Source organism: Diospyros lotus, chromosome 15, assembly GCF_014633365.1.
Source record: "Diospyros lotus cultivar Yz01 chromosome 15, ASM1463336v1, whole genome shotgun sequence".
Taxonomy (NCBI): domain Eukaryota; kingdom Viridiplantae; phylum Streptophyta; class Magnoliopsida; order Ericales; family Ebenaceae; genus Diospyros; species Diospyros lotus.
Window position 1 is genome coordinate 5,133,487 of NC_068352.1, and position 72,089 is coordinate 5,205,575.

General features: G+C 34.4%; 3 protein-coding genes across 4 annotated transcripts; 1 reads left to right on the plus strand and 2 right to left on the minus strand.

The window, feature by feature from the left end:
- Positions 1-9,845: 9,845 nt before the first annotated feature.
- LOC127792332 (zinc transporter 11-like) lies at positions 9,846-11,811 on the minus strand. The gene is made up of 3 exons (XM_052322795.1): positions 11,340-11,811; positions 10,613-10,662; positions 9,846-10,509 (listed from the first exon to the last, which is right to left on the minus strand). The coding sequence occupies exons 1-3, from the start codon at positions 11,788-11,790 to the stop codon at positions 9,976-9,978; spliced, it is 1,035 nt and encodes a 344-aa protein (XP_052178755.1). The 5' UTR covers positions 11,791-11,811; the 3' UTR covers positions 9,846-9,975.
- Positions 11,812-23,982: 12,171 nt separating this feature from the next.
- Positions 23,983-41,608, minus strand: LOC127792331 (mitochondrial import inner membrane translocase subunit TIM50). 2 transcript variants are annotated; one of them, XM_052322793.1, is made up of 10 exons: positions 41,255-41,608; positions 38,169-38,257; positions 37,492-37,528; positions 30,849-30,910; positions 30,633-30,746; positions 26,537-26,641; positions 26,350-26,448; positions 24,830-24,986; positions 24,622-24,724; positions 23,987-24,346 (listed from the first exon to the last, which is right to left on the minus strand). In XM_052322793.1, exons 1-10 carry the CDS (start codon positions 41,520-41,522, stop codon positions 24,301-24,303), a joined length of 1,080 nt encoding a protein of 359 aa, XP_052178753.1. In that variant the 5' UTR covers positions 41,523-41,608; the 3' UTR covers positions 23,987-24,300. The 2 variants fall into 2 exon arrangements, with proteins under 2 accessions (XP_052178754.1, XP_052178753.1); XM_052322794.1 differs by lacking the exon at positions 30,633-30,746 and having other exon boundaries at positions 23,983-24,346.
- Positions 41,609-69,780: 28,172 nt separating this feature from the next.
- Positions 69,781-70,392, plus strand: LOC127792333 (uncharacterized). The gene has a single exon (XM_052322796.1). The coding sequence runs from the start codon at positions 69,781-69,783 to the stop codon at positions 70,390-70,392; it is 612 nt and encodes a 203-aa protein (XP_052178756.1).
- The last annotated feature ends 1,697 nt before the right edge of the window (positions 70,393-72,089 follow it).

The following is a 72,089-nucleotide window of genomic DNA, read 5'->3' on the forward strand; positions in this document are numbered from 1 at the left end:
GTAATGCATGGAGCATTCATTGGCATGGCATATTGTTGATTTGTTTGTTGCCCTTTATTTTATATAAACATCATGCAGAAATGTTGGGGCAATGTGTGTGAGATCTTGAGACAAGAATGTCTAAGCTTAGAGGTCGTTATCAATAAAGATCAATATGGTATCTTGAGATAAGAATGGCTAAGGTTAGGGGCCATCGTTAGTAATAGATTGATGTGTACGACTTCAAAACGAGAATACCAAAGGTTAGGGGTTCGTCTTTGGATGTCTGGACATCCTTAGTTATGGAGAACTTGAAAAAGCGGAGGCTGCAGTTCATGAATGCATTTTGTGGTTTTTGTACTTGAAGTTATTGAGCTTGCAAAGCTCATAGTTATATCTCCATTATTTTTAGATTTTTGCGAGGGTATTTCGTGTACCAGAACTCGTTAGAAGACTATCATTGTAGTTTAAGGTATTTGGTATTGGACTATGACGTGATGTTATTGTTTAGGACTTAAATAGGGTGATTAAAAATTAGTTATGCATTATATTATATTTTTTTTCTAGAAATTAGAATGTGTTGCTGAACTTTGGCACGAGCATCATTTAAAAAGGATTTTTTTTTTTGTATTTATTTATAAATTTCCTTGTGAAACTTATCGAGGCAATCCAAAATAGAATATACTATTGCAAAACAATCAATTTTCGTGAGTTGCTGGAAATTTTAGAAGGCATGAAAAATACTAAGAAAATTTCACATGATGTAAAAAGAAGTATAGTTTCTAGAAAATAGGGTTTCATTGTCATTTAAAAACATTGAACTAATGTCAATATTAGTTAGAAACATTCTTTCCAAGCAAAAGAACACCCAGAGCTATTGTCTTCATCTTTATTATTCATTCTCTCTATTGTTCAGAAGTGTTCTCACCTACACTATATTCTCATATATATCCTTGAGATGTGTGATTGTATTGTGAGCTTAGTCTCCAAACTACTTTTATTCACTACAAAAAAAATCAAATTTAGGGATAGGTTTTAGAGACAAAAATAAATTATGTCTCTAACAAAGACCAATTTTGTGACAAACAACCAAAATAATCGAAATTTCTTTTAGAGACGGTTTTAGAGATGGAATTTTTTTGACTCTAAAATAGAGATGGAATTAGTGACAAAAAAAAATTCGCCTCTAAACATTTTTCGAATGAGAGACAAAATTTTCCATCAAAACAGAATTTTTCAGTCTCTGAATTCTAAGATGGAAAAAGAAAAATTTCTCTGAATTTTACAGCTCTTAGAGACGAAAAAAATTCCTGTCTTTGAGGTTTTTTGTCAAAGATGGAATCAGAGACGAAAAATTATCTATCTCTCGTGGTTTTTTCAATTAGAGAAGGAAATTAAAGATGTAATTTTTTGTCTCTAATTTTCGTTTCTAAATATATATATATATAAATATATGCCTTCATTTGTTTCTTCACCTTCTCCTTTTCTCTTCCAGCTTCACTATTTCTTTCCCTCTCACTTGTCTCTTTCTCCTCTTCTTCTCTAGTTAGCAACTACTAGTCGTTGGCTCACATTCACCTTCATTTGTTTCTCCTCATTCTCCTCTACTTTCGCCTCTTCCACTTCCTCTCCCTCTCACCTATCTCCTTCTCTTATTTTTCTCTGGCCAGCAACCGTTGGTCATCAACTCGCCTTCGCCATCATATGTTTCTCCTCCTCATCCTCTTCTTTTCAACTTTCTCTTATTTCTCTCCCTCTCCCATGTGCCTCCTTTTCCTTTTCTTCTTCAGCCAGCAGCTACAAGTCATCATCTCGCATTTGCTTTCATTTGTTTCTCCTCCTTCTCCTCCCTTCCACCTTCACTTGTTGTTATCCCTCTTGTATGTGTCTCATCCTTCTTTTCTTCTCATCTGATAGTCCATTCTCTCTCCTTTAACCATTGAATGTCGTCCCAGAAGCCGACGGCCTGAGTTTATCTGATTTAAGGTAAGAACTTAAAGTTCTTCGATTTTAATTTTCATGTTTTGTAAGATCCAACCATTGGATTATTTTGGTTTTTGGGTATTTGGTCACTAGACCAAGGCAAATTTAATGATCGGTTCTGATAGTCAAAATCTACCATGGATGGTGGCCAATGATGCCCTTCTAGAAACGGATAGTATTTTTTCAAAATATTAATTTTTAGATCTATTGAGATATGATCGTTTGATCATTTTGATTTTTGAGTATGTTGGTCACTAGACCAAGACCATTCAAATGATTAGTTTCGATCATCGGCATCTGCCATGGACAGTGGCTGGCAATGCCTTTCCAGAAATGGATAACCTTTTTTTCAAAAATTAATTTTTAAATCTATTAACATTCGACCATTGGATTGTTTTGATTTTTGGGTATATTGGTCATCAAACCAAGGCGATTTCAATTATCAGTTTTGATCGTCAAAATCTACCGTAGACAATGGTTGGCAATCAGTAGCAAAAATAAAAATTAATTTTTTCCTTCATAGCTAATTTAGAGACAAAGTTATTTATGTCTCTAAATTTTCTTTTAGTCCATACCTTATCTTAGACATGGAATATTTTATGTCTCTAAAGTTAGAGACAGAATCTGAAATAGAGATGGAAAAAATTCCATCTCTAACTTTAGAGACAAAAAAAAGTCCATATCTAAATGTAATATTTGACCAATTCTAAGACCGATTACACAATCAAATTAGATATAGAATTTTTTTTGAAACAGAAAAATTTTGTCTCTAAATTAGAGATGAAAGCAAAAATCCATCTCTATTCGGTTAGTGACGGACCCTTTAGAAATGGAAAAAAATTGATCTCTAATTCCGTTTCTAACTAATTAGAGACGAAATTTTTGGGGTTTAGAGACGGACTTTTTCCATCTCTAAACCCAACATTTTTTTTCGTGATTCTCCATTTCTTTGCTGTAAGGGTTAATACTTGAGCCTTTGAAAAAGACATTTGTGGTTATAGCTGAGCCAAGTAAAAGCTACTGTGTAGTAGAGGATAGTGCTCGCCTCTCCAATCAGACACTCGATAATAAGTGTTCAAATCCTTGATATGAAGTTAAGGTAGTAGATATAGGTAGTTGGGGTCAAACCACTCTAAAATCCATGCATACTCTCTTCTTTGCTCTTTTGTATTCCATTCGCCCCTCTTTTAAGCTAGCATTCTTTTGAAGAATCATGTGATGGTGTAAGAGAATTCATGTTGGATAGTTGGTGGGACTTGGGGGTGATTTCTAAAGTCAATGAGATGACTTGATTGTAATGGATAATTAAGTTGTCTCATGGCTATGGATAATGGGTAGGTAGTGATGGATGAGCTCCTAAGTTCAAGGGCTATTGTGGGGGTACAAGATTAGGGTAAGGACCCAAAAGATCAAGGTACCAACGTGGTGTATCATTCTTAACTTAAAGAAAATGACCTAAGATGAAGATGGTTGGGTAAGAATTTTAAGCATTGGCTCATAGTCTAGTGCATGGAATCTAGGGACCAAAACAACATTGTTGGGGGTTAACCTACAATAAGTGTCTAAGGACCAAGGGTTAGGTAGCACAACCAAGACTAACTTAGGGTTAATGAATTAGAGCAATGTAAAATTGTTGGCTCATAAAAAGGTCTAGGGGCAAAAGTATTCAAGTAACAGAATTAATCTCTAAAAAAGCTTTAGACTATAGTCTCTATCATTTGCATAGATATGGGATTAGTCCACCTAGTGGGAAGCTAGGGACATTGCTATCCTGTGGTACCATAGTGAAATAGGGATCTTGTTGATCCTACCTTGATAATGAGATTGGGACATGTGTTTAAACATGATCATTTATAGTTATTGTATGAGATGACACTAATGGTGAGATTATGCATAAGACGAAGACCTTGGCTTGAATGTAATGGCACATTGGGTGCACAATTAGTTCGCGATGCCCATGCGTAAGCTTGAGAGGACAAACTATGGATTGGGAATTGGAGAGATGACAATGATGATATGTATAAGTAAAGGTAGACAATTAGTAGAAAGTTTCTACAAGACGATAAGCTAGAATAGGCTCATCGAAATCTACTAGTAAGGGTGTACAATTATGGGACTACCTAATTCAATACTGATATTGAAAGGTGATATATAAACTCAAGTTATTTTTAGTGGTCAAGAAATGACACGAGGATGATTTTAAGAGGTTTAAGCCCTAATCATTATGAAACCATGTGTTTTATATTAGAAGGACATACAATTTCATGGAAATAACGGCTAACTAACTTAATTAGCTGTGCAATAGGGCATTATGATGAGTGTTATTATGCGATATTAGTGATGAGATTAAGTCACCTTTCGTGGAGCTCGATAGTTATTGATGGTCTATGATTAGGAATTGATGAGTGATAAGTGGCTATAATGTGCCATGGATATCACTAGATGGGACATGTCATGAGAGGTTATGTGAGATTAGAAAATGCCAAGGGGTTTTTGACAAGGATGCCTTGATATAGGGTGTGGATTATTGTGAGATGGCTAGATAAGACACATGATTGGTCAAGACTAGAATTGGCAAATAGGCTGGGCAGCCAATGGGCCCAACTGTCCAGCCCGTCTCCCAGCCCAACCCAGCCTGGCCGGTATTATAGCAAACTGGTCGGGCCAAGCCGGTGCTGTAGCAAATGGGCCGGGCTATGCCAGTGCTTTGTGGCCTGCAGCCTGGCCCGACCTAGCCCACAAAAAATTGGGGTGGCCCACCAAAATGTGTTAGATATGAGCTCTAAAGACCAATTCTAGTGACACAAAGGGACTTGATCTTATAATTCTTTAAATATTATTTAAATGGCAAGTTTATATTTTATTTAAATTGCAATATGGTTTAAATTATAAAACATACATCCATTAGTATAATAAGGAGTGGATACCATTCTTAAGCATTAAGAATACGAGTTACGGATAATCCACAGTTCGTTATACTATAAACATGTTCCTGGCCAGAGAATTCCTAATCTGGATAATAGCAACTCGTAAAGGCCAACACATCGTCTTCTTCTTTATTCAGTATGAAATACTGAAAGATAAGGTTGGTGAGTCTCGTGCCATTCTGTATGAGATATAGAAGAAAGATGAGTGAGTGCTCGTTACAAGAACGAGTTCACTAAATGAGACTGTTAACATTAAATCACATGGGTTATTTCTCATGGGTCAATGATTTAATGTTAGCTGCGATTTTTGCAACTAGTCCTTAGACCTGAGATGACATGGATATCTGTGTATTGGTGGATTAAGATATCAGCGATATTATGTGGTTGTTCTAATCAAGAATAATCATACGTATCTATGTGCCTGATTCAGTGATACATGAGGTATCTGTGCATCAGATATGGAATCTGTCACCTCGAGATTTATGAGGAAGATATTTTATGCGATCCAGTAATCACTTGACGATAAATCATTGGCCGAGGTAATATGACGATAGAATTTGTTCCATACGGGTTGTGTCATAATTAGTCAAGATTGATTTTGGATTTGGTCATATGACGAGATTAAGAGATTTGACCTACTGACCATGATCTCATATCTTGTCGGGATATAAGATGATAGAGGGACCGTATTGCATGATAACGTAGTAAAAGGTTCACAACACTCGCTTCACAATAAATTGGGTAATCATGACATATTGCTAGATGTCACTCGTGATTTACAAGAATTAATTGTTAATTATTCTTGTTGCCAATTTATTTATGAACCCAGAAAGTCCCACCCAAAAAGAAATCACTTTCAAAAAGAAAATAGATAAATTAGTAATTTTATAATTACTAATAATAGTGTATTTATTTATATGATAAATAAGAATAATTAAATAATTATATTGTGAATATAATTGTTTAATCATTAATTGGGTTGGGTCTTTTGCTAGCACATTAGGCTTGGCCCAATAGCATTATTGGATTCAAGTTAACTTAAATGATTTGGGCTTGGCCCAATTACATTAAATGGAATGGGCTTGAGAAGCCCAACCCATTTAATGTATATATAAGCTCTCCATCTCTTCATTTACTTCACTTGAGTCTTCTTGAATCACTTGAAGGTTGAGAGAGTTTTGAAGAAGTGTTCTTGAATCCAAAGAGGTAAGTTAGAAATTTTTGTGAAAAATTTCTTTACTTATCATTCTCTTTGAAATTCTTGAATAGAAGTGATTTCGGGTGGACCGACTCGGCATCCTATACTTGGAGGATTAAATGGCGGGAAATCTAACGGTGAAATCGGATTTCATCAAAAGAGGTAACATTTCGTTTTTGTTTCCAATTAGTTAACCATAATTTTTGAAAAATAGGATACCTACAAACTAAATTTTAATTTCCGCTACGCATATGATAAGATCTATGTAATCCCAACAAAATGGCCCTACCTAACCCCCCTTAGCCCGTTTATTAAGGGCCATAGGGCCGTGTCGAGCCCCTATTTCCCATTACCCGATCCGACTAACTTGCCTTGTGGCCAAATTCGGCCTTCCCACGAAATGGGTGGCCCAAGCAAGAGGCAGGCTGGGCAGGTAATGTGTAAAAAACAAAGTAACGTGTAATTGAGAAAATACAAAGTAATGTGTAAAAAACACCTAGATAATTGAGAAAATTGTACACTAAGTGCATAAAGCTTGAAACAAGTGGACTGATGAACTGTTGAACATTTCTATGAATAATGTGGGATGGTTGGTGTGTCATTTGGTAATGTGAATGTGGGATGGTTGGTGTGTCATTTGGTAATGTGAATGTGGGATGGTTGGTGTGTCATTTGGTAATGTGAGTCTAGAATTTATTAAGAGTAGTGAAGTGAAACCCTCACTTGAAGTTGAGGATAAAGACCCCTAAGATCAAGTTAGTATATCATAGTTAAGAATAGACAGGTTAACTAATCTCTCCCATGAGTCTCACCATATGGAGCTACCAATTTGGATCACTTGTGTGGCAAGAAACCAATTGATGAAAATTTAACACTAACTTTCCTTAGCCTTGGATTGAAATTAATGTAAGTAAGCATCAACTAGTTTGTACCCAATTGCATCAGGTTTCATGGCATTAATCAAATAAGGCTAAGGATATACCCTTATTAACTATAGTAGTGGTATACAGGTGGTACAATAGGTCTACCCATATAACCTCACCTATAAGCACAACCATCACAAAACTACTTTTTCCTTGTCTGTTGGGTAGGACATTATGCTAAATATAGGAACATATCCTATCAATTAAATGCAATACATGTATTTGAGTTTCTCACCCTTGCCCTCACTTGCCTACATCCTTTAGCATCGGAAGACCTTTTAAGGGATAACACCAAGCAGTCTTACCTTATGTCTTGAAGGTCAAACCAAAGGATCAACTCATTGGAGAACTTCAACACCATTCTAGCCCCCACCAACTATAGTATCGAATCTGTAACATATATAGGTTACTAACTTTTGACTTTCTATCACTCAAATGATTTATTTGGATGAGAAAATGAAAAAAGAAAATTGAACTTACAACAAAAGAATAACTTAGGTAATTAATCATCCAATACCTAGAATCAAAACTCCACCAAATTAATAGCCAAATCCTTTAATCTATACTATATTACCGCTGGGCATATATTGTTAGAATGCACCAATATTTAGTGCTTCATGTAAGGGACTCACAATGATTTTCAAAACTTTTTAAAAAAAACACACATGCAGTAGAATAAATACAAAAATTAATGCTTGCAAAATTTGGTATAGATAGCCATATGCAAAATATAAGGCATCAAAACAAAAAACCAAAGCAACATTTACCCACTCTGTCGAGAAGTCTCCAATTGATCCTGTGATGCACCTGGACCCAAACTCTTTCGGTCACAAGCAGCCTTCTTCCAACAGCTTTTGCCAAGCTTGTCTACTCTAGTTCCTACTTCTTTGGCTAACTAAGCCAACCTTTACAGTCATAAGGGACCAAGTCTGTGCACACCTAAGCAATGGAACCCTTCATCTCACCCACATGTCATACACACTGCTTTTTTTTTTTTTTTCTCTTTTTTTCTTCTCTTTTCAATTTCCTCTTCTTTCTCTTATTTAATGCGTCTAAGACGCATGTCAATCCACACGGCAGCGCATTTAATGCTCTGTTGATTGAAATGACTAAAGAAAAGCATGCGAAATCAAATCTCATTTAGTAAAACTGTCGACCATTTAGGAATACTATCGACTATTTCATGCCTATTTTTTAAAGTTTCACCAAATTCCATCAAGGCTTGCCATTAACTCTTAATGGCTACAAGACCTCCCGTTAACTCTTCACGGCATGACTTGTTAACTCTTAATGGTTTCTCTCCATTAACTCTTAACAATTTGTTGATCCATCTATTAACTTTTAACAATACATCTATCATCATCATTAACTCTTAATGATGATTGAAAACACACGACATCAAGAAATCATTAATCCAATGCATTACCCAGTTTGTGTGTGATTTTTTAGATTCACTGTCATGTAGCAATCAAGAAACGTCAAATTCTTTAACTTTGATCGAACACTTCGATCTACTATGAGAAACTCTTTATTTCCTCACAGCACCTCGAAAGGTCCTGAGTAATTTCTAACATAATATCATGATGATTCTAATGGCAATGAAATCAATACTTCTAGTAAACTTATTAGAGCTTTCGATTATCATGCACTATAATTCTTCCACTAACTAACATCCCAACCAAGTGAGAGACGTGGACTAATTAAACTCACAGGATTCGTAACTATGCTAAGATCCAATACAGTGTGATTGAGATGATACATCAAAACTCCTTCCGACATCAAAACCTCTTTCTGATCATGTGCACCCTACCCAAGAATCACTACTAACTGTAAAAGCATAGAATGTTCACCTTACACTGGAGGTCAATAAATCTCATTAATGAGCATCTACCTACACTGAGAGCATTCTCACCTCTCGCACTGGATGGTTCTGCTCACCGGCAAATCTCCGACACCAGTGCACAAAACAACTCTATCACCTATGCTCAGAGGATCAAATACATAATCAAAAACTAGTAACAGATCATTAAGCATTGCATTCAGTAGATGTTCAATTCAACTAATATCCACCCACATGTCTACTAGTTGCATCTCATGCAATATGGCTCTGACCCATCAATTAAAGATAGCACTTATCTCATTATGTGAGGTGTCAGACTTTTGTAATTTCATTAACTTTACAACAATCGTTAATTGTGTATCTTTCACCAAACCACCACACTTGGTTTGCGAAACTTACACTAACTTACATCTTAGTGTATCATTTATGAGCCCACCACACTTGGCTCATAGGGCATTCGCTAACAATCTCTCATTTGCACTTAAGCCAAGTCCAACGTATGCCTAACTTTTTATGGACTTTGCATCCCATCACGCTTTCGCTCCATAGTGTGCATATGTAGGTAGATAAAAAAATGTCAACAACATTGTCTATCTTGGTCAATCTTTAATTAATTCATGAGATTATGTTAGAAGAACATAAGGTATTTATGAAATAGAATAACACTTATTCATATCATAAATAAAAACCTTAATAAATTATCCATAAACATCCAATGTAAATGAATAAAGTAATAACCTATTCAAAGACCAAATGCAATATGACATGTGACTCACTATCATTTATCATTAGTATTTTATACTAATCAAAGGTAGAAATTTATGTGCTAGTTCATAATCAATTAATAATAGTCACTATTTGAAAAATCTTAAGACTAAGAACACTTTTAAGAAATCACGTGTTATAGATCATTTTCACATATTGTAAATAATTTAAGAATATGACCATTAGAAAATCTATAGAGACTCATTCATATACATTTGGAGAGCAATAAATTAAGAAATAACTATTTTATTAATTACAAGAATATTATACATGTATTCCTATTGCACACGGAAGTCATCTAAATCCAACATTAGAGCATACATCACTAACATATATATTGAGGCCAAACTTAATGAGGGCTCAAGTGTCCCAAATCATCACTATTGCAATCACCCCAACACCTAGAAGGGTTGCCAAGAACCTATAAAAGGCCGTGTCAACAAATACTGGCTTTTGTGGAGAGTACCCTTTGGCCAATAGAAGATTAATGGACACATACACAAAGACGCCACACGCGAAGCCCATTGAGATGGCGAAAATCCAATCGGCCACAACCCCCTGAGTTGTGGCGTCTATGATGATCCCAATGGCCACACCAATGGGGCTTGAGATCGCGAAAGCAAAGGCATAGGACGCACACAATAAGAAGGGGCGGTTCGGGATCATCCTAAGCAGGGCTATTCCCATTGCAATGGCTGCAAATATCTTGTGCAAGCTAATTGTCCATAGAGCTTTCCAAGCATCTCCCTCTGTTTCTGCAACCCCAATTGCGATGCCTTCAAAGACCGAATGGAAACACAGGGCAACTATCAGTAAGATGGTATCACCAAACGATTTGGCGGCTACAAGCGAGGTGGCTTTGACAAAGCTATTGTCAATGCCATCATGATGGACCTGTCAAAATAGTGAAAACGAACATTGAAAAATATAAAAAGCCTATCGAACGAGCCCTTAGTTATTGCTTTGAACTTCATAGGTTTAAAAAGGTGCAACTTACCTGATGGTTAAACTCTGAAATCTTATCTTTGCTACTATCTTTTGTGTTGCCTGTACCAAAGAAAGTAGTCAGTGTTAAAAGAAAAACCAAACCCAAAACAATAATTTTTTTTTCTTTTTGCTTTGAATGAACGAATTTCTAACCAACTCAATGAAGAGTTGAACTCTAAATACTTAAATAATATATATGGGTAAATATGGGTAAATCTCATACTTTGTTAATAGCAAGGGAAGTAAATATCATTTTTGAAAATATGAAGGTAGGTAGTATATTTTTATTAAACCTCACCGGTGGTTATGTGAATTTAGCCAAATAATATCGAGAATGGAGACAACCTAATCGAACAGTTTGGATCAAGCGTATGAATTCGTAGTAAAGAACAATTCTATGAAGAAACAGATGAAACATTCATCTGAGTGATTTCACACAAGCTGTTCAATGACTTCTAAAACACAATCCGTTTGAGTAACCGGGAAGAACACTCAATTGGATCCAACAAAATAACCGAGAAATTTGAATCCGTCGCCTTATCGTTCAGAAAAATCATGAGATTTTAATTAATGCAAATTCGTCTGTTCATAAAGCCCAATCTCAAAAACTGGTCATATATTCTGCCAATAATATTATCAACCAAAGAAAAGTCTTCTGTTTGGCCACCCAGAAAATGCACCAAGAAAATCAATTTGGCCCAAACAAATTACAGGAAGAACATCTAAAACACACGAACCTGGAAGCTCGACGTCGCCATTGTGGGACTCATTTCCCTGCTTCCCGTAAACATGAGAAATCAAGCAATCAGCCAACATGGTGAGCAAATACCCAGCGCTCGCCAGCATGAAGGCGAACGGGTATTCTTTGGTCGTCAAGTCCCCAAAAGTCTCATTCGAATCGCTGAGAAAATGCATGAGAGCCGTGCCCAGAAACACGCCGCCAGCGAACTGCGTGCCCAGAACCAAAAAACCCTCGTTCCACTTCATGAAATAGGGTGACATGCCGCCGGCGAACGTGCCGGCGAAGATTAGTATCAAACACCATATCTTCACCAAGATCAAGGACCTCTCCCGGAGATTGGGCTTGCTAGTGTCGACGGAGGCATCGGCGTCCAAGTCAGAGTCGTCGTGGCCGCCATGGGCGGCGGCAGAGAGGACGAGGAGGAGGAGGAAGAAGAGGCGGCACATTGCGGCGATGGCGGAGATGAGTTCCGGACTGCCATTTTTATAGACTCGAAGGTTTGTCGGTAGTAGAAGTACAAACTACAAAGACAACGACAACAATCTTTGAGAAATTATGTTTTATTCTTCTACTTCTGGTTATTTACACTTTGACTCTGTTGTACTTTCACGACATGCTTGGTTCACGGGACTAAGATTAGTTTAGGACTAATACATACCATAGATTTTTAATAATTAAAAAATATATCATTTAATTTTTAACGTTTAAAATTTTAAAATTTGATGTCTCAACTAGTGCTTTAAGTTTTTACAATAATAAAATATTAACACGTGTATAAACGTACATATTTTCTCGAGTGACATGCTACGTGAATAATTAGTTGGTAATATTTGAATAGACTGATTTATTTGTTGTGTTTACTTAACAATTTAAAAATATAGTGTTTGATTCGTAATATATAAAAATGTCAAAATTTTATATTTTAATTATTAAAAATTATTATTTTTAGTCCTTACATTGATTAAGAATAAATAAATTTGTCATCTGCACCACATAAAACTTACACGTAAAGAAAAGAAAACGTCATGTCATAAAAAAGCCACATCAACGAGATACATTAGATTAAAATTTACTTTAATGAAAAAAACTAAATTACCCATATCTTAAAAGAAATATAAATTTTAAACATCTAAATCTCTAAATCACTAACCTAAAAAATATTACCTTTTCTGTTCTCAATCACAAAATATAATAGAACTAATCTCCATCATTTCTCTTTATTGAACTCGATTTTATCACTCTCTCTCTTTTGTTTATATTCTTTTTTCTGTCTCAAGATAAAGATTTAAAATAATAATTTTTAATAGTTACATAATTTTAACATTTTGTATATTAAGGACTAAACGTTATATTTTTAATTATTGAGGGAGTACAACAAATCAGTCAACCTATTCAAATGCTGTTAATTAGTCATCTATGTAACGTATCAGTTACGAAAATGAACGCATTTATGCACGCACTGACGTTCCGACACTATAAAGATTTAAAATAATATTTTTTTTAATAATTAAAATACTAAATTTTAATATTTTACACACATCAGACATTAAACGTTATATGTTTTAATTACTGAAAAATTATATGTACGAAGCCAGCCATCGGCGTATATATGTCCGAAGCCAGCCATCAGTGCATAGTGGCCATGAAAAAGAATTGCTTGGCGAGAATGCTTGCACCTCCTCCCTCCTGTCTCTCTCTAGTATTTATTATTTGTATTATTATTTTGACAGCTCCAAGTTGGCGATGGGAATTGGGCAGTTGGTCTGTTCCATGGTATAATAAATGAAATGGAGTTCCTTCCAGGATGTAGGTTGAGCGATGGCATCAGTGGATTGTGGGCAATAGTACCACTGGGTCAATGGATGGTGGGTCTATTCCAACGCATAATAAGCAATATATCAAGTTCACATCAATGGGTCAATAGATAGTGGGTCTATTCCAACGTATAATAAGCGATATATTGGGTTTACATTAGTGAGTTGTGAGTTCGATCATTGTCCTGCATAATGAAATAAAATTTCACATTTGTGATTTATCTCCCCGCATAATCGATAATACAAATACGAAAGACCGTGCAAGGATAATCATTCTAATAAATGAGATGAAGCTGCTGAAAGGTCAGATAATAAAGAGTAAATTTCTTATGACGTTGGTATTGTCATACATGCAATATATTCATAGTTTTATTATATTTATTTTTATTCACTTAGAAATAAAAAGTAAAAAATGTTGAAAACTTTTGAAATGATAAAACACAATTTTGGTGTTTTTTCAATTGTCATTTCCTTTTCCTTCATGTAGATTTTTTTTGCTCTTCCTTATTAGTGGCAACTCATTGTTCACCCGGCTTTAGTCATCGGCTCTCTTGTCACTAACTCCTTTGTCAACAATTCGATCACTAACTTTCTTGATTTTTTGACACTAGACATGCATCGACCCTCATACACGATCTTATAATTTTGTAGAGATCTAAGTTTTTGAGAAATAGTCATGTGGACTTGGTCACTATGATATGATCTCATTTGTGAAGAGCCACCTCTTTTTCCAAAGGTACTAAGACTATTTTGTCAAATTTCCTAAGTGAGAATTGTAGAGAAAAAAGAAAAAAAATTAAGATAAACAAAATTAAAAATAATATTCACTTATAAAAAATTATCTTAACTTTTTTTTTTAACTAAAATCAAATATTAAACAAAAAATAAAAATAAAAACTCTCCTAATCAGTCCATAATTGTCTAAATAAATTCATTCCAATTCATTGAGCGTTGAAAAATCATCAATGTATTCAATGCAATTTAAAGAGTACTCATTTCAGATTCTTGTCGCTATCAGAGCACATAAATGCATATAAATTAGGTTTTGTTTTATTTTATTGTAGTTTTAAGATAATGTGCAATAAATATATACTTTTTATTATTAATAAGCAAGAAATACACATTCTTCATATAATAGGTATTATCATCCCTTATTTTTAGTAGAATTGCAATCGAGTCGAGTTGAATTTCACCTGGTTCAGGCTCAGCTTGATGAGCAAATTTCTAAGCTTAAACTTGGCTCGAGCCTTAAATCTCAGCTGGGGCTTGACTTGTCAAAAGGTTGATGAGCTGAGCTTGGGCTCGAGCTTGACACAAACTTGAACTTGAGCTCAAGCTAGCCATTGGGTGGCAGAGAGGAAGGTGTGCAACAGTGGGCGGCGATAGTGGACAATACTTCAGAGAGACGGTTACAGAAAGTTGCAAGCAAATACAAGTTGTGTGCAGTAGCAAGCAGCAATAGCGGTAGGAAGTGGCAATTGGTGACAATAGTACAAAAGAGGTATGTACGGTGATGACAAGCAAAGATAGTGCACAACAAACAATGATAGAAGAGGGAAAGACGACGTGCAATGGTGTGCGATAGTGGCAAAAGGCAACAACTAACAATGGTTTAGACTCAAATGGAGGCTTATAGCAACAATGGTGGTGACAACAACTTTTTTCTTTAGGCTTTTTTCCTTTTTTAATCTTCAATCTTTAATCTGCTTCACTTTTTAGGGTTTTAATTTAGACAATTATTTAAATAGTGTTTAGTTAAACCTAATTTGTTATTTTGTTTTACTATATATACATATATTATATTATGTTAAATGATTAAATTAATATATATAATCATTTTAAATATATTTAATTTAATTATATTATTATAATAATTTTGTTGAAATATGTTAGTTTCAACCCTTTTTCACTCTTAAAAAAAAAACTTACAAGAACTGAAGTGAAATAAGAATGTAAAACTCCAGCACAAAAGATTTAGAGTGGTTCATCTTTAAAGGCTAATCCACTATCTCAGTTTTTCACCAAGAATTTTGGCAAACACAATCTTTTACCTTTACCATGTAGCTTTTAAATATGCTTAGCTACAACCGATATAAGTTGGCTTTTAACACTTAGCTCAGCCACAACCAAATGCCTTTTTTAAAATTCAGCCTATGTTACTCAATTACAAAAGATATCTACTCAAATATAAAAAGAACATTTCTCAATTACAAAAAATACTTTACTAGAGTAAAAAGATGCTCATAAACTTTAACTAAAGATTACTCGATTACAAAGAAGATTCACTCAAGTATAAACGATTATTACTCGATTATAAAAATGCCTTAATCAATTTTAAGATGACAAAAAATTGCATATCACAATCAAGTATATGGATTTAGTTAGTGAAGTATATTTTATCTTTACTCGATTATTCTTATATATGTAATCGATTAATTTGAAAGTACACTAAGCATTACTGTTAAACATATGGCTTACTTGATTGACTTTAACTTGAAGGCTTTACTGATTTATTACATTCTCGATTATTTTGTAAACAATACTCGATTAAAATCTTATCAATCTTAACAGTACCTCAAATGGTTTTAATCATCATATTTGAACCAAAATTATTATTTTTCTTTCTCATTAAATCAAAACACCTAATGAATCAACAAATTTAAAGTTTGATAAATTTATGTTAAATAATATATTTATAAAATTATAAACTATTAAGCTCAAGGGTAAATAAATATGATTTTCATGATAACAAAAATATTCTTATGATATCAATGTATTTTATTAGCCTCTTGTGAAGTAAAAATCTTATTTTTTTTGTGTTTATGTATCTGAGATCAACTGAGATTCTAGTCTAAGTCGACTAAAACAAGGCAGAATGTTTGAATCTTCTCTTATGTCATTTAGGTTGATTGAAATTTAGTTTCGATCGACTGAAGTTGGCTAGAGAGTTTAGCCTCATGTCTTAGGTCGATCTAGCCTTCAACTAAAGTTATGGTTTTGGCTACTGGTAGACCAAAAAGTTGGGTTCTTAACTTAGGTCAATTAGACCTTCAACCGATGTTAGGCATTAACCTACTAGACGACTTAGGTCGACCAAAGTGGAAACTTTAGTCGACTAAAATTCAATGATCGTTTCTGTATGTACATTGATTTTTATCTCCTTTTGTTTTATGTCAATTATACATTTTTACTATATGCTTTTATCCTGTACCTCAAAATCATGGCTTGATTTACCAAGGCAAAAAGTTAAATCTCTTTTTGAGAAAATATGCTTTTGACTTTGCTTTTGTAGATTCTTTGATTTGATTCTCTGACTTACCTTTTTGTATTTGAAAAGCTTATGATTGATCTTATTATCAGGTTGATTTTATTTTGCACAAAATTATTTTTTTGATATACTTGTTAGCCAAGATCGCAACAAATGCTGAAATGTTCCAGTTGCAAGCTGGAAAAGTTGAAGAGATTTTTGAATTTAAAAAATGTTCCACACCCCTTTGTGTAACAGCTAGTTGACTGAAGATACTTGTATAAATATGAGGTGAATATGAAGGCCAAAGATAGAGAACAAACTATTAATAGAGCATTCAAATAAGAGTGAGAAGGTTCAAGTGTTGAAGCATTCAAACATAGAGGTGAGGCATATGCTTGATTCAGATATGGATGTTGAAGGTAGGGGCAGACGAATCATGCAGAGATGACGAATGCTTCCTTTTATAAGACTGAGACTTCGAGATCTGATTTCCTTCCTGTGAAGACCAAATCTTAGTTAAAGCGGGAAATGAAGAAGATGAATGCTTAAGAGAAAGCAAAGAAGACGTTCGGTGATGCTTGCCAAAGACTAGCTTAAAAAGAAGAAGCTCAAGAAGGGAGGCTCTGGAAACATTCTTGACAAAATAGTCTTTGGAAGATCCTTTTGAGGGTCTTTTCGGATATCCTAGGAAGTTCTCCCAAATCCTAGAGATACAGTCTTTGAGGAACCCTCTAAACTATGACCTATCAAGAATGCATCAATTGACCTCCAAGATCTTTACTTAGATATTAGAAACAAACAACTTCAGAAGACGCAAACACTGCTCTACCTATTAGTCTTAATATCTATAAATGAAACTAAAAACTCAAAACAAACACTCTTGTGCAGTTACCATTAAAAAAATATTTTAAAAGTAATTATTGTAGTATAATAAAAATTCTTTCAATAAATATTAATGTAGAGACACAAAAAATGAAGCCTTGACGGGGTCTATGGTTGTCAACTTCAGTGCATATTACCATTGACGGAGCAACGCGAGGAAGACCCTAACCAACATCTCTGTACAATATAAAGCCTAAATATATATATATATATATATATTTATTTATTAATTTATATTTTCTTGAAATTTTTATTTTTATTTTTTATCTTTTAACTCATATTTTTCGTAAGTCCGAAACGTTTTTAAAATTATAAAAATAGTTTAAAAATATTTTTTTAAATTTTTTATTATTTTATAAATTTAAATATTTTAAAAACGTCGAAACGATACTCGTGACATATTTTCATGTATTATAGATTTTATTAGTAGTTGTTTACAGGTCCAAAATTCTAAGGGCAAGAAACTTAATATCTTAAAAAATAATTTCAAAAATATGATAAAGAAGGGATTTTTTATTAAAAAATAATAAAATTGTCAAAATCTACAAAATAAAAAGAAAAAAATTAAATATTGGTCGTACAATAAAAATAAATATTGATGTTGAGCGAATTGATAGGCTGTCTCCATGCAGCGTATCATATGGGCGAACAAGACGAAGACCTTGACCAATGTATTTGGATAATTTAAAATTTAAATACTATATTTACTCCTCTTTTTTTTGTTACAATTTACTCTTATATTTATTAATTTAAATTTCATTAATTTATTAGTTTAAATTGTGTGGAGGTTTAATTTTTGAATTTAACAAAAAATAAATAAATTTATAATATGTGTCATCAATAGTGCAATTTTTAAGAAATAATGAGTTTGGATGAAATAGCTTGAGCGTCCACTCTTTGACTTGCAACTACATTGTCTTGTGTCATAATTATGGGACTCGAGCCTTTGTTGCCTGCTCTGAGCTCATAATCACTCACTCGATTATGATTTATGTCTAGGGATCTTGGGGGGGGGGGGGGGGGGGGGGGGGGGGGGACCAACCCTCTTCCTACCTAAAAAGAAAATTGTTCAATTTTTTTTTCCTTTTAATTGACAATTGAAAAAAGAGAAAGAAATAATTATAAAATAAATTTAAAATAAAAAAAATATTATTATTTTTGAAAGAAACCCTAAATTAATAATGGTCTAGGGCCCCAACCCCTTAAGCCAGTCCTAAGTGATGGCTAAGTTAGCTTAGAGTTGTATTGTAATATCTTAATATTTTGAGAATAATAATAATTAATTTTTTATATTATTTTTGACATCAATTAGAGATTATAATTGAAAAAAATTAATGGGCTTAGAGTTAGTGGGCTAAGTTGAAAAAAAAAATGCTAAGTAAATAGGTTTAAAGTTAATAGACTAGGCTAAGTAAATGGGTTTAGAGTTAGTAGGATTAAAATTAATGAATTAAATAAAAGAATAATCTATTTGAAAGAAAATTTAGTGAAAAATAATTAAGGTAACAAAATAATTAAAGATAATAGGTGAAATAATTGAGTAATGTGGGAGACAAAGTAGGGTGTGGATAAATAATTAAATATTATGGATGAGATTTAATGGGAAATAAATAAGAAATGTGACAAAATAATTAAAGATAATGGGTAAAATAATTGAAAAATGTGGGAGACAAAGTAGGGTGTAGACAAATAATCAAAGATAATAGGTGAAATAATTAAGAAATGTGAGAGACAAAATAGGGTGTGGACAAATAATTAAAGATTATGTGTGAGATTTAATAAAAAATAATTAGCAAATGTGACAAAATAATTAAAGATAATGAGTGAAATAATTGAGAAATGTGGGAGACAAAGTAGGGTGTAGACAAATAATCAAAGATAATGGGTGAAATAATTAAGAAATGTGGGAAACAAAGTAATGTGTAGACAAATAATTAAAGATTATGAGTGAGATTTAGTGGAAAATAATTAATAAATGTAACAAAATAATTAAAGATAATAGGTCACTACAATTATGCTAAGCTTAATTCAACCTCCTATAAATAGAGAAAACTTGAAAGCTTTCAAGATTTAAATTAGAAAGAGAAATGTTGAAAGAAAGATTTGAGAGAGAGAGAGATTTGAAAAAGAGAAAAAAAATATATATATATATATATATAGAGAGAGAGAGAGAGAGAAATATCAAAAAATTTCTAAAAAAATCTTATAGGTTGAATTTAGTAGTTCGTGTGAAAATTTGTGGTAGAAGGCAGCATTGGATATGCAAATTGCGGTTTTATCGCAGTATAAAAGAATACCGAATCGCTTCGTGGGAAGGTGAGTTATTTTCGAAAATTTCTTCAAAAAATTCAGAAATATGATAATGATATTTTAGAATTTTTGGTAATGAAATTGGAAGAGAAATGCATGATTGGTATTTATTATGGATTTTTGTTTTAGGTAATAGATGCTTGAAAATCAAAGAGAAAATGAGAATAAATAGAACATGGATTCTGAAAATTATGAGAAAATTTCTGGCACTTAGGAATATTGTTTTAGGAATTATTGTGAAGAGAAATTGAGAAAATTTTATGAAAAAATATTTATTTCAAAATCTTGAGGAAATAATAGGAGGAAATGGGAGAAAATGAGAAAATTAGAGAAAATTAGAAATCTGATTTTCTTAACTAATCATGATACCCAGGGTACGTCAAGATTCATAATTGAGTACGATTGGAAGTCTGACATGAATTTAAGGCAAAATTATGTTAAGGGCAAAATTATCTTTTTGCAAGATAAGTGGTACTTCCCAACTATATTTAGTTTTATGAAAATGCTTGGTTTGTAAGTGATTTTCCCAAAACCCAATTTTATGTAAATAGTTTTATCATGTTGCCATGTCTTGATATGAATATGTTCATATAGATTGCATTTACATGTATTGATGATAAGATATGCATATGAACACGATAATATTATTGATCATGCATCGCATAAGGGTTTGAGAGTACGGGCCGAGACCGATGCTCTACCAAGGGTGCACCCATACACCTCGACCTAGTAAGGAAGCTGTGAAAATTGGGAGTAGCAATAAAGTACGGTCGGCTCAAACTAAAAGGAAATGGAAAAAGACATGTTGTATTTTACATTTATGCACGAAATATATTTATTGTTCTCTTATTTAAATGATTCATCATTTAACTTGGTCTTTTCCCCTAGAATATTCAAATGTTCCAGATGGAGATTATAGCAGATACGAGGATGGTTTAGGCATGAAATGGCACTTAGCAAAGTGCACGATGAATTGAATGTATGATATGTAGCTCATGTATTTAAGTTTTGCTATTTCGAATTCTAAATGTTTTGAGAAATAATGATGCATAACCATATGGTTAATGATAATATAAGAACTGATTTATGATTAATGTTAAGATGTTAGGTTCGATTCTAATTTCCGCATTTAATGTTTATGATAATTCTCTTTCGAGAAAATATATGAAAATTTTAGGATGAATAAGAACAATAATATGATTTAGTTTTAGTAGTATTGTAAAAAATTATTGTCCCAAGTTATAACGCGCCCAAGAAAATGGGGCGTCACATGCACATCACATGACCCAATAAAAGAATCGACAATGTATAGAATGAATTATAATTGATGAGATTTTACTTATTTATAGCCTTTTAGCTTATGTATAAAAGACAATAATGTCTTTCCTATCCTTAACTATAAAGGTACAATTTATATATTCAACTCCCTCTATCTATATCTTTAAGCAATAAAATAACTCTAAATCCTAAGTCATAAATCTTCTAGAATTTATGCTCCGTCCTTCCAGGTAACGCCCACCAATCATGTCTTATCATGTGATTTTATCTTTTAAGGATCATATCTAATCGTGACATGCCATCAGCCTAGTCACCTTCATGTGTCTTGGAGTTTGCATCCCTACAACATTCTTAGTCATACCCTTGAGAGGGGGGCATTCACAACCTTAACATGTTCGTATTAGTTGGATCCTCCCAAAATTCCTTATCATCATCGTATATTACTTGAGTGGTGGAGCCTTTCATTGCTTAGGATAGAGGTGTGCAAACGATCAATTCGATAATCGAATAAATTAATAATAAAAAAAATCAAACTCAAAACATATAAATCGAAAAAACGTAGAAAATCCAAGTAATTGATAGAAAATATACAAAATCGAAGAAAACGACATCGTTTTATAAACATCAAAACTACATCATTTTAAAGTTCGATAAATTTAATTAATTCGATTATTTCAACCAAAAAAATCAAACCAAAAATCGAAAACTAAACTTTTTAAAAAAATTAACTGAATCAAACTGAACCGACATGTTCAGTCAATTCAATTTGATTAATTTGAGTAAACCTTAAATCGACAAGTTCAATCGAACTTTTACTCTCCCCGCACCAAGAAAAAATGGCAAAGCCTCCATTGCATCGATTTCTATTGTAGCCAGCTAGCTAGCCTCCGTGGTAGGGATCCGTTCCACCAGATTAAGAACTCTATTTGTTAGCACACTCCACTTGGTTATGTCAACCTCCTGATCAAAGAATGTGGTCACAATCGAACGCGGCTGTTGTGAGATGGACCTCTCGGCGTCTCCTAAGTCTACATGATAAAGGCTTGAGCAAGTTGACATGGAACATTAAAAGAATCTTCAGGGAAGTGGGTAAAGACCAATCAATCAGTATGTATGAAACCTTACCAAGAGGTTGCCAAGCTGTGTGGTCCTGGACTTCCCTCATAGCACCCCAGATATTTTTAAAGTATTTGGAGGTTTAGGGAAATAAGTTTGAATTTAATTTGGAAAAAATTGGAATTGTTAGTAAGATTCGAGCAAGTGGGTGTGAAATTAAATGGGTAAATTATATGAAATTCCCATGTACTTAGGGTCATGTGCAACTTACCCCCTGTGTTTTTTATTGTATCAAAAAAATCTTGCACTTTTAAAATATTGCAATCAGCCATAATTTGTTTTTTTTTTACATAATTTTGTACAATAATCTACATACAAAATACATAATTCTACATATATAATTTCAATATATCAAAAAAATACAAAATTTTGCATTAATCAACCTATAAATTGCATGAAATTATGTAAAATAATAACAAATTAGAGCTGATTGTAACATTTTGAAAGTGCAGGAGTTTTTTTTGATACAATCAAAAGTACAGGGAGTAAGTTACACATGACCCTAAGTACAAGAGAGGTTTCATATAATTTACCCAAATTAAATTGAATACATAAATGTGTAAATATATGTGTAAAATTAGAGAATGATTTAATTAATTAAAGAATTGGTTAATAGGGTAGGCAGAAGGATATGTACACACATAATATAGAAAAACTAAAACTGCGTTCTCTTTACTTTTTAATTTTTAATTTTGAATTTTAAATTCATTTTTAGTTTTTTATTTTGATAATTTATTTTTAAAAAATTAAAAATACGTTCTCTTTTTTAAATTTTGAAAATAATTTTTTAATAATATTTTATTCAATAAATTTAATTATTCAGTAAATTAAAAATATTTAATGTTTATAAATTATTAAAAAAAATATCTACATTTTAAAATTAATGAATTTTGTAATATTTTTTTTATTATAATAATAAAATATAAATAAATAAATAAATGTGTTTTGAGTTTTAAATTTGTTTTAGATGAAAATACTCAAAACAATTTTTTTTTGTTGTTTTGAGTTTTCTTTATAATTTTTTTTATTTTCAAAAATATATTTTTAAAAACAGTAAAAAGAACGCGTTTTCATTATTTTAAAAAATTAAAAATTAAAAATAACTTAAAAACAGCAAAAAAAACGCAGCCTAAATTTCTAAAAATATATATACGTCCTAATTTTATTTTTCTTTTAGAGGGGAGGAGAAAGAAGGAAGGGAGAAAAGAGATTGAAAAGATAGTAAGAGTAAGTAAGATCTTCACTAAAAAATCTCTCAAGCTATATTGTTTGATCTACGAAACTCTTATTTCGTGACTTTTTTATATTATATGAGAAATTAATTTTAAAAGTACATTATATTTTAACTTTTTATTTATATTCATAATTATACACAATCAAGTCGTTTTACTCTATGTCACTTAAGCTCGAGATGAAGGGGTCAAAGACCTTCCAAGGGGCGCTAACTTGATAACTACAAAAATTTATTAGTCTAATAATTTGAATCAATTATTATCGTTTCAACTACTTTGGTGGTTTTTTTTTCTACATCTTTTAGTACATGAAAAAATATTATAAAAAAGAAAAAACCTAAAAATTTATATTTTGCTAACTTGATAACACTACATTTTCGCTTATTTACACACCAAATCAATACTTCTTGAGATGACCGCCTTTACACAACCCCTGATACTCATACCCTCAATTATGTCAGAAAAGATAAATCACAAGTTGGGTCTTTAGTCTTTGCACAACACGATGATCAAACTCGCAACCCACCAGATTGACACCAAAATATTGCTCATCTGACCGCTGGACCTATGCTGTGATAATAAGCCTTATAATTAGTATCTGTTTTTTTAATAAAAACATGATATATTTATTGTCAGTTAATAAAATTATTTGATTATTAAATATAAAATATAATAAATACACAACTAATGGCCGTATAGTCACAACTACTCGACAACTTGCCCTCAGTAGTAGTCGTCAACAACACTATAGCAGTAGTAAATTTAATTTAGACAGAATAAGAAGATGATGATTCACAAGGATGATGGGGAAAAGAAGGCAAGTAAGTTATGTATCATGTTGTGGGACCAAAATGAAGAGAAAGAATGCAAGCTATCATGTTATCTAGCAAAAATGCTAAAGTTTTCATCACTAAGTAAAGATCACAGGGAAGCATAAGGTTATGCTGTTGGGGCCAACCAGAAGAACAATTGCTGGGGACACATGTAGAGACTATTCTCATTCCACTTGAAAATACCTACTCAAAATTGGCTTACAGTTATTTTGTCTGTATTTATCTGTTCTTTTACCTCGAATCATCGCCTCCAGAAACGACCGTGCTGCTTCTGTTCTTGCATTCGCCTGCATCGTTAGAGTTCAACTTACAGTGTCAGAAATAATGCAATTGGCTATTATATGCTCGAATTTAACACAGTGGCATAATGAAGGAATGCTCGAGATAGGGTTAAAATAAATGTGCAATAAATTACGCATCACCAACGTAATCATACTGGGAAGGGAAGACGGTAATGAGATTATCACTTGAGACTGTATTTAATACTTTCAGTGATAAGGGCATGCTTTGCAGCAGCATCTAAATTTAGTACATAAAAAACAAAACTCAGGGAAAGTTTTACTTTTGGTGCTCTTTAGAGCCCTCAATGAACTCTTTAGAAATATCACGCCCCTGATATGAAGCCAGCACAGGTCTAATGTCCGCAGGCCTATGTTTAGCAACATCTGAACTCAAAAGAACAAAGCTAATAAGTCCTAAGCTTGAATATGAGCTTAGCCAGTGTATTCAATAAAAAAGAACAATCTTGATTCTAGAGGCAGGATACTTACATTCCAGAAATGGAATAAGGTCCAGAAGTGCTGTGTCATCTGCTTCAAGCGTCCATGGTTTAATTGGTACGGAGTTTTCTGGCTGCAGACTACTTTCTAGCGCGTGACCACTCACATAAAGAATCTTAGCTGGATCTCGATTCAGCTTTGAGAGATCCTGTCAGCAAGTTCTACATCTTATTAACATTCTTAATTTCATAGCATAGCAACACGGAAGGGGTGCTTGCTTATACAAGACATAAATCCTAAAATCCTTCCCCTAGTAAATGTATCTGTTCTCAACCTCATATGCATTAGATGATTCATTTGCTATACAACCCCACAGACAAATCCACTTCCAAGGCGTCTAAAGCAAGAGAAAGCTCATTCTAGGCACAGATCATACACCTTCTAGCCGCAAAGGTGTCTAAAGCTAGAAATACCATCCTAATGTTTTACTCACCTATACAAAACCTAAAATCACTAAACATCCAGTAGTTAATGAATAGGCTTAAAAAGATTGTTACTTAGGATGTGGTTATATAGGACGTACAAGAGCAAAATTTAAATGAACTGGTCATGTATTAAAGAGTGTCAATACATGCCAGATACGGTAAATTGAGTTAAAAGCAAATGCTAATATGGAGTGAACAAATGTAGCAAATTCATACAGTTACTGGAATGTACTGGTTATTGATCCTACAGGGTATCAAAAGATAGGCACAGACCCAACCTCCTATCTTAATACACTTTTATATTGTTACAGGTGTTACTGTACAAAATATAATTTTTCACTTTATACATATATTACAGAAGACAAAACAGGTTAGTTTCTGAAATTCCATACTAATGGCAAATTATATTCTAAAAAAAATAAACAAAAATCCTCCTGTGTATTTATTTTCTAATTATACATTCTTTCTTCCCAATTTCTTCTTTGTCAGCTCCAATTATTCCAAGCGCAATTCCTGAGAAATGCCCAGGCTAATTGGGTTACTAAGAAAAATATGCTCCATAATATGGATTATAAAACCAAGAGTATGGAACTAGAACAGAGTTCAATGTATCCCCCATGGGCAACAAACAGAAAACTAATAATTCAGTCTGATAAACAGCCATGCACATTCGGGAGAACTTGATCCATTCATGCTAAAATCCATAGTATACAGCAGGTCATACCTGGTGCATAATCTACCAAAAGCTCACATCTTGAGTTTGAGCCCAACGGACAAGTTAAAGATGACCTTCAAGTTTCTCATAGATAGAAAAATGCTATACTTATAATGAAAGATTCTATGTTTCTGTTTTGCTTGTTTTGAGCATGTGTGTGCATTTCTTTTTCTTTCCTTTTTATTTACTTATTTTTTTGAAAATACACATAAAGAGAGACATGAGAGTAATACTGTTTATTGGAACTGTACGGGTGCAATCACAGATACAGAATTTGGAGTGGTAGCTTAATCTCATCAAATGGAAAAGGGAAAGCACGTAAGATATAGAATAACTGTGCATGCAATATGTTAGCAAAATTATTTACTTACTCTGTAATGCTTCCCATCCTGATATCTAGTTGCACTCCTAGATAGTCTATACCGTATGCAGTGCTTTGGGTCCAATCTGTCAACAACCGGATCAACATACTGTTCCATGAAGGCAGATAGTCACTTAAGACGCAGTTCAGTAAAAAAGAAAACAGTAAAACAATCCAGTGACGAAAAATTCAATTACCATATTCAGCTGGTCAGAGTACACTACAATTTCATAAAATTGGGCTAGATGTTCCAAAAAGGCATCAACTCCAGGTCTTTTGAATGTTCGCCAGCCTCTGTCACGCTGTGCACAGTTTTCCAAATGAGAGAGAGAGAGAGAGAGAGAGAGAGCATGAAGATGGTGAAAATAAAATCCTTCATGCTAAACCACTTTCAACTTGGCATAGGCAAGAAGTTAAAGAAATGAGCCTTTATGATCCAGCATTCCATTTTACCTCTTTCATAGACATGTCTGATGATTATTAAAAACAGTAAGAACTGAATGTTACAATGCCATGCAATGAAAGTGCAGATTTAAACTGCAGTATTGTTAACAATACAAAATATACCACACTGAGAAGGAGAGAACGATTTTGCAGATAGAGTGATAGCCTTTTGATTTGCTGGAGTTTGAGGGACGTTTTATTGAGATTGAAAGAAGAAAGAGGGTGAGACGTTCTATGGAGGTGTCAACCAATGAACTATTGCAGATACGCATAATACATGACAAAGTGTAATCCACTAACTGGAAGCTGGGTACAAGGGATGCTTTCAGCTCTGAAGATATGCCGCCAATGGGTTGACGCCATGAGAAACCGCCACCCAGGGGGCAGGGGGTTGTTGGTTGGTAAGATATATAGCGGTTGCTGGAGGATGGATTAGTTTTGGCTTCACATACTACCGCATTGTCATTTTAGGAGCCAGATTCCTATCTACAAATAGCCAAGGTGACACCATGACCAGAGTTAAAGCTGAGGGTCTTTGATGGGGGTGGGGATGGAGAAAATCTTTCTTGGTCACTCACTAATAGAAAGTTGGGGGTTGGTGTCCAAATGCAAACAAGATCAGATCTGCTGCTGCTAGATGCTGTGAGCCCCTACTGGAGAGGGCATGTGGGATCCTTGTGAAGCTTTTTATCTCTTCACCTTTCTGCAGAATGGGGAAAATAGGGTTGAGCCTTTTAGTTTCAGAATCATCTGATGAAGCTATATGATGGTCACCCACTGGAGGACGAAGCCCTAACAATGATGATGAAAATGTGGTATGGACATTAGGGTTCTGAGGCTAGCAGCCATCTATCTATGGAGGATAGAGGCTTTCGAGCAATAGGAAACAGACATGGGGGCTTCTTGGGCCTGGATAAGGTGTTGTTCAAGGACCATTCAGATGGGCACCAATGAAGTCCATTCTAGCCTCAATCAAAGCGAAAGCTGGGGAATTGTTGATGTAGAACCAGAAACAAAACCAGACCAAAAGAAAAGAACCCAATAACACAAAACTCAAATATGTTTTCCAATTCAATAATCAAAGCTGTCCCAACAAACACTGAGTCATACAGGCTTCCAACAAAACCTATTTAGAAAAAGGAAGTAACTAAAATGAAAGAAATAAATGACCTGTTAGGAAACAGAATAAATTTATGCCTAGAGTAGAGTTTATTAAATTCCTACATTTAGGTGGTCCTCCATGAGTGGAGATTTGAAATGCAAATCTGGGTTGAATTGTGGGCCTGACAGAGGGCAAAGGGCATAAGATTAGGGAGCAGAAGTCACTGGTCAAAGGCAACAAAGACAGGCAGCCTGGCCTGCCATGGTTGGTGAAGACAAAGGCTCCACAGATTCCAGTGAGCATAGCCTAGACACGCTGAATGTGATAGGGCAAGGTTTGATTGGATGCCTTGAGACTTGTAAAGGCTGGTCAGGGAAGAACAGGTCAGCAGCATAGATGGGGCAGCTGAAGATCAGAGTTGCAGCAGCGATCAGAGGACAGACAGACAAGGGTCAGACAGGTTTTAAAAGTACTGTGTTGGGTGCTCTGTGAGCTGGATCTGGGGCTCTGGACAGCAATGCATCCTGGGGAAAACTCGGTCCCCCTAATCCCAAGGCCTTGAACCCCACACTTGGAGAAAAGCTAGCGAACAGTAAATGGGAATTCACATATGCCACAACAAAGCCTTTTCATAAAGTCCAAGGGCCAGAACTCAGAAGGGGAAACACCTGGCCCTTTTTAAAAGCCCATGGGTCAAAAATATAAAAGGGAAATCAAGGGGACTCAGAAAGGGCTGAACCCAGCTCTCCTGGTTTTATTATTCAACAGGCAGTGAAGAATGCGTTTGCTCTCAGTTTCTGTGCCAGAAAAAGAAAATGGCAGGTGCTCTCAAAGAGATTTTGGAGCAGGCGGCAGTCTAAAAGCATAAGAGCTGGCAGGAGGTGTAAATTGCAACATTCTTGAAAAGGGGATTACACATAACACAGAATTTTTCTTTTACCTTTAGCTTCAGAGGTTGCTCGAAACACAGGAGGCTCTTTCTGGGGGAAATTGCTCAGTTGAAACAGAGACAGCTTACTCACAAAGGGACCAAGAAGCTAATCCAGAGAACCAAACACTGCACAGGTATAAGGTAAAATGGTTCCCTGACCTTCAGGGGGTCAGTAGTATAGGGGAGTTACATGATTCCAATTCCTTCTATTCTCGTTTTGATGAGTCAACATTGGAGGGGCCTTTCAAGCTGGGTATAGTTGGGGCCAGGAATCAGCATTTTCGTAGTCTTGGACTGAGATGAGACCTTGACCAGGGAGTGCAGTGAGGATGAGCGTTAGTCAAGGGAGGGGTTGAGAGGTGGCACTAGGGGTGGGAATCTCGTTAGTAGGCGGGCAGATTTTCCTAAAGGAGATTTGGTAGCTCTTGAGGATTCCCTGGCGTTACCTCTAGCCCTTGTTGGACGTAGGCATACGAGTAACCAGAAGTGCTAATCGGGTGCTTAATCTATTTTTTCCCTCTAAGGAGAGGGAAATATCTGAATGGCAGTTAAAAAGGATCAAAAAGTTGTCTCTAGATGGGAGCAAATTGGAGGCCTTTGACCTCTTAAGAAAGTTTTATCTTAGTCAAGAGAATGAACAGGAACAACTAACTAGGAGGAAAACTATGTCAGTTTTAATAAATGATAGGAAGTTGAAAAGATTAATTTCAAGGTGTGAACTATAGACAAGGGTCAGGTAGCTTTCAGAGGAGAAAAGGAGCAAGGCAATAGACAATGGTTGGCTTTCTTTCTTTTAGATGATATTGGCAATCTCTAGAAATGTGAGAAGGGGTCTCAACAACTTTGGGAAAAGAGTGAGTATTAAGACCTGACTCGTGCGGTCAGGTCCTGTCAAGGGGAGCCCTATAGAAGGCTATCAGTGGGTTTCAGATGAGTCTGGTTAATTTAATATTTTTTAGGGTGTGGTAGGGGGGCAGGATAAGTTTTTGGCATGATAGGTGTTGTTTTCAAGGCCCTTAGGAGAAACTCTTTCCCAGACTTAATAAGGTGGCTTCTAATAAGGATACCTTAGTGGTTGATTCATTTGCTATCACTCCTAGTTGAATAGTGTGGTCCATAGAATTTAGGCAGAATTTTCAGGACTGGGGAGTAGACTCATTATTGACTTTTTTAAACTTGTTCCAGGGTAGTTCACGGGACAGGGAAGGACAGATTGGTGTGGAGTCCATCATGAAGGGAGACCTTTACTATTTATTCCTTTATGTGAACTTTGTGAAAAAGCTCCCCAGACTTCCTTTAGAAAGTGGTGTAGAAAACAAGTACCCTTCCCAGATTTTGCTTTCTTTGAATGAACAACTAGCTCAGAGCCATTTTAACCATTGATAATTCCATCTAGAAGACAGACACAGAATATATATTCTGGAGTGAAGGAGAAGGTGCTGCTGATAACAGAGAAATACGCCTAGATGACTATTCCATTGTGTTTGGAGGTGAATTTTCCAGGAAAGGAACAGGTGAGTGTTTGAAGATTTGGGGAGTTCAATTTTGTGAATGAAGAGTTCAACAATTTTTATCTGTAGGCTTCACTGATGACAAACTCTCCTTTTTGTTGTACAATTTTTGAAATTTTCCCTTTGCTTCTTAACTTCGAGTGGGAAATCCTGGTTTCCTGCTCATTCTTTTCTATAGGGTACACAGCTGCTTTGGCAATTTTTGGACAGGCAAGATTCCCCCCAAAAGGTGTATTTTCTACATACGTACCTACACACACGTACACACACTAAAAATGAAAAAAAAGAACTACTTAAAGCCTTACCTTCCAGTCAGAATATATTAATGTCTCATTTAGGTCCAATACAAGAGTGAAAACATGCTGCTCCATTGGGTGCAAATCTGGTAGGAGCTTATCTGAAGATGGTTCAGTATAACCCTATAATGCATGAAGATTTAAATACATTGAGAAGATTCAACAGATAAAAATAGAATAGACAAAGAAAAATAGTAATGATGCAACACAAATTAAGCTACTTACTCGAACTTGTTCCTCGGCCAGCTTCCTCAGATCTAAGTAAAGTTCCGCTAACTTAGCAGGCACTAAATATCAAGAAAATAAATTTGTGTTATGATGGCAATTAATAGTAATAATAGCATGTTAACTATGATGATGATAAGGAACAACAAAGGAAGTTCTGCACCCAAAATTTCAAGCAGTGGCCCAAAAGATACATTGACATGTTTCACGACCTCAACCACATCATCAGTCTCAACTACATATACCCCCTTCTGTAAAAACTTAGCAATGCTCCAGCAAATTGTCTGAAGCTCCCCCTATCATCTATGAATTTGAGAAAGCATGCCTTCCCCTGTGGCAGGGGTGTTATGATTTCAAACCCTGACAATAAGTCAGGAAATGCTAGAAATTGGGGAAAAAAAGTTTCAGTAACAGATGTATTTACCATTTGACAAGAAGACTATACCCTCCCCCCCCCCCCCCCCCCCCCCCCCTTCCTCCTCCTCTTTGGTAGGTAAAAACAATGAAGAAAATTTTAATAGCAACAGTTATTTTGTTTCCAAATTTGGAATATGTCTTGACAACCTTTTAAGTCTACTTCTTGTCAGGACAAAAACAAGAAGTTTAGAATTCTGTATACAATAAGTGAATTCATTATTTGCTATGTTAAAAGGAAAAGGGAAAAATAATAAGAAGAATACAATGCTTATCTGAAAGGTAGTTCCGTTAAGCTTATTGTTGTGGGTGAAGCATCAAAACGCTGCCGTCTTGATTGGAGGGCAAAGTCGGCAACCTCAGCTGCCCATTCTGGACGGCTGATTGGAGGGCCACTTGGCAACCATCAAGGTAGCCTCCCTCTGCCCGACGCCTTTATTTGTCCTTTGGCCTCTTTCTGTTAATCGTGATCTACGATCATGTTATGGTTGTGGATGCTCCCTTTATTTGGTTCAATCTTAGCCACCCAATACTCATATAAATGCAACAGTGCCTCAGGATGATAAGTAGAACAAGAAAAATCGCTGAAAAGAAAAGGGAAAAGAGGGAGATCAATCAGTAAGGGTTTCATTTGTGCGATCAGTGTCTTTGTTCTTGTATCTCTCTATTCTTGGTGTAATCGTTGGTTCTTAGGTTTGCTTCTAATCAATATTTGATGATTGTGAGGCTATTTTCTTTAGAAGAAACTTTGATGTACAGTGTATGTTCGGATCTTTGTAACCCTACTCGATATAGTGCAGTGAGCTCTTTCTTACTAAGCTCAACGTGGACATAGCCATTTGGGTGAACCACGGTAAATTTTTTGGTATCCTTTTTTTCATTCCTGTTTATTGTCATTCTGTTTTTGCTTGCGGTTCATTTTATCTCATAAGTGTGAGAATGGTCTTTTGATCTGCCGAACCTCTTTCAGATTTTGTAAAGTTTGTTTAATCTGGTTAGAGTCTTCCTCTCGACTCAACAGTGGTATCAGAGCTCGGTTTCATAAATCGTGCTCTAGGGTTTGACTCAGAATCCGGGTCATTTGATTTCTATGTTTGGGTGTCTTTGTTCTTTGCTCTGTAAAGTAAACCAAGGCTGTAGGGTTTCTTTGATTCTCGGTCAGTGGGTGTGTGCTGAGAGAATCTTAATCTAGAGGTCTAGGTTACCTTCGTGCAAAGCGAAGATAGCGTCCACCCGATTTGAAATCGGAATATTTGACAGGAAAGGAGACTTCGGTAGTTGGAAAAAGAAGATGAGAGTCTTACTCTCTCATCACAAAGTGCTGATAGCACTAGAACCTGATGATCGGAAATGATCTATAGACCAGATCGCTCGAACTGAGGAAATCAGAGAGGAGGCTTACAACCTCATATTTCTTCATCTCAGTGATAGCGTCATATGGAAGGTAGATGGTATGTCTAACCCTATTGATCTCTAGAACAAGTTTGATTCTCTATTTTCTATTATGACTGCTCCTAATCTTATATATTTAAAAGACATGTTGTTTAACTTCAAAATGGATATCTCTAAATCAATGGATGAAAATGTAGATGAATTTACTAGATTAGCTCTATTGTTAAGAGGTACTGACCAAGCATTGGGAGACACCAGTGAGGCAATGATTTTATTAAATTCGCTGCCTGATGAATATGATGTTGTTAAACATGCATTACGTTATACTGGTATAGTTCCTAGCTTAGATCTTGTAATCTCGGGCATTAAAGCAAGAGAACTTGAATTAAATACATCAAAGAAATCTGGTAATAATCTGTTTGTGAAAGCTAAAAGTGATAAAAAGAATCACATAGGGAATAGTGATCAATCTAGTGGAACAGGGTTTAAGGGGAAGAAAAATGATAAGAAGGGAAAACAAAAAACAAAATGGAAGTGCTACCACTATGGAAAAGAGGGACACATCAAAAAATATTATTATGATTTTATTAGAAAACAGAAACAAGGGGGTAACACAAATGTAAATGCAGGTAGTTCAAACTGTCTAGCTGAAGTTCTTACTGTCTCTAGCTCATCTATTGAAAATGAATGGGTAATGGATTCCGATTGTTCTTTTCATATGTGCCCTAATAGAGAATGGTTTCAAAACTTTAATCAAAAAGAAATTGGTACAATTTATATGGGTAATAATCAATCATGTAGTGTACAAGGAATTGGTAATATACCTTTAAAACTACATGATAACAAAGTAAGAATTCTAACTGATGTAAGGTATGCACCAGGCTTAAAGAGAAACTTAATATCTCTAGGCACTCTTGATGAGTTAGGTTTTTTTATATAAAGCAGATAATGGTTTCATGCATGTTCTTAAAGGTGATAATCTAATCCTGTCTGGCACCAAGAAACATGGTTTGTATATTTTAAATGGTTGCTATTATCCTTCTGTTAATATGCATTCTGCTTGCATTATAAAATCTAATGAGACATATCTATGGCACTTGAGACTTGGTCACATGAGCCTGAAAGGTCTACTGGCACTAAAAAACCAAGGCTACCTTGGACTAGTGTCTGCCGGATCCTTGGATTTCTGTGAGCCATGTATTCTGGGCAAGCAACACAGGTTGAGTTTCCATCAAGGGACTCACCTGGCGAAGGTATGCCTAGAATACCTGCATGCTGATTTGTGGGGACCTTCCCAGGTTCCCTCCCATGGTGGTCACAGGTATTTCCTTTCCATTGTAGATGATTACACTAGAAAAGTTTGGGTATTCTCGCTAAAAACCAAGGATTAGACATTAGAAAAATTTAAAACATGGAAGATTTTAGTAGAAAACCAAATTGATAAGAAGATTAAGGTGTTAAGAACAGATAATGGATTGGAATTTTGTAATAGAGAATTTGATGCATACTGTAACTCACAAGGCATTCTGAGGCATAAGACTGTTAGAAATACACCCCAATAAAATGGGGTGGCTAAAAGAATGAATAGAACCCTACTTGAAAATGTTAGGTGCCTTCTTTTTACCTCAGGTATGCCTAAATCCTTTTGGGGTGAGACTCTTTCAACTGCATCTCACTTAATCAATAGAAGCCCTTCAACAGTGCTAAACTTTAAATGCCCTAAAGAATTTTGGACTGGTAAGAAAGTAAATTTTGAATACTTAAAGAGTTTTTGGTTGTGAGGCATATCCTCGTGAATCTAAAGGAAAGTTAGAATCTAGATCCAAAAAGTGTGTGTTTATAGGCTACCAAGAAGGTACTCGGGGATATAGATTATGGGATAGGCATTCAGGTGGAGTTAGAATAATCATTAGTAGAGATGTCATATTCAATGAAACTAAATTCCCTTGTAAGCTAACAAACACAGATGAATCTAATGATAAGGAAAAACTAGATGATCATACTATTCTAGAGGATACTCAAATTCAGGTGGAGCAACCAGCTATAGGTAATAACATGTCTAGTGCTCCAGCCACCCTTGAACCAAACCATGGGGATGTTTCATCCCCTACTAATCATACCTCTGATCACACTTCTGATCAAGAGGAACAAACAGATGACCCACAAATTGAGGAGTAACAAACTAGTGTTCCCCAACAGGATCTAAATGACTATCAACTAGCTAGGGATAGGAGCAAGAGGGCAGTGAAACCACCCTCTAGATATGCATATTCAGATTTAGTGTTCTGTACTTTGGTTGCTGGGTATGAATTGAGGGATAGTAAGCCTTTTACTTTTGAGGAGGCTATCAACTCTCAAGACAGTGTTAAATGGCAGCAAGCCATGGATGAAGAAATGGCATCTCTTGCTGCAAATAGAACTTGGGAACTTGTTCCCGGACCAAAGGATCAAAAATTAATCCAATGTAAGTGGCTGTACAAATTAAAGGAGGGTATGTCACCCTCTGAACCAATTAAATACAAGGCAAAGTTTTTAGCAAAGGGTTTTACCCAAAGAGAGATAATAGATTATAATGAAATATTTTCTCCAGTTGTCAAGTTTAAAACTATCCGGTTAATGCTAGATGTTACTATTCACTTTGATTTAGAACAACTAGATGTTAAAACTGCCTTCCTGCATGGTGACTTGGATGAACAAATATATATGGTTCAGCCTGTTGGATATACTAACTCAATTAAACCTCAACATGTTTGTTTATTAAAGAAATCATTGTATGGCCTAAAACAGTCACCTGGACAATGGTATAAGAAATTTGACTATTTTGTTTCAGAAATTGGCTTTGTTAGGAGTCAGTATGATAATTGCTTCTATTTTACCCTTTCTGATATTCATATTTATTTGTTGCTATATGTAGATGATATTCTGTTAATTAGCAAATCCAAGTCCAAAATCAATGAATTAAAATCTATGTTAAATATGAAATTTGACATGAAGGACTTAGGACATGCTAAGAAAATTCTAAGAATGAAAATAGAAAGAAATAGAAGCAATTTCAGTTTAAAAATACAGCAACATGATTACTTGTTAAAGGCTGTGCAAAGATTTGGTATGAATAATTGTAAGTCTATATCGGTTCCTTTAGTTGGTCATTTCTTGCTTTCAAAAACTCAATGTCCCACTTCAAATTGTGAAATCATTAAGATGGAAAATGTACTTTATGCAAATGCCATAGGAACCATTATGTATTCTATGATTAGTACCAGTCTTGACCTTGCTCATTCAATTTCCTTACTAAGTAGATACATGTCAAACCCTGGGAAACCTCATTGGGATGCCTTGAAATACTTGTTTAGATATATAAATGGTTCTATTGACATTGGTTTGTGTTATAAAAGAAGATATGATAATCTTGATCTTGTAGGATATGTAGATTCAGATTTTGCAGGTGATAAAGACTCCAGGTAATCCACTACAACTTACTTCTTTACATTGGGAGGTAACTGCATCAGTTGGAAGTCACAATTGCAGCCTCTGGTTGCATTATCTTCCACTGAGGCAGAGTACGTGGCCATCACTGATGTCTTTAAAGAAGTCATATGGTTTCAAGGCCTCCTGAGGGAAATCAATTTGCTTCAAAGCAAAGTGGCGGTGTTCTCGGATAGTCAAAATGTTATCCACCTCTGTAAAAATCCGATATACCATGAGAGGACTAAGCACATTAAGGTAAAGTATTACTTTGTCCAAGAACTGGTAACAAGTGGAACTGTGATTATTAAAAAGGTTTCAACCGAGGATAATCCAGCTGATATGGGGACCAAGACTTTGATTGCAGCTAAGTTCAAGCACTGCTTGAGTTTGTTGTACATTGAAGTCAGTTGATCCTTCAGCTGACAAGAGCTATGATGGTAAGAAATTGAAGCATGCTGCATTATCTTTTGGGTATTGGGATCCTCCTCCTCTTGATGCATCAAGGTGGAGATTGTTGTGGGTGAAGCATCAAAACGCTGTCGTCTTGATTGGAGGGCAAAGTCGGCAACCTCAGCTGCCCATTCTGAACGGCTGATTGGAGGGCCACTTGGGAACCATCAAGGCAACCTCCCTCTGCCCGACGCCTTTATCTGTCCTTTGGCCTCTTTCTGTTAATCGTGATCTATGATCATGTTATGGCCGTCGATGCTCCCTTTATCTGGTTCAATCTTAGCCACCCAATACTCATATAAATGCAACAGTGCCTCGAGATGGTAAGTAGAACAAGAAAAATCGCTGAAAAGAAAAGGGAAAAGAGGGAGATCAATCGGTAAGGGTTTCATTCGTGCAATCAGTGTCTTTGTTCTTGTATCTCTTTGTTCTTGGTGTAACCGTTGGTTCTTAGGTTTGCTTCTAATCAATATTTGATGATTGTGAGGCTATTTTGTTTAGAAGAACCTTTGATGTACAGTTTGTATGTTCGGATCTTTGTAACCCTACTCGATATAGTGTGGTGAGCTCTTTTTTATTGAGCTTAACATGAACGTAGCCCATTTGGGTGAACCACAGTAAATTTTTTTGTGTCCTTTTTTTCATTCTTGTTTATTGTCGTTCTATTTTTGCTTACGGTTCATTTTATCTCCTAAGTGTGAGAATGGTCTTTTGATCTGCCGAAGCTCTTTCGGATTCTGTAAAGTTAGTTTAATCTGGTTAGAGTCTTCCGCTCGGCTCAACACTTATTTTTGACAAGCTAGAAGGATATCAATCAGAGAACAAAGCAAAATCACAAAGGAATAAACGTTACCACAAAAGTATAAGAGCTAAATGCTTGACAAGTATTATGAATATAAAAGTTGTTTAAGGACCTCACCAGTCATTGCACCAGAGTAGATCAAAGCTTGGAATTTCTGCATGAATGATTGGTAATACCATGTTAACGTTCTGATCAATCACCTTTCAAAAACACTAAGCAACATTATCTGTTGTATCACAATGAAAAGATTCAAAAGATATACACATGTCATATAGACAAACACATGTCAAGTTAGTATAGATGTCCAATTAGGGCATTAAAAGCAAGGGCTGGTATTGAGTACTAACATGTAAGCTTCTAGAAAATTGGCATGCATATTAAAACATCATAATCAAAGTTTCTTCTTGCTCTTCTCTCTCCCTTTCTGCTTCTGCTAATGGGCTTGGTGGGGGTGACACCAACCAGGTAGCGGAAATCATTAGAATAATCACTGATGGAAATCATTAGAATATTAATTTTGTTAGGAGTTCTATTTTTAACAGGTAGCGGACCCCACCTAGTGGGATTAAGGCTTGGTATGATGTTGTTGTTTCTATTTTTAACAAGATTTGAAACAACAACAATAACAACATACCAAGCTTCCCTTCCTCCCTCCCTATCTCTCTCTTGTCCATGGTTACAAATGCATCTGGAGATGGATAACAAATGTTTGCTAGGAATGTATTTTATGTCAAAGGAACACAATCACCAATAATAACTTGGAACATAAAATGAACAAGTGACAAGTTACACACATCAAGAGCAGATGCATCATCCTCTACGGTATAGTTTGCACGTGCATGCAAAGCCTTTGTCTTCTGATCGACTTCATCCAGCGTATATGCTGCAAAATGGAGGCCAAATCAATTTATTTATAAAGAGGATCAAACAGAGAATATCACTTCTGATAAAATCATTATGTGTAACCACCTACAAGGTTTATTTTGTTCAATCAGTTTTCGATCCCTATCATCCGTTTCACATCTGGGAGTTATTCAGTCAATCCATCTCAAAAACCAATAGCTGGACTACCAACCAATGATAACAAAGATTGAGACATTCAAGTGTAGGCATGATATCCAATGTCAACACATACAACACAACATGAATAGATAACAAATATAACTATTACATTTTTAAGGCTCCAATTTGCAGTGTCACTGTCAATCCTTTGGCCCACAAATATGAAATGTACTGAAATTTTGTAGCAAGCTGTTTTCATTCAACATACTCATTTTTTGAGTACTTCAACTCGCTTTCCTAACTATCATCTAATTAAAAAAAAAAACTCTTCATATATATCTGAAAATATTTCACAATGCCTCCTACATTATTATGTTTATCAAATTTAAAAGGGCTATGATTCGTCTACTCTATGTAATGCAAATGGCAATCTTCTTTTGAAGGATTTTCACAAGAATGTGAGAGTAAGAGCTTCGTTGTCAAGATTATAAAAACAAAAATCCAAGATCAAAAAGTGATCAGTGCATTGATTAGTCAACCATCCTATGTGACATGGAAACAATCAGCAAAGGTTAAGATTACAATTTTAATATATTGAGTCAACCTCAGGTTTCATGTCCTTACTTTTCATGGCCACAACTAGAAGAGGACTAACAAGAAACATCAAGAAACTCTCTCTCTTTCTTTCTGAGTAAAGAATTCAGCATAGAAAGCACACCTTAGTGGAGAAAACCCTATAAGAGAGCTACAAAAATTGGAAATAAAAAGTGTTACCTTCAAAAAATACAATGAAATCTCAACACCTTCAAATAATCTTTTGTTTCTTTCTCCAAACACACCACATCTCACAAAAACATGTGATGTTCAGAGCCATCTCAAATCTAACTTCAAAGGTCTCTTGGACCATGAAAAACAAATCCAAAACTGATGTTGGCATTGCACATTTAACATTGAAGAGTACAACAATATTAAAAAAATAAATAAACCTTAATTCTACTAGGCAAGGTCAGCTACATGAATTCTAGACCTCTAGCCATCTATATCCATGGCCATGTCCTCCGTAATACCATTATATTGTATCCCATGTTTAAAGGTTTCTCACCAAGTTTTCTTCAGCCTTTCTCTCCCTCTTTTGCTACAAACCTCCTCCATTTCATTCGCTCACTTGACAAGTGCGTCTATTGGTCTATTGACTCTTTTCTCATGTCTAAACCATTTTAATCATAATCCTACATCTTATCCACAAAAGGAGTCACTCCAATTTTATTCCTCCATTTCATTCACTCACTTCACAAGCACATCTATTGGCATTATTCTCACATGTTCAAACTATTTTAGTCATAACTTTTGCATCTTATCTACAATAGGAGCCACTTCAACCAAATTATTTATAATTCTATTTCTTATTTTGTTTTTTCTATATGGCTGCATATCCATCATAACATTCTCATATCAATTCTGCTTATATTTTGCACTGTTGGTGCCTAGTTTTCCAACACTCTAAGCCAGAACACCAAAGATTGCCTAACAAAACTTACTTTTAGTTTTTGAAAGGTTTTTACAATTGCATAATATGCTACATGCATTTTTCCACTTTAACCATCCTACCTTAATTCTATGAGTAACATCCTCCATAATCTCCCCCTTTTTCAACAACCAGTCCAAGATATAGAAATCAATAATTTTTAAGATGATTTGATCTCCAAGTCTCACGAAAATGTAATCCATACTTGTATTTTGGCTAAACTTACATCTTGCATAGTTAGTTTTTTACCTACTTAATTTAACAACATTTAGATTCCAAGCCGTTTCTCTATAGTTCAAGTTTGTTATTTACCTTCTTTTATCTCATCCACCAATATAATATGATCTGCAAATAACATACTCAAAGGCACTTCTATTTGGATGAGCTTTGGGAGTACATTCATTGCAAGAACAAAGAAATAAAGGCTCAATGCAAGCCATTGATGTGATCCAATTGTAATTGGAAAAGCCTCATTGTCTCTTCCACAAGTCTTAACACACATTTATATATATAATACATGTTCTTAGTTGCCTATATATAAGCAATGAAAACTCTTTTTTTGGTCTTCTTTCCTTCTTTTTTTCCAAAAGCGTTCCACAAAAGCATGAGGCATTTTTTAAGTTTATAAATATCATATTTTCTTTTCTTTTTTTTTATGGACCTTTCCATTATATGTTTCAGTAATAAATAATTTCCCTTCTTAACCTACCAGGCATAAAACCAAAATGATTCTTAAAGACCTTTGTTTCTCTCCTTAACCTTCATTCAATCACCCCTCCCAAAGTTTCATAGTATGGCTCATTAGCTTGATTCTTTTACAGCTTTCACAACTTCAAACGATTCCTTTATTCTTACAAATAGGCATGAAAGTTCCCTTTCTCCACTCGTCCAACATATTTTTTTATTTAAAGATCCCATTAATAATTTGGTTAACTGAAAAATTAGTTAACCCATTAAAAATGTATATGTGTAAATTCTGTATTTTCCCTATCTCAAAGAAAATGCATAAATTGTAGCTATAATTAGTTAGTATCACTATCATTACTTGGTCGGATTGAAAAGGAGAAGATGGACGGATAGACGTCAAAACCCTTGGGTTCAGTAACCCGCAGCAAAATATACAGATAAAACCATAATATTATTTCATTTCCTCCAAGAATGTCCACAATTGTGCAAAAGCGAATTAACAAAATTAAGAAAATCGAATTAGTACCATAAACTCAAAATCCAATAACAAGGTCTTGTTGCAAAAAAAGATACTAAAAAAGACGATAACTAAAAAAAAGAGACGAAGAAGCATCGAAAGATCAAGTTTGGGGATGCACAAAATTCTAGGAAGAAAAATAAACGAACCATAAGAGGCGTAGCCAGCTGCGGCAACACCTCCAGTGAGGGCAGCGATGAGAGTGTACTTGAGAAAATTCCACGGTTTCTTCTCGGCACCGGCGGAGGGCGGCGGCGGAGGGGGAGGGGGAGGTGGAGGTTGGTCGGTGAGGACGGAAGCGGAGGAGACAATAGGTTCTCTTGCAGGATCTGAGGCAGTTTCCCGACAAAATCGTCGGTTATTCTTGGAGATGACGGATAAAAGGCGAGTCCTAGCAATTGCAGACATTGGTGCCATCTTCCTGCAGTTCGTTCGGTCTGGGTTTAACACGGTTCTAGAGAGAGTAAGGTTTTGAGTGTCATTCACTTCTGTGCGTGTGCGCGTGGGAGAGAGAGAGAGAGAGAGGATCAATGAACGTTGCAATAGAGGGGTACCTTTTGGTCTTAATTGACCAAAATGCCCTTGCGACAAAATGGTATATTTTGGTCGGAAATACTGCTTACGTATTTAGAAATTATATTTTGTGTCACATTTTTTGTATTAATATAAAAATATTGTTGAAACCGTAATACAATATCATTTACCAATTGCAGTAAATAAAGCAACAACCCGACTCATGAACAGTAATCAGGGCAGTCCTAACTCTTTTAGGCCCGGGGCAAAAGTAAAAATTAGGCCCCCATATATATATTTAAACATAATGATAAACTTATTTTTATTTTTCAATCAAAATCTAACATGTCCAAATTAACTAAAAATTTAATATTCAAGCCAAATAAATTGTATCGATTCAAACTTCGATATATTCAAATTTAGAATAAAATGCTACAATATATAAACAAGATAAATACTTATAACAATTCAATAAGTTCTTTTTCATCCAGCAAAATAAATTTTCTTTCATCTAGGAAAAAAAAATTCTCTACATGCTAAATAGCTAAAGCAAAACAACATCAATCTATTTGAAATCTTTTTGCATCTTTAGCGTTAGCAACTGGCAAAATAAAAATATATTTACATCCTCAATAGTCAAAACAAACTACAGCAGCCTACTTGAATCTCTTTACATCCTCAGCAACCAGCAAAATATCATCACCACTTGCAAAATAAGGTGAAAAATAACAAAATCACAACTAAAAAAGTATTATTTAAATGATTTTCTTCTTGCATTTTGAAAAGCAAAATCCTCAATAATGCTTTCAAATTCAAGTTTTTCTAACATCTCTTTTTCAATGGATAATATTGCTAGCCCATTTAGCATTTCTTATGACATGGTAGACCTCAAGTAAGATTTCAATAATTTTAATTTAGAAAAGCTTCTTTCTGCAGATGCTACAGTCATAGGTACAGTCAATAATATTCTATAGGCAATCAAAACATTTGGAAAACAATGCATATCTTTTACAAACTCTACAATTTCAAGTATTGTGTTTACTGCTGATGGTAAAAGATATTGAAATACCTGTAACTCTGAAAATAAATCACTTGCATCAACATCAGAAGACTCACCATTTCTTAAAGTAGTTTCAAGCTTCACACAACAATTTTTCAATTCCTCATCACCCAACGAAGTTAACTTCTTTGAATTAAACAAGAACCCAAAAATAATATCATATGTTTGCATTTGTCCAAATCTACTCCTTAATGAAGAAAGAGCCATATCCACTATACAGATAAAATAATTGACTCTAAATGATTCTTCAACTGATTGTACTGTCTCATCATTGGCATTCTCATCAAATTGTTTTTTTCTATGACTTTGACGTTTTTTAGGAAATTCAGGTTCAATCCCCATATCACAAGCAATAGTTTTAGCTTCAATCATAGCAAATGCAAATCCATTTTCTCTATAATTCTCAAAAAAAGAAATGAACCCTTCCAAATTTTTTAAAGCAGCATTAATGCACATATCTTTAGATTGTAAATTTTTGCTGACTAAGTTAATTTTTAATAAAATATCATGCCAAATAACCATGCCTAATAAAAACTCAAAATTTTCCAGTTCATGTGTTGCTAAACTTTCAACTTCACTTTTTGTTTTAGCATCTTCACTAGTTTCTGCTACTTTAAATAAAGCTTCTTTTATTTGAATAGCTTGGGTTCTTATTGCTTTAACACTCTCTACACGACTTTCCCAACGTGTAGTTGACAATGTTTTGATAGTTAAATCATCTACATGATCTTGTAAAATCTTCCAACGCTTTGTAGAATTAACAAAAACACAATAAATGCGTTGAACCACCCCAAAAAAGGATTTCGCTTTCACACAATAGTTTGCCATATCACATAGTGTTAAATTAAGAGAATGACAACCACATGGCATGAACAAAGCTCTAGGATTTATTTCAAGTAATCTTCTTTGTACACCTTGATGTTTTCCTTTCATATTGGAGCCATTATCATAACACTGTCCTCTAACATCATCAATTTTAAGACCAAGAGACTCTAGGACAGATTGCAATTCATTAAAAAGTCCTAATCCTGATGTATCTTTCACAATTAAAAACTCTAAAAAGTATTCTTCTATTTTTACTGGACTCTTTGACACATCCACACACCGTATTATCAAAGTCATTTGTTCCTTGTGACTTGAATCAGGAGTGCAATCAAATATCACTGAAAAATATTTTGCTTGTTTGATTTTCTCAATGATTGCACTTTTGACTTTTGAAGCCAGTAAAGCTATTAGTTCATTTTGAATCTTGTGGCTACGATAGTGATAGTGAATATCATCATTTTGAATTTGTCGAAAATGTTCTCTCATTATTGGATCAAATTCTGCAACCATTTCCAATATACCTAAAAAATTACCATTATTTTCTTCATAAATTCTCTCTTTTGTTCCATGAAATGCAATATTATTTTTAGCAAGACATTTAACAACAGAAATTATTCTTACCAAAACATGTTTCCAGTGTTCCTTCTCTCTCCTAATTTGTTCTTGTAAGCCTTTATCAATTGTTTCATTTTTTTTCAATCTGTTATGTAATTCAATCCAAGAACTCATGTTAGTTATGTGTTCAATGTTGTTTTCATGTTGTTTAAGTCTCTCACTAAGATATTTCCAATCTCTAAGTCATTTGTTTGCTAATTAGCTTCCACAACACATTGTCTTAAACAACTTACAGCAAAAACAAAATACCTTATCCAATTTCTTTGAGTATACTAGCCATTTTCTGTCATGAGTCTCTCCATTTGGTAACTTTCTCATGTAATAAGTCAAGAAAAAATGTCTAAAGTTTTCATCCATAGGAAATTTGATATTATTATCTCTTGTAGGACCTTTTTTCACAAGTAAAGCTCTCATTTTTTCATCTAGATTATCCCAAATTCTTGGATTAAAAATGTCTAAAGGAAAACTTGGTTCTATACCCTCAGGTTCAGTGTCTTCATTATTACAAAGATGATCAAAATCTTCATTCTCAACATGTTCATCTTCACCTAAGTCACCTACATGTGCATTAAAATCATTCCCAGTTCCTACCAATTCTTCCACATAATTTTGTTGTTCAGATTCATTGACTAAATCATTATCAATTCCTACAAATTCTTCAACATGAATTTGTTTCTCAGATTCGTTAACTAAATCTTCAGTTGAGTTATCAAGTGACATATTTGTTTTGTTTTGAAAAAATTTATCTAGAGCTCCTTTTTGAGATTGAGTTAATTTTTCTTTTTTTCTTTTTTGACTTCCAGATGAGTGTTTCTTACTAAGCATTGTTACTTGGAAATAGAAACAATACAAGGAAAGTCAATACAATTTTAATACTTTAAAGAATAAATAAAGAACAATATAACTTGGAATTTGCGAAACTTCCTAGAGCGCCTAGCACTTTTCGAACTTTTAAAGCAGAATTAAAATCACAAATCAGCGTGCCGAAGACTCTTCAGACTTTAAATCAAAAGCAGATGATTGAAAAAAGTGGAAGCAAACTTCTTCAATTTCAAAAGCGGACGTGAAGTTGCTGAAAAAAGTGTGGAAGTGGACTTCTTCAATTTCAAAAGCGGACATGAAGTTGTTGAAAAAAGTGTGGGAGCGGACTTCTTCAATTTCAAAAGCGGACTTGAAAAGCTGAAGCGGGCGGACTTCAAGTCCGCTAAAAAAAGCGGACTTCAAATCCGCTTGAAGTCTGTTGAAGTGGACTTGAAGTTCAAGTCCCCTGAAAAATCCAAGTCCGCTTCAGCGGACTTTAAATCTGCTTGAGCTGCAGCGGGCTTGAAGTTCAAGTCCGTTGAAAAATCCAAGTTCGCTTCAGCGGACTTCAATTCCACTTGAAGTTTGCTGAAGCGGACTTCAAGTCCGTCTTCTTAGGATTTGAAGTCCAGCACGCGGACTTCAAATCCTTTGGCCTTGAATTATAGGCCCCCCTGAATAATGGGCCTGGGGCAATCGCACTGATTGCCCCCCTTCAGGGCTGGGCCTGAAAGTAATAATACCACATTTATAACTATAGACAAATATATCAACAAGAAATTAGAGTTGCAAACCCAGCTTCGGGTAAGGCTGACAGATTGTGGATTCGACGAAAACACTATCGAAAAAGGAAAAACAAGCGAGAGGCAGAAGGGAATTGATGACCGAGGCATGTTGGGAAGCGTTGTCCTGAAGACAGAAATGCCCTACTCCGGTCATTGGCAAGCTCTCGCGACTGTTAATGCAAGATATAACGGTCTACTATGACAAACGACAACTACGAACGATCAAATCTGGCAGAACTCTGGAAGAAACTTCCTTTTCGTGACTAAAAGAACTCCGAGGAAAACGAATAAAAGAGAAGACTCTAAAATGGGCGATGAAACCAGTGAGGCTCGACCAGCCTTTTATAGCTTAGTCGAGGGCACCAAGCAGCCATTGCACTCAAGGCAACATTGATCGCTAGAGTAAATACCCAACGCTTGAAGTAGCCAAAGCGACATAAGACTTAATAGACCGTCTGCTCGGGAACTAGACCGACGCTAGAGGGAAGAAAGATAAAAGAAATAAAAAAAATTAAGTTCTTTTATATAAAAATATATATATAAATTAACACCCGACTCGACTCGACGGACAAACAGCATGCGAGGGCCCAGGGGTCTCGCTCACAAAATTTGGATACCCCTTAAGGCCTAAACCCAAGTGAGAGGTAGGAGTATAAATACTCATTCCCATTTCTTTACACAATCAATGTGGGACACAGACTTACACTTACACTCACACACAAACCAACAACAATCCCCAACATGAGTGTAAGTGTGCAAAATAGATAAACTGACACGACACCACGGAAAGCAAACAGATAAGTTATGCATAAAGTAAGGTATCTTTTGAATTTGAACCTTCCATAGTGAAAATCTATTAAACTTATCGAAGAAATAGTGGAGCCTACTCTTGAACTATCCTTCTTGTGGTAAATCGAGACAACAGATATCACACACAACTCATCTTATACTTTCGAGTTCTATATGACTGTGTCCGTTTTGGTCCTAAACAGCATCCTGAATTCATGAGAGCTTTAGAGAACCCAAGCCTTTTGAACAGTTCTCATGGAAGCGACCCACTTTTACTCTCACATAGGTAATCATTGATTAAGAGTAATCTATCACTACTCATTTTGTAAGATATCAATATTACCTGTGCCACCGATAGATCACACACTTTCTTTGCTATCAAGAACTGGGTAAGAAACTATTAGTTCCTTAGTGTGTAGACTATGAATAATTCTAGCCAATTTGTCTATTTAACCCCGATCTTGGGATCTTTAGTCAATTGGGTTAGGTTACTACCAAAAAATTCATTTCATAGGCTTTAACCCCATTCTCTTAGACGTATAGGTGATTTGCTTCCTCCTTACTCCTTTAGTCAAAGGATCAGCCAAGTTTCCTTAGACTTCACATAGTTAATGGAAATTATTCCATTTATAAGTAGTTGTATGATAGAATTATGCTTGCATTTTATATTTCTTGACTTCCTATTGTAAACACTATTTTTAGCTCGCATCAAGGCAGCTAAATTATCACAATAGATAGAAATGGTGTTTACAGGCTTTGGCCATAATGGAATGTCTTTAAGGAATTTTCAAAGCCATTCTACTTCTTCACCTGCCTTATCTAGAGTGATAAACTCTGACTCCATAGTAGACCGTGCTATGCATATCTATTTTGAAGACTTCCACAACACAACAGCTCCACCTAAGGTAAACAGATACCTATTAGTTGATTTAGTCTCTAAGCTATCAGTGATCCAATTAATATCACTAAATCCTTCCAGTACAGGTGGATACCTCGTGTAGTGCAATCCATACTCAAACATGTACTTCAAATACTTGAGTACCCTTGTAACAGCCCACCTCTTCAGGGCGTGTTATGCCTTAGGAAATTTGGTCTCTTTTTTTTTTTTTATATCCGAAATTCCCTAAGACCTTATCTAATGCTAGACGAGATGTTTACACTAGAAAATAAATACAAAGCGGAAGCTAAATCGAACCTGCTCATGGCAATACATACATGAATATTTGGACATAATATTTATTACAAAGTTATTACATAAGCTTCTGAAAATAAAACAATTGTACAAAATTCTTAAACTACTCACATTACATCATAACATGGCACATTTCCTCATCTCGCATCACTACACATCTCCAACCTCAGTATCATCACTGCAAGTCCCGACTGGAACGTTGAATGTTCCAGGTGCGAACCCGAGTTAGATGATAAACCATCTAAATAAGGGTACATAATGCTATGTCATGTGTGTATGCAATGTCTTACCTTGTAGGTGTCAACTGCACCCTCAGGCTACCTACCATTTTAGCGGCCACCTCTATCAAAGCCGGGGTGTATGGGTGCACCCTTGGTAAGGCAATGGTGTCAATTCGTACTCCCTACGGCCTTATATGCGGGTGATCAATGACATCGACATGTATTTATGCATTCCATAATCATATCATAGATGCAGTCTACGTGTTGGGTACATATCATAGCATGTCAATATGATGTAAGCATTCTCGAAGGTAAACATTTATAACCGTACTAGATTCGAAACAGTACACTTACAACTAAGTTGCCTCGAAAGACGTGTCGGCCTAAAAAATCGTGCCGAGCGGCCATTTCTCAATCTTCTTGCCCTCAAGGGCTCCTAAAACATCAATATATATTTTTTTTAGAATATCATTTCACTGTTTTTCCATAATTTCTAAAATTTTTCTTTATTTCTAAGCCTTATTTCTCCAAAAATTGCATAAACATTATCTAGACTTTCATAAAGTCTAATTTCTCTCTACTAAAATTCTTTAAATAATATTTCTGAAATTCTGGAATTTTCTTGAAATTTTCCAACTTAAATTCCTATTTTTCCCTTATTTCCATAATAACCAAATTCCCTAAATAAATAATTATTACATAATAATTATTTAAAATTTCATATTATTTGATTTCCCTTCACTAATATTTCTTAAATAATACTTCTAACATTCTGAAATTTTCTAAATTAAAATTCTATTTTTTCTTTATTTCCATAATAGAAAAACTATTTAAATAATTAATAAAATTAGCATTTTTCAGAAATTTTTTCACAAAATAAGACATAAACAATATTCCAAACTTAAATAAAATTTTTGCAAAATTTTATTTTTTTTATTTTTTATTTTTTCTTTTATTTCTTTTCTTTTCTTTTTTATTTCTTTTCTTATTTTTTGGCGGGCGCGTGGCTGCACACGCCCATCTTCTTCATCTTCTCCGGTGGCTGAACTCGCCGCCGGTGATGCTGCTGCCCCCAAAAGCTTCAAAAGAAGCTTCTAATCCCCCATATCCGACCTCCCGAACACAATAAAAACCTTAAATTTGCGAAAAAATGAAACAAAATACCTTAAATATGCGATTGAAGGCGCGGCTCCAGCGAGACGCGATTTTCCAGCGAAGCTTCGATTCGCCTCTTCCTCTGCTCCGTTGGCCACCAAACTTAGCAGAAACGTTGCCCATGAAGCAAGGACTAAAACCCTACTCTTAAATCTCTCAAACACTCCCCTAATCGACTGATCTATGAAGAAAACTTTCGGATGAATGGGGCTGTCCAAATGCGGCTATTTATAGCCGAAACCCCGCCGCGAGTGTCCCATCGAGGCACCCATGTGCCCTAGAGATCATTTCCGACGACCATACCTCATTTAATACCCTCCTTCTCCCTGCTTGCCGATTGCAGGCTCGACCATGCTTGGCCGTGCGCCTGCCCAGATTTTCGGTGATTTTTTTTTATACAGATATATATATACATACACCTTTATATCATACATATATACATACGTACATATACCTATACTTTTATACCTCTTTTCTTACATATACATATAACAGTAATATATATACTATATAATTTCTGATATACATATATTTTATTTCAATTATTTTTAAGCTATATACTTATGCAATGTATTTAACTATCATAAAATGCATACTATAATTTGATATAACTAATTTTATATAAATATACCTTGTCCATAACTACCATAATTCCAATAATTCCCAAAATCCTATTTTAATACAAGATTATTATATACATAAACACTATTTGTACAATTTCATAAATTTACCTTAAAAGTTCTAATAATTCTTTAAGGTCTTAAAATACAAAATTTCGATTTTGATAACTAAGGGTATTACAACCCTGACAAGGGCATCCCAATGGTCACATCCAGGATTGCTCGTGTATCTCGCTAACTTGCCTACTGAGTAGGCAATATCGGGTCTTATGCAGTTCATTATATACATCAAACTTCCAATGACCCTAGCATATTCCAAATGAGATACACCTTCACCATTATTCTTCTTTAATTTAGAATTTGGATCAAACGGAGTAACCACGAGCTTACTCTCACAATGACCAAATTTTCTCAACACACACACTCATGATTTATGATTTTAACATAAACACATTTATTACACTCATTTATTTTGAACCCATTTGCTAGCATATTGTGATCAAATTTCTCATGTCACTGCTTTGGTGCTTCTTTCAAACCATAAAAAGACTTTATAAGCTTGCACACTTTCTTTTCATGTCACTTTACGACAAACCCTTCGGACTGTTCCATATAAACTTTTTCCTCTAAATCTCCATTCAAGAATGTAGTCTTTACATCCATTTGGTGAATTTCCAAATTGTGTAATGCTGCAATTGCAATTAACATCCTTATAAATGTGATTCTCGTCACTGGAGAATAGGTATCAAAGAAGTCTTGCCCTTATTTTTTACGATAGTCTTTAACTACTAAACGACCTTTGTATTTATTAATAGTACCGTCAAGTTTTAATTTCTTTTTAAATATCCATTTGCATCCAATGGGCTTACTTCCAAGAGGTAAGTTGACTAATACCCACGTTTAATTTCACATAATGGACTCCATTTCACTATTGATAGCTTCCTTCCAATATGGAGTCTCAGAATATGCCATAGCCTCATTAAAAGTTTGAGGCTTATCTTCTACCATGTAAGTTAGAAAATCTAGTCCAAAGAAAGTAGCCTTCTTAGCTCTTTTGTTCCTTCTAGGTTCAACCTCAGTTTCTTGACCAACTTGATCTTTAGAAGAGCTCACATAATACTTTTTCTTGGAACCACTGTCATTATGTCTCTCTTTCTTGAAAGGGATTATGTTCTCAAAGAACTCAACTTCAATAGATTCCATTATGGTATTGTTGTTAATATTAGGAATTTTTGATTTTACCACTAGGAACTTATCGATTGCACTATGCAATGCATAGCCTATAAAGACACAATCTATCGTTTTTGGTCAAAGTTTGGTCTTTTTTGGCAAAGGAACTTAAACGTTAGCCAAACACCCCGACACTTTCAAGATTTTATACAAAGGTTGCTTCTAATTCCACATTTCGTAAGGAGACTTATCATTCTTTTTGTGTGAAATTCTATTTAATATTAAGTTTGTTATAAGCAAAGCTTCCCCCCACAAGTTATGGGGGCAAACTAGAACTATTGAGCATGCAATTAACCATGACCTTCAAAGTTTGATTTTTTCATTTAACTACACCATTTTGTTGTAGTATATAGGTTGTTGTGGTTTGATGGATTATACCATAAATCTTACAAAACTCAGAGAGAGATGATGATTCATATTCACCATCTCTATCTGATCTCAGCATCTTTACCTTCTTTCCAAGTTAATTTTCAACTTCTGCCTTATACGCCTTGAAGACATCTAAGGTCTATCTTTACTATGTAATAAATATACATAGCAATATTTGCTACAGTCATCTATAAATGTGATGAAGTATTTTTTTCCACCTCTAGTAGGAGTACTCTTCATGTTACATACATCACTGTGAATTAGATCAGCAGTTCATTGTTTCTTTCCACAGACGAACGACTTCCTTGTGAACTTTGACTTGACACAAACTTCACATTTGTGCCCTCTTTCGATGCTAAAGTTAGGTAATAATCCTAAATTCACCATTCTTTGAAGAGAATGATAATTGACATACCCTAACCGAAAGTGTCATACATCACACAACTCAACAGTATAAATTGAAGGCTTTTTCTCTTATTCTTATTATTTTTGGGAACTTGGGCTAGTACATTTAGTTTAAACATGCCATCATGCAGATAACCATTTCCCATAAACATACCCTCTTAGTTAAAGTAAATTTATTTGACTCAAATACAACCTTGAACCCATTTTTATTCAGTAGGGTTCCAGACACTAAATTCTTCCATATTTCTGGCATATCGCACACATGATTGAGGATAAGTATCTTCCCAGATGTCCACTTTAGCAGGACCTTGCCTTTTCCTTCCATTAGAGAAGTTGAAGCATTCCCCATGTACAACTTCTCAGAGTTGTCAAACTTCTCATATGTTGTAAATTGAGCCTTATCCCCACAAATATGCCTCGTAGCCCTAGTGTCTATCCACCAACCCTTGGTGTTAGACACCATGCAGATATCTGTGACAACTACAATCAGGTCAACATCATCTTCCATCATATTAACTTGACTAGGCCTGCTCTTGCTCTGATTATTGCCAGAGCTTTGTCCCTTCTTGTGACAGCAGTTAATAGCTCTATGACCCGTCTTGCCACACACCCAATAACTCCCTTGGATATGCTTGTTGATGGTCTTATTCTTGGGACCCATGTTCTCGTTCTTTTTCTTGCCCTGTTGCTTCTTGGGTTGAGGCTTTGAAACTTCAACCACGTTACCCCTAGCTTCAAACTTGAGATGGACTTTATCTCCTTTTTTGTTGTTCTCTTCAATACGAAGTCTGATAGCCAAATCCTCCATGGATAGTTCTTTCCGCTTGTGCTTGAGATAGTTGAAGTCTTTCCACAAAGGTGGTAACTTCTCTATCACAGCGACAACCTGGAATGGCTTATTAATGACCAATCCCTCACTCAGCAATTTACTAAAAATGACTTGCAATTATTCCAACTGGTTGACCACCAACTTGGTATCAACCATCTTGTAGTCGAGGAACTTCCCCACTAATAACTTCTTGGTGCCCACATCTTTCAACTTGTACTTTTTTTCTAGTGTCTCCCCAAAGCTGCTTGGATGTTGGATAGGCCATGCAGTAGACATTGTATAGCGAGTTCGCCAGCCCACTCAATATGTAGTTTCAACAGAGGAAATCTGAATGCTGCCATGCCTTTTTTGCTACTTGAGTCTCTACCGTTACATCTTCTTCGTGAGTGATTGGACACCATTTCTTGAGGATATGGGTCAAATTAAGGGTGGTGAGATAAAATATCATCTTCTGTTGCCACCTCTTAAAATCCTTGTAACAACCCGCTCCTACCTACGGGTGTCACCAGTGAATAATCGATCGGATTACTCACACGACCAACTAACAACTAAGGGGCTGGACTATGTTTCAAGGGAAAACGCCTTAGATGGGCACTAGGTTTCGTCATTCCCTTCGCTTCACTCAAGGAATCGGTCCTAAACACAGACAAGAAACATAGCGGAACGGGACTCGAAACCCGAGTGAGCTTCACCTTTCTCCAGCTCGTCTCACAACAAGCCAAATGTGACCTAGGCATAAAGTTAGCATAACAAATATTTCGCTGAGTATTAGGGGTTTATGGGAACATACCTTTTGATCCTTTACCTGATCCGAGGCGAGGCTCCATCAACTAAAACTGTATATAATAAATAATCTCACCATCATCTATCACACTGTGATGGTTACAACAACTAAATACATCTAACGCTCAACAACACATACATTCACACACAATAATATATATATACATCATAAATGCATAACATCCAACCTGGGCAACACCTTTAGTCGCCACAATAGCCTCCCGGCACTATCCCTACTTGCATCTAGACTTACATCATCTATAACATGAGGTAACCTCATGAGTCATAAAGACTCAATAAGGGTGCAATGCATAAGTAAATGAAATATGCGAGAGCATTTAATGCAAAAATGTCATTCAAAATGGGTAGTCTTCAATGCCCTCATAACCTCCATAGGTTAAGGCATTAACCAACCACAACACTAGTCCTCCATATGGCCATAGGTACACTAGAACTCATATCATGCAAGTGTTAACCATTACATGCAATTCATAAGAAAAACATTTACAAATGTATGCAAAACCACCACCCTTGGGGTCATCCCTTACCTGGCTCGAAGCCTTCCCTCTGTCTCAGCATGAACTCCAGCCTGAACCTCGAACTCTTCTAAGACCATCGCCTCCTCGGTAGAACCTAAATACCATCACACAAAGACCCCGCAATATCAGGAATTAAACCAAGGCCTTCACTTTTGCCGTACACCGTAAAACCAGCCGACAACAACTATCAATCAACCCTAACCGGGGGTTTAATCCAACCAATAATTATTCTATATTATCTCGCTCAATGCAAATAACTCAAGAAGAAATAATTTATTTATCCTGACCAATTTGGGGGAGAAAATCGGTCAAACGCACACACCGGTGTTACCTTCTTGACTGCCACTTCGCGCCTAAATTTCCATTTTCAAGCTTCTAGCACGCTCCTCGAGCCCTAAATTAATTTTCAGAATTTTTCTAGAATTTTCTAGCATTTTTCCCTCTTTTCTCCCTTTTTTTTTTTCCAAATTTTCTTTTATTTTATTTTCTTCTTCTTATTTTTTCTTTCTTTTTCTTCCATTCTTCTTTTTCTTCTTCCTTCTTCCGCGCACGTCTCCTTCTTCCTCGTGCGCCCGCTTGCTCACGCAACAGCCACCTGCCACCTAGATTCACCGGCTGCCATCACTCGCCTACAGCCACCACTAACCTGCTCCGCTTCCACCACTGCTGGTAGCTCTCGCGCACGCACCCTTAGCTGCAACAGCCATTGTCGCCCCTGACCTCAGTTGTGGCTCATTGCAACCATCGCCGACCGCTTCCCTTGTGCCACCGCGTGCTGCTACTACTCCGCTGGCTTCGGCCACCTCGCTGCTGCTGCGATTCATCATCGGCCATGGCCGATCATCCCTCCCTCTCACATTGCTCTCTCTCTCTCTCCCTCGGCCCAACTCTCTCTCGCGCGATCTCACTTCTCCCTCTCTGCTCTAGCACTCAGCCATTGCTCTCTCATGAGCTCTCTGCATTTTGAATTCCAAAAACAAAACACTTAGGAAGCTTCGCTCACGCGCATATATATATATATAAATATATATACATAATTTATATATTTATCTCCCAATTTTCTCTATTTTTCCACTTAGGAATTTTATAATTTCACTTAGGGATTTTGACAATAGCACTTAGACCTTCCAAGCCTTAATTAATCATCATCAAGCCACTCCCAAACTCGATTTCTTTGAAATTAATATCCAGCTTTTATTCAGAAATATCGATTTTGTCTCTGCACCTGCACAGGACCTTTATTCCACCCGAAAATACTTTAGAGTTTCCTCACTCGCAAAATCGAACCACCCCTAGGGTCCCCTCATCTTCCTGGAGGTCCTCTACTACCATTTGATATTGTCACTCATTCGGGCTTATACAGAATTTATTCTGAAAATTATTCCCGGTCAAACTGCTTCCAGTATCATTAGTCTCACCTCGAGATGCTCACCAGTCTCATGCCCTCTTCTATGGACATCCAAGTCCCAGGGCATTTTCTGCCGTCGATTTGGCAATTTATTAATTAATTTTTCAAAATCGACTTTCGGACTTACCGGACCACCCAAGGTCCTTTCAAAATAACTAGAAATTATTCTTTTCCAACACCATGTAATACGGGGTATTACAATCCTCATCGTTAAATTACTATGGCTTCTCGACATGTGGTGTCGGCTTGGTGACAGCCAGTCTTACAGTGGTGGTTGTGACAACGACAATAGTCGAAATAAGGGCCAAGGCACCGGTAGTAGTAGATGCCGACGCGACGGCGACAGTGACATTGGCTGGAGTGGAAGCCATATTAATCATAAAATTTTTCCCTTTTTTATCTTTAGATTGTTGAAACAATAATGCAATCTTGTCTACCAATTGCAATAAATATAGCAACAACTCAAACAATGAACAACAACAATACCACAATTATAACTATAGGCAAACACAACAACAAGAAATTAGAGTTGCAAACCCAGATTCCTAGCGAGGCTGGCAGATTGCTGTTTCGAAGGAAACACCTCCGGAAAAGGAAAAATCAGCAAGAGGCAAAGGGGAATTGAAGATCAAGGCATGCTGGGAAGTGTTGTCCTGAAGGCAGAAATGCCTTGCTTCGGTCATTGGCAGGTTCCAGCGACTGTCAAACTAGGATACAACGATCTATTTCGGCGAACGGCGAGCCCGAATGACCGGATCTGACAAAACTCTAGAATAAACTTGCTCTCCGTGACTAAAAGAACTCCGGGGAAAATGAACAAAAGAGAAGACTCTGAAATGGGCAATGAAACCAGCAAGGCTCAACCAGCCTTTTATAGCTGAGTCGAAGGCACTGAGCAACCGTTGCACTCAAGGCAACATTGATTGCCAAAGTAAATGCCCAATGGTTGAAGCAGCCAAAGCGATAGAAGATTGACCGATGCTAGAAGGAAGAAAGAGAAAAGAAATAAAAAATAATAATTGTTTTATATAAAAATATATACATAAATTGACATTTGACTCGCCCGTCTGAACAGACGGCAACGACGATGGCACGCGAGTGCCCAAGGGTTCGCCCCATCACAAAATCTAAGTGTCCCTTAAGGCCCAAACCTAAGTGAGATAGAGAAGAATAAATACCTACTCCCATCTCTTTACACAACCAATATGGAAAACACGTTCACAATCACACTTACACACAAACCTACAACAAATATTACATAAAATGTCACTTTTCAGCATTCAAATAGCATTTCTATATTTTGATAACTAAATTACACTTGTGTCTGAGTTATTTGGAAGATTTTCTCCACTTTAAAAATGTTTTTATAGATCTTTATAAGTATTTTCATTTGCTTAAATATTAACAAAGTTGTATGTCCAAGTTAGCATGGCACGTGTCTAAGATGCATGAAACCTTATTCGTAATCACATCACGCCACATAAAAAATAGCGTTCAGGATTCGAGTTCAAGAAAAATCATTCAATCAAGATATACCTAAAACTCAAAAACACTCAAAGTCACACCATCACATTCCTAAAGCTTTAGATATAAAACGCCACATAACGATTAATATTTTTCTCGCTTGAATGCAACAATAATTTTATTTACTAAAAACGAAGTCATTAAGTCATTTAAACTGATCTTCAAAAAGAGAACAATCAAAGGGTATAAGATAATCTTCGTACAAATATTTCGATATTTAAATTAGACACTAAACTTCACAAAAAATTTGAGTGTAGTATTGAAATCAATATTAGAGACATACTCTGTAAGGGCCCTCTCTCAAATATTCCCGCTAGCATAGGATATTCGAAAGGAGATCATCACAGATATGATATAACACAAACCATAATAAAACAAACAACTCAATTTATTACTAGTAGTGGAAACTAAATTAAGATTCAATTACACTTCCAATATCTCAAGAGTTCGGGCTCAACGACCATACAAAATAGATAAGAGACTCTAATATTAACTAACAAAATAAGAGTCATTTCATCTCAAGTCTCACCAAAATGCTAAACAGGATCTTTAAGTTAGGACGCGTCCCCGTACACCACTATCCTTAGGCCTTAGTCCCACTGGACTCGCCCCCAATAATAGCTTTCCCTTTACTTGGAATGGCAAAGAAGATCAAGTGAGCCACAAGGCTCAGCAAGTTCTAGGACAATAAACAATGATCATGAACCAAGAATAAGGTGACACCAAAAAGAGAGTAATCCAGAACTCAACAATTTTATACAAGTTTCACAATTTAAGACTTGGTCAATTCCAAGTTAAATGTATCATACCACCATGTACCAGTATGTAAATGTGCATATAAATTAATGTTAGTATCAAATCTCATAGACTCGCAAGCCATCAATTCACACATGCCCAAGTGCATCATGTAAATAGAAACTCACAAATAAATATGGAGCCAACCTGCCGGGCTATGGCCATCTCATCCCGTGTCAGGTGCTCTAGGGTACCTTTTCCTTCCGTGCAAAATAATAGGTGCGTAAAGATAAGTAATACGAAACATCATAACATGAACATACTATGTACAAAACGTGTCATGCATTCATTTTCATGTAAACATTATGAAATTTTGTCTCACAACTGCTGCTATACTTTTATATATTTTCTATCCATCTCACAATACTGGGTAGTTTCCCACTTACATCAATTATACACATGAGACATAATGATTTATCCAAGAATTTATTTAATAAATTTTCAAGAAGCTCATGAATATACAATTTATTTAAGTGAGCCCCAAGTATTTATATATATAAATATATATTTGATATATTATTTAATTATTTCATGGAATAACAATTACAAAGGAATATTTACATCTTTATATACATAAATATAATTAATTGGGTAAGGATGAGTTGCACTCAAGTAAGGCAGGCGTTTAAAGGCTTGAATATATAATATATATATATATATATATAAGTGGGTTTGTTTGCAACACAACATCCATGCCTTGAATATGTATATATTTATATATATATAAGTGGATGTAAATAGGTTTGTTTTGGGCACCCAGTGGCTTAGACGTATATATATATATATATGTATATATATATGTATATAAATGTAAATGGGAACAGGACATTGGCTTGGACATGTAAATGTACATATATATATATATATTGTAAATAGGTTGCTTGGAGCAGGGATTGGACGTGGATATATATATATATATATATTATATATGAATGTAAATTGGTTGCTTGGAGCAGGACGTTGGCTTGAACGTATCTGTAAACATAAATGTAAATGGGTTTATTTGGGGCAGGCATCCAGCAACTTGGGTGTGTATGTGTATATATATATATATATATGTGCAAATGTGGGGGTAACTGAACAGAAATAGAGCATGGTGTATATGTATATATACATCTTGGGTGGTTCGAAAATGACAAAAGGGAGCTTCCGGATGTAACAGTGAGGGGGAGAGAGAGCTCCATTTGGATGGTTTTATTGATATATATATATAGAGAGAGAACTTCTAATGAGCAGCTACTCTGCTATGCACAGAAGTATATATGTATGAAGATGTAAATGGGTCTGCTGGGGACAAGGCATCCATGGCCAAACTGTGTAGGTATATATATATACTAGGGAATGCCCGTGCCTAAAGGCACGACGTAAATAATATTAAGATTAAATTTTGAATAAAAATAAAAATAAAAGTTATTGTATAACGTTGTATAATAAAAAATAAAAAAATTAAATTAAAAAAAATGCTCTATAATCTAAAGAGAGAAACGCTCCAATCTCACTTCATTTGACAGAAACACTCAAATAAAAAGAGAAACGCTCATTAATTAAAAATTTGACAGAAACGCCCATTAAGATTTGAAATGCTCATTTGACAGAAACGCTATATATATGCATTTCTGTTAATCTATATGGATTAAACATTATCTGCAAATGGATTAAACATTAAGATCTTGCATTAAGAATTATGTGAAATAAATCTTTGCAGAAATGAGTGAAAAGAGGGAAACAGTTAAAAAATGAAGTGAAATGGGAAGTGGAGTGGAAATCAGTAGAAAAGAAATATTGCATTAAATATTAATGTAAATGGAGTTCATTTGAGATGAGAGCGTTTCTGTCAAATGGATTAAACATTAAGATCTTGCATAAACATTAAACATTAGATTCCAAACGTAACTCGAATGAGCAGCAAGCACACAAAATATATTTGCAAACATTAGATTCCAAAACACACAAAATATATTTGCAAACACAAAATATAAAAAGGAAACATTATATTGCTTCTATGCATACATAAACATTAAACAAAGAACAACAAATAGAAATGTATACATAGATTTGCAAACATTAGATTCCAAACTGAAAACATTAAACATTTGACAACTTCCTTCACAATCTAATAATGAGCAACAAACACACAAAATATATTTAAACAACGAACACCATCATTTCTGGCGTACATTACATACATACACAGAAATACATACACATATGTGGCGTTGGCAAGGGCGACAGGGACGGTGAGGCGAGCTGCACTGTGGCCGGGTGGCAGCGACGACAGATGTGAGCGACTGCAGGGGCGATGACACACGTGTACAAGAAATTAATAATTTTAAAATATCAAATGTACAAAAAATACACTAAATTAAATACACATAATTAACACATACACTAAATGAAATACACTAAATCAAATGTACATAATGAATAATCAAATGCACATAATTAACACATACACTAAATGAAATACACTAAATTAATAAACAAAACTAAATTAAATTAACATTAAATTAATTTACACTAAACTAAATTAAATTAACACTAAATGAATTTACACTAAACTAAATTAACACACTAAATTAACACACACACACACACACGTGTATATCTATATAATACACTAAATTAATACACTAACATTTTAAAATATCAAATGTACACAAAACATAAAACACTATAAAAATTACACAAAATAATAGGATAGAAATAATGAAATGTACATAAATTAACACACATATTTGTTTACATAAACAAAACTAAATTAAATTAACACTAAATTAATTTACACTAAACTAACACTAAATTAAATTAAATTAACACTAAATGAATTTACACTAAACTAAATTAACACACATAATCAAATATACATTAACACACACACACGTGTAATACACTAAATTAAAACATAAAACAGTCAACTAAACTAAATAATAAACTAAATAAAACAGTAAATCTATATAATACACTAAATTAATAATTTTAAAATATTAAATGTCCACAAAACATAAAACAGTAAATTAACACACACACACACGTGTATATCTATATAATACACTAAATTAAACATAAAACACTATAAAAAATACACAAAATAATAGGATAGAAATAATGAAATGTACATAAATTAACACACATATTTGTTTACATAAACTAAACTAAAATAAATTAAATTAACACTAAATGAATTTACACTAAACTAAATTAACACACATAATCAAATATACATTAACATACACGTGTAATACACTAAATTAAAACATAAAACAGTCAACTAAACTAAATAAACTAAATCTATATACAGAAAATAATCAAATACACACATAAACTAAACTAAATTAAATTAACACTAAATTAAAATGAAGACCTAGAAGTGAACACCAAATACAGAAATCTATATATATATATATATATCTATATATATATATATATAGAAAGAGAGGACCTTGGAAGTGGGCGGCGACGGCGTGGCGGGGGGCGACGGCAGTGCGTAGACGCGACGGTGACGATGGCGTGGGTGGGCTACGCGGAGGCGAAAGAGGGAGAGAGACAGAGAGAAGGGGGCGGGTGAGGGGTGGCGAGGATGGGGTGGGTGCGTAGGGGCGGCGACGACGATGGCGGCGAGAGAGGGAGAGAGACAGAGAGAGAAAGATGGCGGCCACGATGGCCGCGGGCGAGGGGCGGGGACGATGGCCACGGGTGAGAGAGAGAAAGAGAGAGGGAGAGAGCGGGCGAGGGGCGGGGACGATGGCCGCCGGCGAGGGGCGGCGACGATGGGGCGGGGTGAGAGAGAGAAAGAGAGAGGGAGACAGAGATGCAGGCGAGGGGCGGGGACGATGGCCGCGAGTGAGAGAGAGAAAGAGAGAGGGAAAGAGAGGGGAAATAGGGGAAAGAGAGATGGACGATGGCGACGGGCGGGTGGGAAACAGAGAGTGAGAGAGAGAGGGAGGGGGAAACAGAGAGAGAGAGGTGTGATGGGATGGTTTTGGGCGGGCGGCCACGCCGGTGGGGGGGGGGAGACGTGGATCTCAGCCGTTGATTGATCTCAGCCACACAAAGATAGATTGTCTCTACACATTTTCAAAAACAGTCTTGCCTTATTATATAGATATATATATATATATATTTATGTAAATGTAGATGGGTTGCTTGGAACAAGGCATCCAACAGCTAATATATATATATATATATATACAAATGAGTTTGTTCTTCTGGCTAATTCATTCGACAGAGATGGTGCGTATATATATAAATATGTGTATATATACATCTTTATATAATTTATCTGCTATGGATACAATGAATGAATATTTGCATCCTTATCTACCAAAGAGCCATTCACTTGAAACAAATAAGGCGATCCGAGTCCCCACTGTAACTCAACAAATTTGTATATATATGCTATTTACATCAAAGGGCTTACAGCATGCTAGCAAATTTCAAAATGCTAAGAAGTTAAGTACCAAATGTAGAGAATGTAGTAGAGGTTGAGTAAGAAACTTGCCTGATGAAGATACAAGTAAGAAAAGCTCCACCAGCACAAAAATGGAAGGCAGCAGTGAGTTGAATAGAAATGGGAGGAAAAGGTGAAGTATAAGAAGATGTGGTGAGTGAGGAAAGAAATGACAGAGTGAAGAAAAGAAAGGGGCAATATATACTTAAAATAGAAAATCTCTGCACTTAGAAAGGTTGTGCAAATTGCACGCGAATTTTGAAATTTTACCAACATGTCCCTCTTCTCATATAATAGATAAAAATATCTAGGGACTTTATTGACAAATGCTAACTTAATTTATTTTATTATTTTATTTTATTTTATTTATTATTATTGTTATTTTATTTTATTTTTTATTACACCACCAATTTCATTATTTTCAAGTTATTTATCACCATGGGCCTAAGCCCAAGCCCCATGTACTCCATATATATATATCAAGCCCACTAGGCTTAATTTCCCACCCTGGTCAAACCCATGACCTCATTAACTAATTAATTGCAGCCCATTACATTATTTCTAAATTCAAAAAAAAAAAAAAATTAGACCCACACACTTATCTTCCGACCACACGAACTATAAAATAAAATTGTTCGACCTAAAATTATTTCTACGCTCTCAAAGAAATTTTATTAAATATTAAAATACTTAGACCCACATCTAAAATGCCCTTGAGCTAAAATTAAATATTAAAAACACCTAGACCCAATTTAGGGTCATTACATACTCTATTTTGATTTATCTATTAATAGAGGAACGTGAAGTTTTATGATAAGATTTGATGCACGAAAATGGTTTGGACATGTCGATTTGATGTTTTCTCACCGTTTCCCATTTCAAAAAGGAAAATGCTATTGGTACACCTTTGTGTACACTTTGGGCTACATAAAGGTGTACCAATGACAAAAAATCCCCTCATAAGGCGCATGTGAGGCGCAAGGTATTTTAGTCATAATACCTCCTTATGTAGTCCAAGATGTATAAAATGATTGTACATCTAACATGATTCTTTCAAAAATGGCAAAGATAGACAGTTCAAAACGTTTTTCAAATTATTTCTGTAATTTAAAAAACGTTTCGACAGCGTTTCACAAGTTATAAAAAATTATCAAAATTGCATTTTTGGCGACCAAGGTTGCTGCTCCCTCGTCATGCATCAGAGCTCGCTATTCCCCCACCATTCTTTCTATCAGTTCTAGATGATCTAAAGCCGTTCTGCATCCCTGTTCCAAGCTCCCAACAACTACTTTGAAGGATGCATATATATGTACACGCATATATACATATATATAATATATATTCATTCTCTATATATATTCAAATAAACACTAAATATATAATGAGTTGTTAGTGATTTTTCAGAGTGGCAAAGCTCTAGGATAGGGCCAAGCTGCGCTGTAACAATAATTGTATGCTGAAGAAAGTCATTTCATTTGATGATGAGTAGGGATATATATATATATGTATATATGCATATATATTTTGATTTTGTAAGTGGTCCAAATATTCTATTATTGGTTTCTGAGGGAAAAAAAGTTTTAAAAAAATAAAAAATCTTGGGAATAGTTATTGCATAATCAATTTGTAAGATTAAGTGATGGTGAGAAGTTATAAGATTTACTTAGTTATTATAGAACTAAGGTAGAAACTGTTGGTTGGAATGTATTATGGAACTTATATTTAAATTATTTTTTATAAAAAAAATTATATTTTTTTAATTTACATGTTACCTTGTATTTTCTTTTTCTACTTTTTTAAAAAAATGTCATTTCCTCGTGTCCATTTTGTATCGGAAACATTTTCCGTTTCTATATTCATGTAACGTAGATGATAATTATCCCTAATATTTTGAGATTTATTAGAATTAGAATTCTTATATATAATGCCTTTACTAAGACTATGATTCTTATAAATAAGGTCTATTATTTTCATAGAATTTTTAAATATTAAAGTTACATTGTTTGCATTTTATCTAGAACCCCCTATTAAGGGGAAATTTATAGGATAAGCTCTGGGATGTTACAATCTCCCGAAGCTTAATTAGTTACTGTTTCCAGAAGACAATAATAGCCCCCAGTATAGGTCTCCGGGAGACCGTAATCTTCTGGTCTTGGTCTCTTGGGTTTTTGGTCTTCGAAAAACTATGATGGTCTCCCCATTTTTTGGTCCTCGAGAGACCATCTATTTTCGTCTCCATGAAATTTATACAATTTGCATGATATCACTTTTTGTCCAAAAGATTATTGTGGACTTTTGAATTATTTTTGGTCTTTTAATGAGGTTTTGCTCATGACATATCAAATACATGATTTTTAAAATTTATTTTTTAATAGGCAAATCAATGAAATAAATAAATAAAAAGAAATTATTTTAAGTTGATTTTTTCAACTTAAATTGATTATCTATAATTTGTAAATATGTGATCTATAAATTAAGATTTCATTGCTTGTATTCTATTCACTGATTTATCTTTCAGGAAAAAAATACTTCAAATTTTTAAAGAATAAAAATATATATCATAAGCTGGGCTGGCCTCGCCCAAAGAAAAGCCCAAGACGACGGCCCATTAAGGCAGTAAATAAATATTGAGATATGTTTCAAATTACATGAATCTTATTATACTCATGCAATCAAATGTTTGTAGAATTTTAAATAAATTCGTGCATTTGAAAAATTAAATAAAAAAGATATCTTTGACTTTTTTTATTACCTTTAAGACATTGAAATAAATTTCATATATCATTAGTGTTAGCAATGGGGCGGTGCCAGAGTAGGATTGGCTTGTCGTGTCCTCGACCCAAACCCTAACCATAACCCTAAATCTCAACAATAATTTTTGAAATGATTTTAAAATTTGGGGTACATTTTATATTATACATGTGTAAATAAAAAAATGCATTTCAAATCATACTTACATAAGTTTTTATTTTTTAAGTAAAAAAAAGAATTATTTTTGGAATTTAACTTAGTGACAATGTTTCATAACTTCAAACTGACTTATTTGCTTAATTAATAAATTAAATATACAATATATTTATACGTTTATATATATATAGAAAATTATATAAATACATAATATTTTATATATATATATTTTTATCTCTAATAGAATAGATAATATATATATTTATATATAGTATTGGGGTAGGGGCGAGGGTGGGTCTTCGTAGATTCGAGTCATTTTAGTGACCGTAAAAATCATTGTTGGGATGTCCTCCCTTATGGGGACTCTCGTTGCTCGGTTCTATGATTTTCGTCAGGGAAGGACAATCTAAATCTGATCTACAATAGTTACACAGAGAGTACTCTAAAAATCATTCTTGAGCTTTGTCTAGCATGTACTACTCCTATGTTTTTAAAAATAACACATATATCTTCTTTTACTATAAGAATTAACCATTTTATCCTCATGCTTAAATTACTTTTTCTTTTTCTTTCTCCTCTTCCTATCCTCTAATCTCTCTCTTTCATCTCTTGCATACGTCGATGGTCCAATGATAGTTGTAGGGCATCATCGAATTGATTATTATTGTCTTTATCTCTCTAATCTTTTTCCGTTCTCTCTCTCCTTTTTTTTTTTTTTTTCTCTTTTTGTTCAATTAGAAACCCAAACAAAACCCAAGTCTATCCATTTTCTAGGTTCGTCAATTAGTCTTCCATGTTCATCAATGAAACTAAACCTAAATTTATTTAATGGATTATCTTCTTATACTAAGATTATAAAAGCAGGCATTAAAATCAAACCATGTCAAATCTTGTGTGGTCTTTATTTTTTTTCTTATTTAATGACCCGAGCTTACGCTATGTAGCATCTTATTTCCCAACAATAATTACACTTGAGTTCAAAATCAAAATAATGCTTAGGAAAATGAATGAATGAATGGTTTCAGGCAGCAAAGTTGACTACTCATTTGTTTTGAACCACTTCGTAAATGAGGATTGACATCATAAATATTAACTTCTATATAAAATAGTAATTTGAATTATGAGTATATTTTCGCAGTCGGAGCAATTATTTTGGTGAGTAATTAGGGGTTGACACCACAATGCTAACCCTGAAGTTTAAAGCCAAAATAATGTTTGGGGGAGCGAATGAATGGACGGTTTTAGGCTATGGAGCTGATTGAAGTTTTTCTCTTACGTTTGTATATATATTCTCTTTGTTAGGAGAAATGAAAATACATGACGATAATTTAAATCCATTTTCACATATTTTTTAATTTTGGTTGTGTTGCCTGTGGTATGTCCTAACATAACGAGGTAGATGTTTTGAGATCTTTCAATAAAATTCTTACATATAGATAAAATAATAATTACGTTGGTTTAATAAAAAAACATGCATTATAATTTTCATTTTCTCTAATTTCTAATGATGGTTAAGATGAATCCTCGAAGTCTACTTCGATGGGAATACTTGTAAGAAGATGTCAAGTTGGATTTTTCAATTTAGCCTCTAATGCTTAAGTTACTATGTAATGGACAAGGAGAGTTATATAGATCCTTTTCCTTGTGGGGGTCTTACTTCTTATATAGGTTGTTCGAAACGGGGTACTTAAAAGTTATTTTCGATATTTTTGATCTTATAATGATATGGGTTGAGAGATGATTTTCTAGGTCAAATTAGGATAACAATGATTCTCCCAAATTTGCTTTGGATCATCTAGGATCAAAATTTAAGAATTGAATATGTTGACTTATCTTTTCAAATCTAGGTTGGATAGAAGGACATGTGTTACTATCTTATTTCTTAGAGATATGAACATGTGATCGCCAAGATTTGCTATGTCATAAATAGTTTAGTAATTTCACCTTTTAGAGTGCTCCCTTGTCAAGATTTGTTTTTAGAGTTGAATATGTTGACTTATTTTTTGGATCTAGATTGAAAATAGGGACATTTGTCACTAGCTTATTGCTTAAGGTAGTGTTTGTTAGCCAAGATATAGACTAAAAAAATGAAATATAAAAAGTATTTCAGACAAAAATGTTTTCTATTTTATTTATTAAATTTATTTATTGACATTTGAAAAAGAAGTTACATGACTTCTTATCTGGATTTTTTCAAATAAATTTATATTTTTCTCCATCTGGATAAATTTATCTTGATCTTTACAGATAAGAAAAAAATAACGTATGTGTTTTTTAGTATATTCTAAAAAAATTAATAAGTAGTTTGATAAAATTTTTAGAATGCTTCTCAGCTTTATCTTGATCATTTCATATCTTGATCCAGAAAGTATTCCAACCTTATCTTGATACAATCTTATCTTACCCATTTTAACAAACATTACTAAGGATATAAACATGTGATAAGCGCCAATTTACTCTTTGTCATAAATAGTTAAGTAATTCAGCCCTTTATAGTGTTCCTTTGTCAATTTCCTTATGTAGCATTTGTTAATTAAGATATATATCGAAAAAAATAAGATATGAAAAATATTCTAGATAAAAGTAGTATTTGTTAAATTTATCTGAAAAGAAGTTACATGACTTCTTATTTTGAACATTTCAGATAAATTTATTTCTCTCAGATTTGAATAAATTATATTAAACCTTACAAATAAATTATCTTCATAAGTTATTTCGATACAAACTTATCTGACTCATTTTAACAAAATAACTTTCAATTACTTCCAAGTCTTTTAATTAAAAAAATCATGTCGTTTTGTTAGAATCAACCCAATTAATAACTTGTAACACATATATTAATCACCATACTAAGTATTAATATGTAATTAATTAATAACCAAAGGTTACCTTGCACTTCCTTTGAAGCAATCAGATGGTCACTTGAGCAATAATTAAGGGGACACGACGCAAGAGAGAAGGGCAACTCAACCCAGTGGAAAGGGGGATTCCTTTCAAGCAATTTGTCTCTACCAGTGTTAGTAAATCAAAAAATAAATATTAAATGGGAATGATTGGTTTCCCTATTACCAAGGTGTTGGTCTGTTACACTGTCAGCCTGCCCATGAAATCTTACATTTAATTTCTTATGAAATATATGTATATATTTTTTGTTTTTAATGATTCAATAATATTTTAATCTTACCTTCCATAGTTCTAACCACGTGTAGACTTATAATATTAAAAAGAATATATTGTCACTTGAATATAATAATAAATTTATTAACTAAAAATATTATTGTTAAGTTACTTAAATTCCGTAAGAAAAAAAATGATCAGAAGGTACATAAAAATTCTCGTGCAAATTATTCGATACTTAAATCAGACATTAAAAATTTAAATGTTGTATCAAAATCAATATCAGAGATGTATTTTTTTTAGAATAATGACTCATCTATTTATAAAGGAGCATAGAATTTTCTTAATTTTTTTAAAATTATAATTCTTCTATATAATATTTATTCTAATATTTCAAAATCTATTAAAATTATGAGTCTAACAATAATATTTATTCTGACATTTTAGAATCTATTAGAATTAAATTTTTTATAAATAATGTTTATTCTTTTCGTAGAATTTTAGAGTAATTTTCAATATTGAAGTTATCTTATTTGTGATTTGTTCGGAATCTTCCCTAATTAAGAGAAAATTATACTTTTTATAGTCTAAAAAATTATTTTAGATTTTTAGATTTTTTTTAATCATTTAATAAATTTTTGACCATGACGCATCAAAACTCATTAAGGAAAGTTTTGCTAAGTACTCAAATTAAGGTTCATCCTCTACCAAATCCTGTGTCTTTCTAGATTCATGGTTCCAGGTGGGCCCCAACCAATTCTCAATCATTCATCCTAAAGCCAAGTCACACTCAAATGGAAAATGCTATTGGTACACACGAAGCTCATTAGTCATTACTGTTTCAGGTATTTGTAAATGGGAAAATGTTATTGATAGATCATTGTGTATATTTTAAGCTACATAATAATGTATTAATGTCTAAAATACCCTCATTTAAGGTGCTGAGGCGCAATAAGACGAGGGGTATGTATAATATTTATGTGTCTTGTGTAACTCAAGGTGTACAATTAATATGACTTTCAGAAATAATATATTTTTTCTGGTTATAACCCATAAGTTCATAACATATAAAAAAAATAGAGATTATACACAAGCATTGTTAAAATATATCATAAGTAAAAAATAAAAATATAAAAAAAAATTAATAATACAAAACTGAGAATACAAAGGCTCTAAGGACATAAACCCTTAAAAAGCTACAAATTATATATAACTTTACTTGAAGAGATCAAGAAACTTAAAAATAAAAAGACATATTTAGACAGTGTTTCAAATTAGATGGGCCAAGTGTTTCACTAACGCTTTAGCCACATAAATGTTACGTTATTTTGGCCCGTTGTGGAGGGGAGTTTTGACATTTTGTGTGATGTTTAAAGTAATTTTATGTGTGAATTATTTAGTATGAAATTAAATAGACAATATATGATAAATAATTTATTGTACAAAATATCAAAAACTCCCTGTAAATAACGTGGCAACGTCTGCCCATCACACAAACTCCCAAAAGGACAATTTTCTCCCTCAAGTAACCTCAAAATCAAAAAGCAGGTTTCCTGCCACTGCCACCACACTCCACACTAACCAAGGGCCTTCTTGTCAAACCATGCACTTCCGCACCGCACCTCAGTCTCCCCTGTATATATATAGGGCACCACCCTTGAGCTTCTTCGCCCACCAAAATCTAGCCTTCTTCTTCCCCCATAAGCAACTGTTTGTTTCTTAATTCTTTCAAAAATTAAGCTTACCATGGAGGATCAAGCTCAGTTCCAGAACTCACCGACTCTGACTCAGCTGATGAGGTCTCAATTTCTGAGGAAGATCACACAGTTGCTACTCTCAGTGTCTGTGTTCTCCTTCATCTTCTCTTGTTCGGAATGGTATTATTCCTTCAAGGCCCAAATGCTGAGCCAAGCTGTGGACAAAACCTACATCTTCCTCATCTGTAATGGGATCCTGGTCTTGCTTGCTAAGACCTCTGGCTGCAACAGCCACCACTTCAAGATGATTGCAGATAGAGAAGCTCCATTGCTGGAGCTGGAGGACTTGTTTCTAGACAAGCAAGTCTCAGTGGAAGCCATGGAGCCTTCAGAGAATCCTTTAATAGAAGAAGGAGCTCCAAATGGGCTTCTGGTTAAAGAAGAAGAAGAAGAAGAAGAAGAAGAAGAAGCTCCCAATGGGCTTCTGATAGAAGGAGAAGAAGAAGGGACTGCAGGCAACAATGGCTTCCCAGATGAATCGGAAGGGGAAAATGAAGCGATGAGCACAGAAGAGTGGAACAAGAAGTTTGATGAGTTTATAAGGAGGATGAAGGAAGAATTCAGGATTGAAGCTTGTAAGCAACAGTTAATCATGGCTTAGTAAATTAAACTTCCCTATTTAGGCACTGTAAAATGTTAATTAAGTCCTATTATATATATATATATATATATGATTATGTATAATGTAACATTAATTAATTAATCCTCTTTTCTTTCCTCTTTTCTTTTTGGCCATATGGGAATCTTCTTTTTGTTGTTGAGAGTCAAAGTTTGATTCCAATGGAAAAATCTATTTGGTTCGAATGAAAAGTCTATTTGACCTGATTAGTTAATATTTTAACTTCAACTAGTTTTCGTTTTGATTTGAGATAAATTCAAAATTGAAAATCAATTGAAAATAAATAATATTATTTATTAATAAAAAATAATAATATAATACATTAACACATAAATTGGTTGATTTTCCTTTAAATTTTTTGTTTAGATAATATATAAATATATATATATATACATATTTATGTAATTTTATATTAAAAAAATATTCAGAATCGGGAGAGACCGAATCCATTAGTTAATGAAGAACTAATATGTTGCCCGACACGGCTGACCATCACCCAATTCCTCCCCACTCCATACATGGCCAGAGGCATCTCACCTCTCAATTATACCCCCCACATATATATGAAAATATTTTTATATTTTTAAAAATATTATTATAATTTATTATCTAAATAAATTATTACTCCTGTTGAGTTAGAATTATAGTTATTTTAATAATTATAACTATAATGATAATTAATAATTTGTTTACTTTTTTTAATCTTAATAAAATTTATATTTTTTTAATTATATCTATTAAATAAGGGTGTAACTGAATCAATTAAATTATTCAAAAGGACTTGATGTGATTTAATTAGGGGGAGGGGTGAAATTAATCTAATTATTCAAATTGAACAAATCAGTTTTTTTTTTTAAAAAAATCGAACCAACTCAATCTAATAGATGGTCAAATTGAACAAATTAAAAAAATTAAAAATATCGAACTGTTTATGTTTCTCGACACTAACATAGTCCAGTCACTAATAGACTTAAAACCTCCATCCAATTAAACCCCTCATTTCGCCCCTCCCCCCAATTAAATCATACCAAGTCCTTCTGAGTAATTTGATTGATTTAGTTATATCTTTATCTGACGGATACAATTAAAAAAATATGAAATGAATATAAATTTTATTACGATTAAAAAAGTAAATAAATTATTAATTATGATTATAGTTATAATTATTAAAATAACTGTAATTCTAATTGAATAAGAGTAATAATTTATTTAGATAATAATTTATAATAATATTTAAAAAAATAAAAATATTTATACATATATGTATGTATATGTATGTGGGGATAATTGGGGGAAATTTGTAGAAATGGGACTTTCGATACTAAACTTTGCAAAAATAGGACACTTTGAAAACTTTTGCAAATCTAGGACTTTTGAACTTTTACTAGACAAAAATGCCCTCGCTTGTATAGGATCTTGTCTTATTTTTTCTCGCACATTCTCACTCGCCGTCAATCTCTCTAACTTGTATTTCTTTCTTTCTCTCCATCTAAGTGTTGTTGCTTCAACACCAATCGTCTTCGTTAAAGGCATTGTTGTTATTCACTCTGCAAATCCTATAGTTTTTCTCAATACTAGGTTTTTATTCATCTTCTTATCTTTGAAAAACTAATGTTCAATGTATGTTGGAAGTTTGACTAATATTAGAGTAGTTTATCCTTTTTTTTGCACTTTTTTGA

Bases quoted from the DNA above. Each gene is read 5' to 3' on its own strand.
- LOC127792332 (XM_052322795.1), bottom strand. From the start codon at position 11,790: ATGTGCCGCCTCTTCTTCCTCCTCCTCCTCGTCCTCTCTGCCGCCGCC. The intron at 10,663-11,339 runs GTTCGTGTGTTT...TCTTTGGTACAG, and splicing joins TGGCGACGTCGAGCTTCCAG to GCAACACAAAAGATAGTAGC. The intron at 10,510-10,612 runs GTAAGTTGCACC...CTATTTTGACAG, and splicing joins TTTCAGAGTTTAACCATCAG to GTCCATCATGATGGCATTGA.
- LOC127792331 (XM_052322793.1), bottom strand. From the start codon at position 41,522: ATGGCACCAATGTCTGCAATTGCTAGGACTCGCCTTTTATCCGTCATC. The intron at 37,529-38,168 runs GTGTGTAACTTG...TCATTCATGCAG, and splicing joins ATGATGCATCTGCTCTTGAT to AAATTCCAAGCTTTGATCTA. The intron at 24,725-24,829 runs GTAAGTATCCTG...TTTTGAGTTCAG, and splicing joins CCTTATTCCATTTCTGGAAT to ATGTTGCTAAACATAGGCCT.
- LOC127792333 (XM_052322796.1), top strand. From the start codon at position 69,781: ATGGAGGATCAAGCTCAGTTCCAGAACTCACCGACTCTGACTCAGCTG.